Source organism: Semicossyphus pulcher, unplaced genomic scaffold (assembly GCF_022749685.1).
Source record: "Semicossyphus pulcher isolate SPU_LCO1_2020_fin unplaced genomic scaffold, fSemPul1.0.p SCAF_5, whole genome shotgun sequence".
Lineage (NCBI taxonomy): Eukaryota > Metazoa > Chordata > Actinopteri > Labriformes > Labridae > Semicossyphus > Semicossyphus pulcher.
Window position 1 is genome coordinate 2,752,413 of NW_027211726.1, and position 72,089 is coordinate 2,824,501.

General features: G+C 42.4%; 1 protein-coding gene and 2 gene segments (V, D, J or C); 1 reads left to right on the forward strand and 2 right to left on the reverse strand.

The window, feature by feature from the left end:
* Positions 1-1,033: 1,033 nt before the first annotated feature.
* On the reverse strand, positions 1,034-20,718 carry LOC138608707 (Ig kappa chain V-III region MOPC 63-like). The segment is given in 4 exon segments: positions 1,034-1,522; positions 2,388-2,439; positions 20,211-20,524; positions 20,632-20,718. Coding segments are annotated over 4 exon segments (744 nt in total).
* Positions 20,719-23,845: 3,127 nt separating this feature from the next.
* On the forward strand, positions 23,846-34,770 carry LOC138608615 (uncharacterized). The gene is made up of 6 exons (XM_069681199.1): positions 23,846-23,891; positions 24,043-24,321; positions 26,011-26,085; positions 27,586-27,668; positions 34,298-34,331; positions 34,439-34,770. The coding sequence occupies exons 1-6, from the start codon at positions 23,846-23,848 to the stop codon at positions 34,768-34,770; spliced, it is 849 nt and encodes a 282-aa protein (XP_069537300.1).
* Positions 34,771-37,468: 2,698 nt separating this feature from the next.
* LOC138608616 (Ig kappa-b4 chain C region-like) lies at positions 37,469-38,648 on the reverse strand (the record flags this gene model as incomplete). The annotated part of the segment is given in 2 exon segments: positions 37,469-37,794; positions 38,609-38,648. Coding segments are annotated over 2 exon segments (366 nt in total), but the record flags the coding sequence as incomplete, so codon positions are not given.
* Positions 38,649-72,089: the final 33,441 nt, after the last annotated feature.

Sequence of the window (72,089 nt, forward strand, 5' to 3'; positions counted from 1 at the left end):
TTGAGTTAAATCATAGTTTATCTCTAAAACCATTCAACACATTTTAACTCTAACTCAGAGGCGTTCAAATGTTATAATTTAATATTTGATTTTATTTGCACATATACACACACACAAAAACAGACGATGACAATTTAGTAAAAAGATGCACATTGTGCTGGAGAGGTTAGAAGCCAAGAAAGGCTTGTGAAGATACCTCGCCTGGTAGATATCAATGAAAGATAAAAACCAAAATGTTGAGACTAAGCAGTCGTAATGCAACATTATTAAAGATATATTGACTCAACTGAGGATTATTTTTAACAAGGAAATGCATTAAAATGCTATCCATGAAGTGTTCAAAGTCTTGGCTAATGTTCAGATGTTTTTTGAATGATGATAATGTGATGATTGTAGTCATGGAGGTAGGTTGTTCCAAAGAGATGCTCCTCTGTGTTTCAAAGAATATTGATGAAGAGAAGTCCGACAATACAGAAGATGAAAGTCATGCGAGTGTCTCGTGGAGTTTGAGTGAATATCTGACGAAATCATAGAAACATTCTGGAAAGTGCGCGGCAGGTCATGAGTGACGTGTACACATTTAGGTTGTACAATAAGTTTGTGTTTTCTGAAGAGAGGAGCAGATGAGTCACGTCTTTTAGAAAAGCTGATCACTGTCAAAACTGTCTTTTGGATTAGAAAGATCTTATGAAGATGAGTTGGACATGTGGCAGCCCAAGCAGTATCACAGTATATAATATGAGGGTAAATTAAGCTGTAATAAAGGGTTAACATACAGGAATGATTCATCAGTGAATGAACGCTACTCAGGATACCAAGTGACTTCATTGACTTTTTACAGACAAGTTCAATATGGTGTTTCCATGTTAGTTTTTAATCCACTATGACTCCTAGGAATTTAGTGAAAGTCATTACAATGTTATCTGTGACTATTTAAGCTTTTCTTTTGTATATTTTTATTTTTGTTACAAAAATAAAAAACAACAGATTAAGATATCAACACGTTTTAGATATAGAATAACAAGCAGGAAAAAAGTGATTTGAAATCTGATTTTTATTGTGTTGGAAAAAAAATAATAAAACAAGCAACAAACTTTATCAATGAAACATATAATAAGAGAGTAAGTGACACAGAGAGAGAGCAGACTGAGAGCAGGAGCAGAGGAAAACCAGGAGCAGAGTCCCAGTGAGTCAGATCAGTACTGGGAACACTGGTCTCTCCTCAGAGTCTCTGAGAGAGGAGTCTGGGAGCCCTGGGAGGCCTCACAGGTCACAGAGCCCACCTTCCTCCACTGGTCTGCAGTGAGCCTCAGGGTGCTGCTCCAGCTGTAGCGGCCGTCCTCCAGCACCCCGGGGCTCCTGCTCTGCGCCCCGCTGCTGCTGCTGCTGCCGTCCACCTTCCAGGCCAGACTCCAGTCTGAGGGGAAGCCCTTGTTGGCCAGGCACATGAGCGTGGCCTTCCCCTGCTGCAGCTCCTCATCGGAGGGCGGCAGCACCGTCAGGGTGGGGACGAGTCGTCCCACTGGAGGAGGCAACAGAGAGACAACATGAAGAAAGTAGAAGAAGAAAACTCCACCCTGTTAGGTGCAGCCTAAGTCTGCTGGGTCTCCTCCTCAGATTGGATCAACGTGGTCTTCTGTGTTTCACTTCCCTCTCTGAGCTGAGTAACCATGACAACAGACAGGCATCACTGCTGAACCATGAAACAGACAGGTTTCAGTGCTAAAGATAACGTCTCAGGCGGGAAAGTCTTCAGTGTTCAATCATTACATGTTCTGAAAAATACAACAAGCCTTCACCTTCAGCTCGTTCCAAACTCATCAGAGTGTTTTAATTCTCACCATTTCCACAAACATCACTATTTAAACAGGACAAAAGAGACACTTTACTGCTGAGAAACTGTGTCACTGCTAAAATACAGTGTGTAGTAGCTGCAGTGACATTATAATATCCATTGATTGTACTGAGTATGTGAAATGATCCGACTGTGGGAAGAGCAAGTAAGACACATGCAATTGTTACTGATAATACTCTCACTAAATAAATACTTTGTAGATTTCTTGATCTGAAATATAATAATTATCACATTTAAACAATGTAACATTTATTTCAGTCAGAGTTTCAAAAAGATCTTTTAATGAGGGAAAAGTTTGTTATCTAACTTTTGAAGAACAATAAAATGATGATCGTATACTAACTGTCATTATGAACATTTGAGTGAAGCTAAAGACTTCTTTCATCAGACACAATGTTATCTGTACAACACTGGAGTAATGCTGACATCAATTATATTAAGATTTAGTTTCAAAGACAAAATGTTTTGTTTGTATTCAATAAACAAGAAAAATGACTGAGTTTGAGTTCATGTAGAAGTCAAAGTTACTTACAGTTAACTTCCAGTCTGGTTCCTCCACCGAACGTGTACCACAGTGATACAAACTCATTGAGCCGCCGTACAAAAACCTCTCACTGTAGAGAGACACGGCTCTCTGACTTTGACACAAACAAACTCACCAAAATGAGTCTCTGTGTGCAACATTTTTACACATTCAATCAAAACTGACAATAATACAATGCTACAAAGTTTAAGACAGCATGTTTTTATTGATCATGTTTTAATGTTGGAACTATTTTGTTTCTGTAGTGTTTAATTTGTTAGAACCAAAGACATTTTTTCTACATCAATTTGTCCAGAAGCATGAACCTAAAATCAGATTGGATTGGTGTTAAAAGATGTTTAATCAATAGTCAGATTCATTGATTGATCCATTATTAAACAGCATCATCAGGGTAATTAAAGTCCCTGTTGGAGTCGGTCAGAGCATTTCCATAGAGAGCCACTTTGCATCAGCAGCACCATGCTCCAGTGCTCTGGGAGAGTTTATAGTCCTGACAGTTGAACACTGGATGACTGACAGCTGTCCTTCATGACAACAGAAGCCACAGAAATCCTCCTCATCAAAAACATGACTTTGACCTCCGTCCTCATCTGGACTCTCCTCTGCTGCTGCTTCACAGGTAAAGTCCAGAGAATCAAACTCCTCTCCTCTATGAACATCCGTCCCTCTGAAATGAAGCCGACAAAACAATGACGCTGCTTTATGTGTTTGTCTCTGTATCCTCAGAGTCCAGAGGCCAGGTCACAGTGACTCAGCCTGCAGCAGTGAGCTCTGCTCTGGGAGGCTCCGTCAGGATCACATGTAGGACCAGTCAGAATGTTTTTAGTTTGGGCAGCAGCCACTATTTAAACTGGTACCAACAGAAAGATGGAGGAACTCCTAAACTGCTCATATCTCGTGCTAGCACTCGACAATCAGGGATTCCAGGTCGTTTTACAGGCAGTGGATCAAACTCTGACTTCACTCTGACCATCAGTGGAGTCCAGGCTGAAGATGCAGCAGTTTACTACTGTCAGAGTTTTCACGTCATCAACAGTCAGTGGGTGTTCACACAGTGAAAAAGCGTCGTACAAAAACCTCCCTCAGTCAGACTGAACAGAAACTGAACTGACTGCTGCAGCTGGAAGCTACTGCAGAGACTGGTACACTTCACTGAGGACACACACACACACACACACACACACACACACACACACACACACACGCACACACACACACACAGACACGCACACACACACACGCACACACACACACACACACACACACACACACACACAGAAATTAACCAATATATGAAAAGATGCTCTTTTATACACCATAACAGCAAAACATACACAACATAGACACAATATAATATTCTAAAAGTATTAAAATAAACAACTCTTAACTGATACCTGCCTTTGAAAAGTTCCTCAGGGTCCTCAGTGTCTCACTGGAGTGTCTCCTAAAGGTTAAAGGTCCTCATGTCAAAGGCACTATTACCTTCACTTCTGAGTCACCACATGTAACTTCGATGTGATTCTCAAGTCAAGGGGAGCCAGTGGGAACAAGAAATCTAGACAGGTGTGATGAGGTCGTTTAGTGAACTGAAATCATGAGTCATACAAAGCAAAGCAAAGCGAGTAGAGAGCAAACTTATATTTTGATCACTTTATGGAATATCTCTGTAAGCAGAGATATACATCCAGAAAGTGTGGGGGAGGGACTAGATTTTCTTCTTTTATTCTGAGTACAATGTTACAATTTCATTTAGCAGACGCTTTTGTCCGAAGCGACGTACATCTGAGAGTTAATACAACACGAGCAATGATCAAGACAGGAGGGAACAAAGTCAGTAAGTGGTAACAAAGTGGTTATAAATGATACTGCTGTTCTCCTTAAGGACCTTAAGAACGGGGATGAACAAGGCAGATCCAACAGTCTACCCACAAAGAAAACAGAGGGTGTCTTTGTGCTGTGCTTCGTGACCATCACCTGTGTGCTACCCAGCGTTTAGGAAGTCTCATGTTGTTCTCATACACACTGGATTCTGGGAATGTCTGTGGTTTCTCAGTTGAAGCCTGAAGCCCTCTGGCTCTTAGGGATGGTGTACCTTCCATTGTTTCCACTGCCTTGCCATGACGGATCCTCCTGATAGAGTACTTGGTCCAATGAAACTACATCAGACTTTTGTTGCATGAAGGAAAACAGTCCTTATGAAGAGCAAAGAAGGTGGAATGTGAACCCAGAACCTTTAAACTCAGAAACTATAATAATGTTACATAATTGTGAAAAAAGATGAAATTCTAGTATTATTCTTCATTAACATACATTTCATAACTTGTTTTTCTTTTTATGGCTCTTAAAACCTGCATGGTTTTGATAAACAATGTGAACAACAGAGGACCCAGGAGCCCTTTGGTATACAGTATAAGCATCTAATCCAAATGGATATACTCACACAATGATTCATATTAAATCTTGTGAAAGTGTATGAACATTGTCCAACATTTTCTCGCCTGGTCTTCATTAGCGATGCTTTATCACAGCCCCTCTTTGGTGTCTGTACAGACACACAAGTTTAATCTGTTTAGGGTGAATGTGGGTAAGACAAGTTATTTTTGGTGGTTGAAAATCAGTACAGAAAATAAACGTTGGTACATATGACAATTTAAATTTCATGACAATATATCTGTTAATTAGCCTAAATAGTAGCTTCAAATAGAAAACTGTGTCATCTGCATATACGTTTATTTCTTGTGTTTCTTAGCCATCATGCATACATTTGAACACTGACATGTTTTAATCCATTCTCAGTCAGAGCATTTCCATAGAGAGCCACTTTGCATCAGCAGCACCATGCTCCAGTGCTCTGGGAGAGTTTATAGTCCTGACAGTTGAACACAGGATGACTGACAGCTGTCCTTCATGACAACAGAAGCCACAGAAATCCTCCTCATCAAAAACATGACTTTGACCTCCGTCCTCATCTGGACTCTCCTCTGCTGCTGCTTCACAGGTAAAGTCCAGAGAATCAAACTCCTCTCCTCTATGAACATCCGTCCCTCTGAAATGAAGCCGACAAAACCATGACGCTGCTTTATGTGTTTGTCTCTGTATCCTCAGAGTCCAGAGGCCAGGTCACAGTGACTCAGCCTGCAGCAGTGAGCTCTGCTCTGGGAGGCTCCGTCAGGATCACATGTAGGACCAGTCAGAATGTTTATGTTTGGAGCAGCTACCACAACTTAGCCTGGTACCAACAGAAAGATGGAGGAACTCCTAAACTGCTCATTTATGCTGCTAGCACTCGAGCATCAGGGATTCCAGATCGTTTTACAGGCAGTGGATCAAACTCTGACTTCACTCTGACCATCAGTGGAGTCCAGGCTGAAGATGCAGCAGTTTACTACTGTCAGAGTATTCACGTCATCAACAGTCAGTGGGTGTTCACACAGTGAAAAAGCGTCGTACAAAAACCTCCCTCAGTCAGACTGAACAGAAACTGAACTGACTGCTGCAGCTGGAAGCTACTGCAGAGACTGATACACTTCATTGAGGACACACACACACACACACACACACACACAGAAGTTTGTCAAGTAGAAAGAACAGCTTTTATCTATTTGATACAATTATAATCACATTATCTTATCCTGTTCTGTCAGAAAATCAGTGTCGGACGAGAAAATGTTGGTCATGACCTTTGACCTTACACCTGTTTAAAGATATTTCAACTACATTTGGCTGAAAGAAAATATGAACATAAATAAATAAAATTCAACAAATTAATCAGAACCTAGAATAGACAGTGGAAAGGCTGTCCGGAGAGCCAGGTCTCCTCTGATCCTGTGAAAAAGGGGCACACAGTTAGAGAGGGAGTGGGGGATACGTAAACCCAAGTCCATAAAAGCTGACACGCACCTAAAATGTTAATGGAGACCAAGAGAAAATAGAGGTCCAGGGCATTGCCTTGGAGTAATTAATATGGTATAATCATAATTTCGACCCAGTTGACCACAACATTACACACAACACAACTTAGATGACAGGGACTATTTTATATCATATATATAGTATACTATTATGAATCTGAGCCTATAAATATGTGGCGTCCCACAAGGATCCATTTCCGTCTAAACAAGACACAGAGAAACTTGTTCATGCTTTTATTTTCAGCAGGCTACATTACTGTAACGGTGTCTTTACAGGTCTGACTAAAGAAATCGATCAGACAGCTGCAGCTCATCCAGAATGCTGCTGCCAGAGTCCTCACCAACACCAGGAAAGTAGAACACATTACACCAGCCCTCAGATCCCTACACTGGCTTCCTGTGTGTCAGAATTTAATATCCTACTCCTCACATATATAAAGCACTAAATGGTCCGGGCCCAAATATCTATTAGACCTGCTAGTTCACTACGAGGCCTCCAGACCCCTCAGGTCCTCTGGGACAGGTTTACTCATTGTCCCCAGAATCAGAACCAAGCAGGGTGAGGCAGCTTTAGTTTCTACTCTCCTCGACTGTGGAACAAGCTACCAGAGCACCTGAGGCTTCCTCCATCTGTTAGCTCTTTTAAAACAGGTCTGAAACACTTTTATTCACTGCTGCCTTCACATAAGTTCAATCACTTCTGATCTACGTTCGCTTAATTCTTTTAATTTAATTGATATTTAATTACTTTTAACTGCTCTTTTATCAGAACCTTCAGATTTGTCTGAAAATAGCAGAACATCATCTGCGTATGGACAGATTTTATGCTGCATGAGACCCTCCTCTATACCTGTTACTAATGGATCACTTCTTATGGGCCTGCCAAGGGGTCTATGGTGAGGGCAAAAAGAAGGAAGGAGGCCTGACAACCCTGTCTAGTGCCACGCTCCACATTGAACGTGAAAACTTAACCATGTTGCCAAACTGTCCACTAATTAATCAATTCATTTATTTCAAATTCTCTACATGTAAATATGTAAATGTGTAGGATCATTCTGTCAGCTCTGAGGGGGAAACAGCATGATATGTTGATGTCAGCTGCAGTTCACTGACTCTGTGTGTTTGCATATGTGTCCTGCCTCTCTGCTCCCAGACGTTAAGAGGCCGCTGTTGATCAGTGGCTGTCCAGGTCTTTCAGAGACACTGACACGCCGGCAGCACAATGATGATGTCACTGATTCTACTTGTGACCACCCTGGGGCTCCTTGTTCAGGGTGAGACTCTCTTCTGAAAACTGTTCTGACATCTACAAACTGTTCCATGTAAAAGGAATGATTCTTCTTCTTCTGTTTAGTTGATGATCATCTTTCTCCAAGCTGGATTTGTCTCAATAACTCTTCTCCTGTTTTTCATGTTTTCCAGGTTCTTCAGGTGATATCATCATGACTCAGTCTCCTGGAACTCAGTCTGTTGTTCCAGGACAGACTGTTTCTATCAGATGTAAAGCCAGTTCAAGCATCAGTAACAACCTTCACTGGTATCTTCTAGAGATGTCAACTCTCGTTCACTTCAGTGACCCAGATCTTCCGATCTCGTTCAGCTGAACGATTCGTTCATAACATTCGTTCACCAGGTCGTTCATGGACATTTCCGGTTTACCCGTAACTCACTGACTCGTTCATGAACCACACGGCTTCCATTGCATTACTGGTCTTCTTGTTCAATCATCACAATATAACAGTTACTTGGCCCAACTATATTAAAAAGAAAATATCATAATATTTATATAAAAATAAACATTCATGTGTCATCTCATCTTGCTGTTGTGTCAGTTTATTTTTGAGCTGTTGTAATACTGTTTCTAGTATTGTACTTTACTTTATTTCTTTATTTCAGACACATAAGTCCATATCTGTACAAAACAGAATACATAAAGTAAAAGACGAAGACTACAACTTCATTGTGCTTTACACAAAGTCGTGGTCGAGGATCAGAATGTCTGACCTGTTCGGACATTTCGTTCGTTCACGTTCGTTCACGTTCGTTCACGAACGAAATGACCCGGTCATTCTTCCCTCCTCGGCGCTCAGACTGTATTTGCTAGTGTGAAGGTTCTCAGTAATCCAGGTCATTGTAATTTTAATATGCGTAATTTTGTTTGTGTTCATCAGTGCTGTAAACATATGTGAACTGCTGTGTGCAAGATATACCCCCGCAGCCTATAAGTTTGTCGTGGTCGAGGATCAGAATGTCTGACCTGTTAGGACATTTCGTTTGTTCACGTTCGTTCACGAACGAAATGACCCGGTCATTCGCCCCTCCTCGGCGCTCAGACTGTATTTGCTAGTGTGAAGGCTCTCAGTAATCCAGGTCATTGTAATTTTAATATGCTTCTAATATGAGAAAATCATCCTTAACAGAGGCAATGGCCTAGACACCACCGATCTCCCAATTACAATGCAGTATTAAATCATCTGCCTAAACAGGTGAGATCGCACTCACACTCAGGATCATGTGAGCCTAATGACCCATCAACACCAAGGGGAGTGGTGGAGTCAGCTAAAACGGGCCATCAGCTGAAATGGGCCAGATAAGGTTGGACCATAATAGCTCTTTAAAATTTAACAATCAATAACAATGACTGATCTTGATTTGTTGCCACAATAAGGTCGCGTTCTGTCTTTATTTTCCGCACACAATTACTATAAAAAATAAAGTACGTCTCTCTACATGCTGGAATGACACGAGCAGGAGCTGTAACCTGTGATCAGTTCATCATAGTTTATAACGCAGCGTGGGGAGAACACAGACGTTTAATAACGTGGACCTGTCTTCAGATCTGTCTGTCTGTCAACAGAGACTGCAGTCTGCTGTGTACTACATATATTTTACACAGAGCTGTAGATGATCGGGCTTCATGATCAAACTTTTATATCTCGTCATCACTTCAGTCCGTGATGACCCGCTCCCTCCCTCCCTCTGTGCAGATGCTCTCTCCCTCTCAGCGCTGCGAGTCTGCATCACCGTTTTTATTATATGTTGTTTTTAAAGTTTAACGGAGGTGAATGAGGCTCCTTATATATTCACAGGGCCTTAGGATGTAATATATTTAATCAGAGTCTGAATCTGTGAATTGACTTGTATGCACAGATGCACCTAATCGGGTCGCTTCGTTCAGTGAACGAGAGCGAGAGAGAGAGAGAGAGAGAGACATTTGGTCAAGCGATACGTTCAGTCACTGTCACTCGTTCATGAACGATGACGGCTCCTGTTGCATTCACTGGTCTACTTGGCCCAACTTGCCCATTACAAAACCTTCTTACATTATAATTTCTAAATAAATGAATAAACATAGTTTAGTTTGTGTTCATCTGTCAGTGGTTTACACATCTGTGAATTGACTTGTATGCACAGATGCACCTAATCGGGTCGCTTTGTTCAGTGAACGAGAGAGAGAGAGAGACAGAGAGAGAGAGAGAGACATTCGGTCAAGCGATACGTTCAGTCGTTCTCCTAACCAATGATGATCATTTGATACATTAGATTTGATACAAACAGCCCTCCTCTAAAAGGCAATTGGCTCGTGCTAACATCAATCAGTCTGGTTTTCTAAAAGAAGAAGTGAGGCACTGGGGAGCCGCGAGCGGAGCCAAGTGAACGAAAGGAACGAATTTGATGCATGAAAGTGAACGGATCATTCCGTTCACTGAAAAGATTCGTTCTTTTTTTATTACTGTCAGCAGCACAACAGCTTCCCGCTCACACAGTGACACAACGTCGTACAAAAACCTCCCTCAGCTTAGAGGAACTGATCTGAGTCAACAGCTGCACAGAGACTGAAAGACAACAACAGAACTAAACAAACCTCATTATAAACATGTTATTCAAACAATTTACACTAATAACACTAACTTTATTAAAACATTTTTATCATTATCAGTTTCATGTAAACTCTTTCAACAAGCAGGTTAATACAGATGATCACATATAATTTCACTTAATAATGTTTTCTAAAGTTTATGCTGACTAGGATTTTCATGATGATGATGATTATACTCATCTTGTTGATGTTGCTGATGAAGATTATTATTAAAATAAAAAAAACGTCCTCTACACTGCCTGTTGGCACCAGTGTCCGATCGCACTTGAAGCTGTTTGTTGGCTCTTACTGACTTTGTTCCCTCCTGTCTTGATCGTTGGTTGTGTTGGATTAACTCTCAGATGTACGTCGCTTTGGACAAAAGCATCTGTTAAATTAAATTGTAACATTGTAACGTTGTAATTGAAACATAATTAGTGTAGGAATTCTTGAGTTATAACCAGAGAGGTGGTTTGTGAGGTCACAGTGACCTTGACCTTTGACCTTTGACCTCCAAAATTTCATTAGTTTATCCTTGACTCCAAGTGAACAGTTGTGCCATATTTGAAGAAATTCCCTCAAGGCGTTTCTGAGAAAATCGTGTTCACAAAAATGGGACAGACGTATGTACAGACGTACGGACTACCTGAAAACATAATGCCTCCAGCCACGGCTGTCGACGGTGTGAAGGCAGAACAAGCTTGAAGCGGTTTGAATATTAGTATGCAGAAATGTGTAAAGACGTGTTTAATGAAATGGCTCTGAACCAAGATATTATGACTTTAAAAAAAGACAACTTCAAACAGAGTGCTGAACTTAAAAATGTTTTTACACATTAAATTTAGTATTTGTGCAGAAACTTATGTCCAACATGCCGTCTGGTTCCTCCACCAAAAGTCCACCACTGTGACACAAACTCATCGAGCCGCCGTACAAAAACCTCTCACTGCAGAGACACGGCTCTCTGACTTTGGGAATGTGTTTGTGTCAGTTTGCTCAGTATATATAATATTAGTTACATAACCAAAACATACATAACCCAATCAGAGGATGACACCTCTTGCAAGACTCTGGCGCAAAAGCTTCTTGAATGGGGCTTCCTCATTACAAACATGGCTGCACAAACAGGAGGAGCACAGAGCTCGAGTGAACAACCTCAGGCAAGCACCTCGACGCCAATAAAGGATGACACATGTGACAGGCTATGGCAGGGTCAGCCTGTGGAGAAGGGGAGACTGACAGACGTCAGGAACTACTGCGTAGCTTTGCTGATGAAAAGCACGGACTGTGGTAAGGTGGAGGAATGGGTTAATCGAAAATCATTTGGCAGAGGCGTTCTTGTTCAACGATCCTAAACTGGAGTACCGTACAGCTTTACGCTGACAAAGGAACAAGAAGCCTGGTTTGATTGATGCTTTGTCTACGTCAGATCCGTCTACGTTACAGGTCAGGAACAGTCAGCATCTAACAAAGGAAACTTTTTCTTGGGAGACAAAGGAGCGCCGCTGAAAAATCCTGCTACAGCCATCGACGGTCTACTCAACAAGTGCCTACCACTGACTGGAGGTTGAGAGGAAGAGGAGGACAGTGCGGGTGCATCAGGAAAACGTCGGGCCTCAAAAGACTGGGGGGAGTTCTTGGAAGAGTTCCTAATATCTCTGCATGGCGGAATACCCACACAGGAACTGACAAAAGAGGTAGGATTTGAGGAGGGACGTGCTTTCAGTAAAAAATGGAGAGACGTCCAAAGGAAACTGAGGATCGACTTCATTGTCTCTCAGTGTAGGAGAAGACAGCCCATTGAAAATAGGATCCAGAACGAATTGCAAAAGACCTGCAGAAGCAGGGGCGAGGATATTTTGCTTACAGGGAATGTGAATCAAGTTTGTGAGATTGGAGGATCTCACTGTCACCCTTTAGTCTAATCTTGACATTGGAGTTATTGTACTTGAGAAGAATGCTGTCTCCCCGGCCTCAGGTTACTTAGGGATAGACTATAAGGGGAGCCAGTGGGAACAAGAAATATAGACAGGTGTGATGAGGTCGTTTAATGAACTGAAATCATGAGTCATACAACAGCCCTCTGGACCACTTATAATAATATAATTATAATAAAGTTACAACAAGTGTGTGTATGATGAGCTTCACCTCAGCTTGAGGTAAATGGGCCTAACATTTTAGCACACATAATTAAGACATGATGAAATAGAAATATCTGAAAACTTTCATATTCAAACTTTTATAAGACAGAAATGCTGCAACTTTTCTGAGTAACACAAAGTGAAGATTATCTTGTACGCTAATGATATCCAGTTATACATCCCAAAATCAATTTTGGTCTCATCAATTTTCTGAGCAGAACCTTTGAATCAGGTGTGTTAGAGTATAGAGAGAAACCTGAAAAGAGCAGGAAAGTAGCTCTCCAGGAGCAGGATTGGACACCCCTGGACTAGATTATATACCAAATATGACCAATTTTAATGGTAACAAACAAACATGCAAAACAGAGAGAGACAGCTCAACACAGTGCAGACTGAGAGCAGCAGCAGGGTGAAACCAGAAGCAGAGTCCCTGTTGGAGTCGGTCAGAGCATTTCCATAGAGAGCCACTTTGCATCAGCAGCACCATGCTCCAGTGCTCTGGGAGAGTTTATAGTCCTGACAGTTGAACACTGGATGACTGACAGCTGTCCTTCATGACAACAGAAGCCACAGAAATCCTCCTCATCAAAAACATGACTTTGACCTCCGTCCTCATCTGGACTCTCCTCTGCTGCTGCTTCACAGGTAAAGTCCAGAGAATCAAACTCCTCTCCTCTATGAACATCCGTCCCTCTGAAATGAAGCCGACAAAACCATGACGCTGCTTTATGTGTTTGTCTCTGTATCCTCAGAGTCCAGAGGCAAGGTCACAGTGACTCAGCCTGCAGCAGTGAGCTCTGCTGTGGGAGGCTCCGTCACCATCACATGTAGGACCAGTCAGAATGTTTATAGTTCGGGCAGCACCCACTATTTAGCCTGGTACCAACAGAAAAATGGAGGAACTCCTAAACGGCTCATTTACTTTGCTAGCACTCGAGCATCAGGGATTCCAGATCGTTTTACAGGCAGTGGATCAAACTCTGACTTCACTCTGACCATCAGTGGAGTCCAGGCTGAAGATGCAGCAGTTTACTACTGTCAGAGTATTCACGTCATCAACAGTCAGTGGGTGTTCACACAGTGAAAAAGCGTCGTACAAAAACCTCCCTCAGTCAGACTGAACAGAAACTGAACTGACTGCTGCAGCTGGAAGCTACTGCAGAGACTGATACACTTCATTGAGGACACACACACACACACACACACACACACACACACACACACAGAAGTTTGTCAAGTAGAAAGAACAGCTTTTATCTATTTGATACAATTATAATCACATTATCTTATCCTGTTCTGTCAGAAAATCAGTGTCGGACGAGAAAATGTTGGTCATGACCTTTGACCTTACACCTGTTTAAAGATATTTCAACTACATTTGGCTGAAAGAAAATATGAACATAAATAAATAAAATTCAACAAATTAATCAGAACCTAGAATAGACAGTGGAAAGGCTGTCCGGAGAGCCAGGTCTCCTCTGATCCTGTGAAAAAGGGGCACACAGTTAGAGAGGGAGTGGGGGATACGTAAACCCAAGTCCATAAAAGCTGACACGCACCTAAAATGTTAATGGAGACCAAGAGAAAATAGAGGTCCAGGGCATTGCCTTGGAGTAATTAATATGGTATAATCATAATTTCGACCCAGTTGACCACAACATTACACACAACACAACTTAGATGACAGGGACTATTTTATATCATATATATAGTATACTATTATGAATCTGAGCCTATAAATATGTGGCGTCCCACAAGGATCCATTTCCGTCTAAACAAGACACAGAGAAACTTGTTCATGCTTTTATTTTCAGCAGGCTACATTACTGTAACGGTGTCTTTACAGGTCTGACTAAAGAAATCGATCAGACAGCTGCAGCTCATCCAGAATGCTGCTGCCAGAGTCCTCACCAACACCAGGAAAGTAGAACACATTACACCAGCCCTCAGATCCCTACACTGGCTTCCTGTGTGTCAGAATTTAATATCCTACTCCTCACATATATAAAGCACTAAATGGTCCGGGCCCAAATATCTATTAGACCTGCTAGTTCACTACGAGGCCTCCAGACCCCTCAGGTCCTCTGGGACAGGTTTACTCATTGTCCCCAGAATCAGAACCAAGCAGGGTGAGGCAGCTTTAGTTTCTACTCTCCTCGACTGTGGAACAAGCTACCAGAGCACCTGAGGCTTCCTCCATCTGTTAGCTCTTTTAAAACAGGTCTGAAACACTTTTATTCACTGCTGCCTTCACATAAGTTCAATCACTTCTGATCTACGTTCGCTTAATTCTTTTAATTTAATTGATATTTAATTACTTTTAACTGCTCTTTTATCAGAACCTTCAGATTTGTCTGAAAATAGCAGAACATCATCTGCGTATGGACAGATTTTATGCTGCATGAGACCCTCCTCTATACCTGTTACTAATGGATCACTTCTTATGGGCCTGCCAAGGGGTCTATGGTGAGGGCAAAAAGAAGGAAGGAGGCCTGACAACCCTGTCTAGTGCCACGCTCCACATTGAACGTGAAAACTTAACCATGTTGCCAAACTGTCCACTAATTAATCAATTCATTTATTTCAAATTCTCTACATGTAAATATGTAAATGTGTAGGATCATTCTGTCAGCTCTGAGGGGGAAACAGCATGATATGTTGATGTCAGCTACAGTTCACTGACTCTGTGTGTTTGCATATGTGTCCTGCCTCTCTGCTCCCAGACGTTAAGAGGCCGCTGTTGATCAGTGGCTGTCCAGGTCTTTCAGAGACACTGACACGCCGGCAGCACAATGATGATGTCACTGATTCTACTTGCGACCACCCTGGGGCTCCTTGTTCAGGGTGAGACTCTCTTCTGAAAACTGTTCTGACATCTACAAACTGTTTATGTTAAAGGAATGATTCTTCTTCTTCTGTTTGGTTGATGATCATCTTTCTCCAAGCTGGATTTGTCTCAATAACTCTTCTCCTGTTTTTCATGTTTTCCAGGTTCTTCAGGTGATATCATCCTGACTCAGTCTCCTGGAGCTCAGTCTGTTCCAGGACAGACTGTTTCTATCAGGTGTAAAGTCAGTTCAAGTGTCAGTAACTACCTTCACTGGTATCTTCAGAAACCTGGAGAATCTCCCAAACTCTTGATTTATTATGCTACATCTCGTCAGTCTGGAGTTTCAGATCGTTTCAGTGGGAGTGGATCTGGGACTGACTTCACTTTAACCATCAGAGGAGTCCAGACTGAAGATGCAGGAGATTATTACTGTCATCAATGTGGTTACAGCTGGCCGTGCACACAGTGATACAACGTCGTACAAAAACCTCCCTCAGCTTAGAGGAACTGATCTGAGTCAACAGCTGCACAGAGACTGAAAGACAACAACAGAACTAAACAAACCTCATTATAAACATGTCATTCAAACAATTTACACTAATAACACTAACTTTATTAAAACATTTTTATCATCATCAGTTTTATGTAAACTCTTTCAACAAGCAGGTTAATACAGATGATCATATATCATTTCACTTAATAATGTTTTCTAAAGTTTATGCTGACTAGGATTTTCATGATGATGATGACTATACTCAACTTGTTGATGTTGCTGATGAAGATTATTAATAAAGGAAAAAAAAACGTCCTCTACACTGCCTGTTGGCACCAGTGTCCGATCGCACTTGAAGCTGTTTGTTGGCTCTTACTGACTTTGTTCCCTCCTGTCTTGATCGTTGCTTGTGTTGGATTAACTCTCAGATGTACGTCGCTTTGGACAAAAGCATCTGTTAAATGAAATTGTAACATTGTAACGTTGTAATTGAAACATAATTAGTGTATGAATTCTTGAGTTATAACCGGAGAGGTGGTTTGTGAGGTCACATTGACCTGGACCTTTGACCTTTGACCTCCAAAATCTCATTAGTTATACTAAGTTTACAGTTTACTTATGTCCAACATGCCGTCTGGTTCTTCCACCAAAAGTCCACCACAGTGACACAAACTCATCGAGCCGCCGTACAAAAAACTCTCACTGCAGAAACACGGCTCTCTGACTTTGGGAATGTGTTTGTATCAGTTTGCTCAGTATATATAATATTAGTTACATAACCAAAACATACATAACCCAATCAGGGGTCCCTGTTGGAGTCAGTCAGAGCATTTCCATAGAGAGCCACTTTGCATCAGCAGCACCATGCTCCAGTGCTCTGGGAGAGTTTATAGTCCTGACACTTGAACACTGGATGACTGACAGCTGTCCTTCATGACAACAGAAGCCACAGAAATCCTCCTCATCAAAAACATGACTTTGACCTCCGTCCTCATCTGGACTCTCCTCTGCTGCTGCTTCACAGGTAAAGTCCAGAGAATCAAACTCCTCTCCTCTATGAACATCCGTCTCTCTGTAATGAAGCCGAAAAAACCATGACTCTGCTTTATGTGTTTGTCTCTGTATCCTCAGAGTCCAGAGGCCAGGTCACAGTGACTCAGCCTGCAGCAGTGAGCTCTGCTCTGGGAGGCTCCGTCAGGATCACATGTAGGACCAGTCAGGATGTTGGTATTTGGAACAGCAACCCTACTTACCATGCCTTAGCCTGGTACAAACAGAAAGATCGAGGAACTCCGATTAAACTGCTCATTTATGCTGCTAGCACTCGACAATCAGGGATTCCAGGTCGTTTTACAGGCAGTGGATCAAACTCTGACTTCACTCTGACCATCAGTGGAGTCCAGGCTGAAGATGCAGCAGTTTACTACTGTCAGAGTAGAAACCACATTAACAGTCAAGGTGTGTTCACACAGTGAAAACGTGTCGTACAAAAACCTCCCTCAGTCAGACTGAACAGAAACTGAACTGACTGCTACAGCTGGAAGCTACTGCAGAGACTGATACACTTCACTGAGGACACACACACACACACAGATACGAAACAGTTAATTACATTTACCATAATATAACAATACACAAGTTCTATGCGCTGATACAAATAAGTAATTAAATATACAACGAGCTAAAGATGAATAGATCTCTGGTTTGCTTTGAGTCAACATTTGACCTTTGTTGTGACAGATTTTATACCTGTGATTAATTTGATCTCAGCTGGTAATGTGTTCCAGAGTTGACAGCCCTTCATGGAGAAAGATGATTGTCCAAATGTAAATGTACAATCTTGTATTTTACAGTTGCCATTCATTATGCTCCTAGTTACTCTGTTACTGTCCTGTCTGTGGATATATCTGGAAAGTTAAAATCATTCATTGTGATTAAGAGACTGATGGACCTTATCCATGTATACAGTTAGGACCTCAGCTGCCTTGGTGGATGACTTAGCAGGTGCATATACAACTGCATCATCTGCATAGAGCTGGAGGCCGGCCTCAGGGCAAGTTGTATATAAACAGACTAAAAAGCAGAGGATTGACCCTTGAGGAACACCCATTTCGTTGTTTAAAGAGGATTCATTTGTATTGCTGAACTTTCACACACTGCTCTCTATTCTGGAGATTTGACTCAAACCAATCAGCTGCTTGTTCAGAAGAATTGAACGAGCATCATTCAGACAGAAGAATTCCATGGTGGACGGTGTCAAAAGCCTGTTTCAGGTTGAGAAACACTGCCCCCACTACATTACCACAGTCCAAGGAATACTTTATGTTTTCAATGACAAAACTGTTTGCTGTTTCTGTGGAACATTTTGGTCTCAAACCAAACTGTTGAGGATGAAGGAGTTGATTGGTCTCTAGATGGTCAACTAGCTGTGAGTCCACAACCTTTTCAAGTCTCTCTGAAGGACAGGAAGAACACTGATAGGGCCATGATTGCTGATCGAATCTCAATCACCTGCTTTAATGGTTGGTGCAATGGCTGCCTTCCTCCATTTGCTTGTGAATTTGCTGATCCTTATTGATAAATGAACCAGGTGATTCACAGGTGAAGTATCAGGCAGAATGAATCTTTAAACAGTGTTACTTTAACCACCAACCAACATGTTTACAAGACGTTTGATGATAAAACTGTTCATAGTAGAAATCATGTTTTTTCTCTCAAAGCTTTTTGCCATCTATTTATTAAATTGATAATCATATTATTTGATCTGTTTTGTCAGATAATCAATGTAGGACGAGAAAAGGTTGGTGTCGAGTTATTTCAGGTTTTAGTCTCAATGCGTGCCTAAACTCGACCCGGCATAGAGGACAACAGAGGACGCTGGACAACTCCACACATTGTCCTTCTTTATTTTGGCTTTTGGTTTCAAAAGAAGAATCAGTCAGTGTAAGCGTTCGGTTAATAACCTTAACAACTACTAACATCAGTCTGGTTCTGCTCGAGGTTTCTGCCTGTTAAAAGGAAGTTTTTCTGCCGATGTGCCGAATATTGCTAAGTGCTACTCATAGTGATTCATGTTGGGCCTCTCTTTAAATAACATAACAAAGAGACGGTCTAGACCTGCTCTGTTTGTAAAGTGTCTTGAGATAACTCTGGTTATGACTTGGCGTTATACAAATAAAATTTTATTTATTGATTGATTGAACGTCAGAGTCTGGACCTCATCCTGGGAGGTGGATTCATCCCCACCTGAGATGAGTCCAACCACCGTCGGGTCACCTGCCAATTTTATAATAGAGTTTGAGGCATGGGTGGGTGTGCAGTCAAATGTGTAAAGTGAGGACAGTAGTGGGCTCAGCTCCAGCCCTGTGGGGAACCAGTGCTGAGAGTGAGGGTGGAGGAGAGGTGGGGGTGGAGCTTGACAGAATGAGGGCGATTTATGAGAAAGTCCATAATCCAGGGTCAGAGGTGAGCGGAAAGGCCGAGGTGAAGCAGTTTCCTTATCTGTATGTCTGGTAGGATTGGTCTGAAGGCCGAGCTGTAGTCAATGAAAAGCATCCCGACGTAGGTCCCTCTGTGTTCCAGAGGTTCTCTTGTCGTGTGAAGAGCTAAGGTGATGCCATCCTCCGAGGACCTGTTTTCCCTGTCTGCAAATTGATGAGGGTGGAAGGTGGGAGGGAGGCTGGTTTAAATATGCCTCAGTACTAGTCTCTCAAGGCACTTTGTAACAATGGGACTGAGAGTGACGGGTCTGTAATCATTTAGACTGTCGACAGCAGGCTTCTTTGGGACTGGGATGATCATGGCTGATTGAAGGCAGGGTGGGACGATAGCATGCGCAAGGGACAGATTAAAGATGTTAGTGAAGACAGCAGCAAGCTCGCAGGCGCAGGCCTTAAGAACCTTTAATAAAAAGTACATTGTTTCAATGCTTTCCTGCTGAATGCTTCAATTATGAACTTTAATTTTCTGTGTCAGTGTCTTGTGCCTCAATGAAGGATATCATGTTTGTCAGTCACTGAGTTAGACTCCAAGATTGGATGTTTGTCCAACACCTCTTGTGGCACTCATAGACAGTATGTGCATTTGTGTAAAGTGTAAAGTGTTTAAATCTAATAAATGAAGTGAAAGTTACTGTGTGTGTGTGTGTGTGTGTGTGTGTGTGTGTGTGTGTGTCTTGTGGTTCATATTTTCTTCCAACCAAATTTAGTTGAAATGTCTTTTATCAAGTGTAAGGTCAAAGGTCATGACCAATCTTTTCTTGTCCAACAGTGATTGTCTGAGAAAACAAATGAGAAAGTATGACCATAATTGTATAAAATAGGTGGAGAAAAGCTTTTTCTGCTTGACTAAAGTGTGTGTGTGTGTGTGTGTGTGTGTGTGTGTGTGTGCGTGCGTGCGTGCGTGCGTGCGTGCGTGCGTGTGTGTGTGTGTGTGTGCGTGCGTGTGCGTGCATGTGTGTGTGTCCTCAGTGAAGTGTATCAGTCTCTGCAGTAGCTTCCAGCTGCAGCAGTCAGTTCAGTTTCTGTTCAGTCTGACTGAGGGAGGTTTTTGTACGACGATTTTCACTGTGTGAACACCCACTGACTGTTGATGTTGTGTGCACTCTGACAGTAGTAAACTGCTGCATCTTCAGCCTGGACTCCACTGATGGTCAGAGTGAAGTCAGAGTTTGATCCACTGCCTGTAAAACGACTTGGAATCCCTGATGCTCGAGTGCTAGTCTCGTAAATGAGCAGTTTAGGAGTTCCTCCATCTTTCTGTTGGTACCAGGCTAATTCATGGGAGCGACCATAATAAACATTCTGACTGGTCCGACACGTGATCCTGACGGAGCCTCCCAGAGCAGAGCTCACTGCTGCAGGCTGAGTCACTGTGACCTGGCCTCTGGACTCTGAGGATACAGAGACAAACACATAAAGCAGCGTCATGGTTTTGTCGGCTTCATTTCAGAGGGACGGATGTTCATAGAGGAGAGGAGTTTGATTCTCTGGACTTTACCTGTGAAGCAGCAGCAGAGGAGAGTCCAGATGAGGACGGAGGTCAAAGTCATGTTTTTGATGAGGAGGATTTCTGTGGCTTCTGTTGTCATGAAGGACAGCTGTCAGTCATCCAGTGTTCAACTGTCAGGACTATAAACTCTCCCAGAGCACTGGAGCATGGTGCTGCTGATGCAAAGTGGCTCTCTATGGAAATGCTCTGACCGACTCCAACAGGGACTCTGCTTCTGGTTTCACCCTGCTGCTGCTCTCAGTCTGCACTGTGTTGAGCTGTCTCTCTCTGTTTTGCATGTTTGTCTGTCACCATTAAAATTGGTCATATTTGGTATATAATCTACTCATAATGATAAAAGCATAGCAACAGAAAACCAACGAGTCACATCACTGAAGTCTGCTGTTGATGCTTCAGATGTTGTAAGTCCTTAACTGGGAAGAAACTGCTGCTCGAGTAAATGTGCAAGTTTGAACTGGTCTATTTATTTAATACTTAATCACGACCGGAAGCTAAAATGTATCTTAATTTAGGAGCAATCCAGCGGGAGAAAAATGTACATGGAAGCAGTTGAAAATAAAATACCAGAACATCATTCAAAGGTGCGGCTCAGGCAGAACAGGCTCATGGCTGAACCTCACTTCAATCCTATTTTAAATATTAAACTCATGAAATATCGTTCAGTGGCTGTTTTAATGTGCATTAGCTTCATCCCTAACATGATGCTGACTTCACATACATTATAATTCATGTTGATTAAACTGAATTGTGTTAGTTTAAAAACATCCAATAACTTACGTCGTCTTATCTGAGCGCTCTCGGCAGTGGTGGTGGAAAATCTAATAATGATGACTTTGACACAGATTTGTCTTTTGATTTTTTTATCATGATTATAAAAGACTTTTGCAAAGAGGTCAGAGCAGCACAGAGACGCAACGTTTCTTCTTTTTTTTCGGTAATCGCTCAAACACACGCGTGAGACGGGCTGAATGAATGAGGAAGTAGAATGAGGGTTTTATATTCTAGAGGGAGGAGACAGAGCGAAACTTTCCTGAAGAAAACCTGCTCGCGACCAGGTTAGGTTCACAGACACAGTTACCATAGTAACCAACTCAGAGTTAAAGTTACCTCTCTTTCTGAAACGGCAAACCCGAGGTTTCCCTCATTTCAGGGTTAACAAACTCGGGGTTTTCACTAAACCCGCTTTCTGAAACGGACCCCTGCTCTTTTTGTAAAGTGTCTTGAGATAACTCTGGTTATGATTTGGTTCTATACAAATAAAATTTGATTTGATTTGATTTGATTTAAGGAAAAAGGAAACATAAAATCATGTTAATTTAATCAGTCAATTCAATCAGATAAGGTAACATTCAAATCTCTTCATTGAAAATCATCTTCATTAAATCATGTTGAAGCCATCATTCATTTAGCATAATCAATCTCATGTCATGTTAAATATTAAATGTAGTCATTACAATTTTAATCAAATTTATGCCAATTGTAAATCATTCCATTTAAACTGTTTTTAAATACTATTTATTAATTTTACATCAGGTTTAATCTAACTTTTTAATGCTGATTTTTAAAGATGAAAATTTCCTCATTACTAACTTAAGAACTTTATTTCTACAAACTAAAATTAATCAGTCATTTTTTCACCGATCATTACTAATTTAATTTCAACTTAAAATTACATCAATTAATCAAATTACTTTCAGGAAATAAACTTGACCAAAAATATCATGGCAGCTTTAAATGTCTAAATTTCCATTTAACATTTGAAATATAATTAAGTCCATCAAAAATGCAGATCACAAACACAACAAGGCTCCAAACTAACATCAGCCGCCTTAAATAATTCAGGCATCAACCACAGATTATCGCATTAAATGCTACATAAAGCGATTAAACATATCTGATTCTAATGCGGCGCAGTCACACAAAGTTACACACAATCCAAAGTAACCAAAGTAACAAAGAATGAATGAATCAAGCGGACCGCCTGCACAACATAACACCACAACAATCTTCAACTGTTCTCGTGCCGACTAACAGATCATATTATCTACAATCAATCAAACATATACATACCAATAGCGTCTCTGCGCTCGTCCAAGCATTGATGCAAACAAACTTTTCATCGGCACGTTTCTCCCTGAAAGAGCCTGCCATGCTGGGCAAACAAAAGACAAAACGCAGCTGCACAGGTGAACCTCCTAATCAAAGCCTCTCTCTCTCTCTCTCTACCTGCACACCTGGAGCCTGAGCTGCCACACCTCTCAATCGGCTCAACGCTGACCTCTTGTGCCCTACTTAATTATTTACATGATTTTAAACTATGATCCGAAATATACCAAACCAAGAAAAGAACGTAAAAGAGAAAAAAAGCACAGTCCAAGGACTCATGACTTAACAGTTGGTCATGACCTTTGACCTTACATGTGCTTCAAGGTCTTTCCACTTCATTTGGTTGAAAGAAAACATGAAACAGAAATGAATAAAATGAAATGAATGAATCAGAACCTGGGACAGACAGTGGAAAGACAATATGGTCTTGTGAATAAGGGGCACACAGTTAGCTTGGTTCATGCTAGAGAGGGAGTTGGAGATGTGTTTGCCCAGGTAGATAACACCTGATGGAGACCAACAATGTGGATGGAGATCAGGATACACTGGAGGTCTGGGGCATTCAGAGTAAGAGTTATTAATATTGTTACCTGATTTTGGCCAAAGGATCTAATCATCTTGACTGCTCTTCCATCAGAACCTTCAGGTTTGACTCAAAATAGCAGAACATCATCTGCGTATGGACAGATTTTATGCGGCATGAGACCCTCCTCTATACCTGTTACTAATGGATCACTTCTTATGGGCCTGCCAAGGGGTCTATGGTGAGGGCAAACAGAAGGAGGGAGGCCTGACAACCCTGTCTGGTGCCACGCTCCACACTGAATGTGAAAACTTAACCATGTTACCAAACTGTCCACTAATTAATGGATTAATTTATTTTAAATTCTCTACATGTAAATATGTAAATGTGTAGGATCATTCTGTCAGCTCTGAGGGGGAAACAGCATGATATGTTGATGTCAGCTACAGTTCACTGACTCTGTGTGTTTGCATATGTGTCCTGCCTCTCTGCTCCCAGACGTTAAGAGGCCGCTGTTGATCAGTGGCTGTCCAGGTCTTTCAGAGACACTGACACGCCGGCAGCACAATGATGATGTCACTGATTCTACTTGTGACCATCCTGGGGCTCCTTGTTCAGGGTGAGACTCTCTTCTGAAAACTGTTTTGAAATCTTCTATGAACTGTTCCATGTTAAAGGAATGATTCTTGTTCCTCTGTTTGGTTGATGATCATCTTTCTCTAAGCTGGATTTGTCTCAATAACTCTTCTCCTGTTTTTCATGTTTTCCAGGTTCTTCAGGTGATATCATCCTGACTCAGTCTCCTGGAGCTCAGTCTGTTCCAGGACAGACTGTTTCTATCAGATGTAAAGCCAGTTCATCTGTGAGCAATGACTTGCAGTGGTACCTTCAGAAACCTGGAGAATCTCCCAAACTCTTGATTTATTATGCTACAACTCGTCAGTCTGGAGTTTCAGATCGTTTCAGTGGGAGTGGATCTGGAACTGACTTCACCTTAACCATCAGAGGAGTCCAGACTGAAGATGCAGGAGATTATTACTGTCAGCAGGGTAACAGCTTCCCGCTCACACAGTGATACAACGTCATACAAAAACCTCCCTCAGCTTAGAGGAACTGATCTGAGTCAACAGCTGCACAGAGACTGAAAGACAACAACAGAACTAAACAAACCTCATTATAAACATGTCATTCAAACAATTTACACTAATAACACTAACTTTATTAAAACATTTTTATCATCATCAGTTTTATGTAAACTCTTTCAACAAGCAGGTTAATACAGATGATCATATATAATTTCACTTAATAATGTTTTCTAAAGTTCATGCTGACTAGGATTTTCATGATGATGATGACTATACTCATCTTGTTGATGTTGCTGATGAAGAATATTAATAAAAGAAAAAAAGACGTCCTCTACACTGCCTGTTGGCGCCAGTGACCGATCGCACTTGAAGCTGTTTGTTGGCTCTTACTGACTTTGTTCCCTCCTGTCTTGATCGTTGCTTGTGTTGTATTAACTCTCAGATGTACGTCGCTTTGGACAAAAGCTTCTGTTAAATGAAATTGTAACATTGTAACGTTGTAATTGAAACATAATTAGTGTAGGAATTCTTGAGTTATAACCGTAGAGGTGGTTTGTGAGGTCAGTGAGCCTGACCTTTGACCTTTGACTACCAAAATCTAATCAGATCACTCTTTAGTCCAAGACAACGTTTGTGCCAAATTTGAAGAAACTCCCTCATGGTGTTTGAGAAATCGTGTTCACAAGAACGAGACAGACGTATGTAAGGACTACTGGAAAACATAATGTCTCCAGCCACGGCTGTTGACGGTGTGAAGGCAGAACAAGCTTGAAGCTGTTTGAATATCAGTATGCAGAAATGTGTAAAGACGTGTTTAATGAAATGGCTCTGAGCCAAGATATTATGACTTTAAAAAAAGACAACTTCAAACAGAGTGCTGAACTTAAAAATGCCTTTACACATTAAATTTAGTGTTTGTGCAGAAACTTATGTCCAACATGCCGTCTGGTTCCTCCACCAAAAGTCCACCACAGTGACACAAACTCATCGAGCCGCCGTACAAAAAACTCTCACTGCAGAGACACGGCTCACTTTGACACAAACACTGTAATATAATATTATTTGCATAACCAAGACATACATAACCCAATAACGGCTGAGCATTGTAGATTATAAAGAAGTTTTGCGTTAATGTTTTCAACACTGATGTTAATTTTTGTGGTTATGAATGTGAAGAATTCACAATTAATTATCTGGCTTAATGTGTCTTTTGAGCTCAAACCAAAGCCACATACAGATAAGCACATCAGCATGTCACACTTGCACATTAGTAATCAATACTTTGATAAACTGATAGATCCTTTCTTAACCAGATACAGTTTTTCAAGTCCCTGTTGGAGTCGGTCAGAGCATTTCCATAGAGAGCCACTTTGCATCAGCAGCACCATGCTCCAGTGCTCTGGGAGAGTTTATAGTCCTGACAGTTGAACACTGGATGACTGACAGCTGTCCTTCATGACAACAGAAGCCACAGAAATCCTCCTCATCAAAAACATGACTTTGTCCTCCGTCCTCATCTGGACTCTCCTCTGCTGCTGCTTCACAGGTAAAGTCCAGAGAATCAAACTCCTCTCCTCTATGAACATCCGTCCCTCTGAAATGAAGCCGACAAAACCATGACGCTGCTTTATGTGTTTGTCTCTGTATCCTCAGAGTCCAGAGGCCAGGTCACAGTGACTCAGCCTGCAGCAGTGAGCTCTGCTCTGGGATGCTCCGCCACCATCACATGTAGGACCAGTCAGAATGTTTATGGTAATAACTACTTACACTGGTACCAACAGAAAGATGGAGAAACTCCTAAAGGGCTCATTTACCATACTAGCACTCGACAATCAGGGATTCCAGATCGTTTTACAGGCAGTGGATCAAACTCTGACTTCACTCTGACCATCAGTGGAGTCCAGACTGAAGATGCAGCAGTTTACTACTGTCAGAGTGGACACTACATCAACAGTCAGTATGTGTTCACACAGTGAAAAAGCGTCGTACAAAAACCTCCCTCAGTCAGACTGAACAGAAACTGTACTGCAGAGACTGATACACTTCACTGAGGACACACACACACACACACACACACACACACACACAGAAACACAAACACACACATTTTCATCAAGCAGAATGAACCTTACAATAGTTTTGTTTAAACGACTCACCAAAATTCAATAATTCAAGAGTTCAATAATACAACTTTTCTTGCCATGCAATTATCTGTTTGGTGGGATAATCAATGTAGGATGAGTAAAGGTTGGTCATGACATTTATCCTTACACTTGATTAAAGATATTTCCACTCTCGTTTCTGATCTTGAGAATAAGGGGCACACAGTTAGCTTGGTTCATGTCAGAGAGGGAGTGGGGGTTACGTTTACCCAGGTAGATAAAACCTGATGGAGACCAACAATGTTGATGGAGACCAGGAAACATTGGAGGTTTGGGGCATTCAGAGTAAGAGTTATGAATATTGTAACCTGAATTTAAGCCAAAGGATTGAATCATCTTGACTGCTCTTCCATCAGAACCTTCAGGTTTGACTCAAAATAGCAGAACATCATCTGCATATGGACAGATTTTATGCTGCATGAGACCCTCCTCCATACCTGTTACTAATGGATCACTTCTTATGGGCCTGCCAAGGGGTCTATGGTGAGGGCAAACAGAAGGAGGGAGGCCTGACAACCCTGTCTAGTGCCACGCTCCACATTGAACGTGAAAACTTAACCATGTTACCAAACTGTCCACTAATTAATCAATAACTTCTCTACATGTAAATATGTAAATGTGTAGGATCATTCTGTCAGCTCTGAGGGGGAAACAGCATGATATGTTGATGTCAGCTACAGTTCACTGACTCTGTGTGTTTGCATATGTGTCCTGCCTCTCTGCTCCCAGACGTTAAGAGGCCGCTGTTGATCAGTGGCTGTCCAGGTCTTTCAGAGACACTGACACGCCGGCAGCACAATGATGATGTCACTGATTCTACTTCTGACCACCCTGGGGCTCCTTGTTCAGGGTGAGACTCTCTGCTGAAAACTTTGTTTAAGGATGAAGCCAGGTTCACCTCAATGATGTTCTGCTGTGATGAAAGAACAATGAAACAAGCAGCATCTACTGTCTTATATCTATTCTCCATGTTAAAGAAAGTTCACTTCTTTGTTCAAATGTTAATCGTCTTTCTCCAAACTGGATTTGTCTCAATAACTCTTCTCCTGTTTTTCATGTTTTCCAGGTTCTTCAGGTGATATCATCCTGACTCAGTCTCCTGGAGCTCAGTCTGTTGTTCCAGGACAGACTGTTTCTATCAGATGTAAAGCCAGTTCAAGCATCAGTACCAACCTTCACTGGTATCTTCAGAAACCTGGAGAATCTCCCAAACTCTTGATTTATACGGCTACAACTCGTCAGTCTGGAGTTTCAGATCATTTCAGTGGGAGTGGATCTGGAACTGACTTCACTTTAACCATCAGAGGAGTCCAGACTGAAGACGCAGGAGATTATTACTGTCAGCAGAGTAACAGCTTCCCGTTCACACAGTGATACAACGTCGTACAAAAACCTCCCTCAGCTTAGAGGAATTGATCTGAGTCAACAGCTGCACAGAGACTGAAAGACAACAACAGAACTAAACAAACCTCATTATAAACATGTCATTCAAACAATTTACACTAATAACACTAACTTTATTTCAATCAGGAGAGACTTCATTAAGATTGAACAATTATTTATTTACAAGTTTGGAAAGAATGAAGATGTCGAGAGGCCGAGAGCAGGATAGGATACCCCCCAAACAATAATGTGAAGAAAAGACAGGAGAGCCATACGACCACTCTCAGTGATGCAGGCCTTACCTTACAGGCAGCAACAGGATTCTAACAAGAGTTAAAAGAACATAACACAGTAACATGAATAATTGATTGCCTTATTAAAACAATTAGACATTCACATTCACCTTGATAGCCAGCGATTGACCGTGCATGAGTGAGGTCAGGATAGACCTTTGACCAGCGATTGCTGAATGAGGTACGATGACCTTCACTAGCTTGAAGAGGTCGTGATGACTAAATGTAGAAATGCTATTGATCTCTACAAGAGTGTGGGATTACACATTCCATAAATAATAACCTTAGATTGATGAAGCACTGTGAGAACTTCATACAGAGTAGGATCTGTATTTAACATGAGAACAAGGCAAACAGAATTAGATGACAGCCCGTGCTGGATTGTTTAGGGACCAGGCAACTTGAGAAGTGACTGTGTGTTGAGATAAAATGAAGCGAATGTCACACCAGATATATCAGCGAAATAAACTGCGTCATTCTTGGTTCATAACATCCCCTTGTATCTGTAGTCATTGAACTTTTATTTACTCGGCCGTAGTAGATTACTGTTTACTCGAGACACTTGCAGAGATGGAAAAGCAGCCACTAGCTCCGCCTTCCCTCTCTGGCAGACCAACCACTGGTGGTTGATGGAAGACGCGTTACAAACACCCAGTCCATAATAATACTATATACTGCGGAAAGGAAGGCTTTCATCAGTGGGCCATAGGCTCAAACACATTGTGTTACCTCATTTGGCATTTGCAGACTTAAAGGACATTTATTTACATGAGAATCTTTGAGAATGTTACTTTAACTTAGCTGAATAATACCATCATGATGCAGATTAGTAAAATTAACACGTTAAGTCCATTCTTACATCAAGAGAAGAACAGCTTTTAAGGTGCTCGTTTGTTGAAGAGGTCGGATCCATCATTCTGATGCCTTCGAGAAAGTTGGAAATCTAAGCACTGAACGGCTTGGGCGACATGGTCATCAGAGATGTCTCAGCTTCTAGATGAATTGTTTGCTTACTGACATGCAGGTGTATGTTGATAGCGATAAATGAGAGCTCAATCTGAAGCGAATTGTCAGATGATCACAGATGGGAGCTGGATGCAATAGGCGGATTGCGACCTGCTGCTTTTGCATTCGCACAGAGTGCATTCCTGCAGACGAACCTGCTGATAGGTGATTGTTCAAGGAACTCGGACTACAAACAAACCATGACGAGATAAGACCATGCCCTACTAAAATCATGCTGGAAAGAAACTAGCCTGATGACATATTGTTACGCATCTTCCTGCAGCACAAACTTCTAGTAATGCCTGACCCAAGGTATGAGTTAAACTGCTGACACAATATGATATTAATGTGACTTGTGCATATATTTCTCTGATCGTATAGAGACATGCATGCAAAATACTGCTTGCCATTTTATGAATGTAGAATCTAAAAAGATGAGATGATGATTAAACCAATGAACATGAAGGTGATGAACGCATAGATGAATTAATATACCATACACATGTGAATAGTCATGCTGATATTTTTTAATTCTTTATTTTTATATAACTAAGGAATGCACATTTACTTTATTAGTTAATGCACGCGTATTTATATCAGTGTCAGACTTGTACTCGAGACAGATTTTATGTACTGAGTATTACCACTCAGTTTGACAGTGCTTCTCACTCCTCTGCTTAAAGCAATTCTTAAAGCTTACTTAAACAGAACTGACCAAATACAGAGGCTATTTGATTGTTATATGTTTCCCCGTCAGACAGGGGAACGCTGTGTGATGACACCCTAAATGAGCACCTCTGACTAAAACTGTGATAAATACACGCCCGAATGCATGAAATGCGTTTTTAACACTGAGCCAGGTGATACGACTGTTGATGGAACTTTTAAAGAGAAAGGCCACAGGAAATAACCGCGTCAATTTAATGCTGTGAAATTTAGTGCCTGAAACTTGCGCTGAGCGGCTGGAGCTCTTGTGACCGGGATTAACCTCGCAGGCGGAGGACGTGTGGATCCGATGCACGCCACACTCGCGCCTGCCCAGCCTCACTGTCACATTGGCGTTAACTGGAGACTTATAATTAAACCACGGCGACCCCCACGAGTTAATTTCACCTACTAAATAATGAGTCCTGTAATTAAATAATGACGAGAAAGCTGATAGAAAGTGTCGCTGCATGCAACACTGAATGAGGCAGATAAAGAGAAAAACGATAGAATGATTATCCGATTATTTTTCCTGAAGCACAAAGTCCCTGAATTATTATAAGGGAACCAGTCAATGGCAAAAACATACATAAAAACATATATTGTTACCTTTCTGGATGTGAGCGATCATAACACATCAGATGAGAAGGTTAGCAGGACGTTTCCTGTTACCTGAGTAAAGCAGGAGCTGCTGCCAACAAACTTGCCCACCTGTGAGAGGCTGAAGCGACAGAAGCCAGTGTTGCTCGTGCTGTATGGCGTGGCTGTGAAACGGACGTGAAAGCATTCTGCGGCCGGCCTGCAGCCATGAAGACGCTGGAGATGACACAGATATTATAGTGACAGATGCTTGCCACAGATGAATTACCAGTCACAGCATTATTTGTGATCGGGCGTTTTCTGGTCGACAGACGTTGAGACTGAATCTGGTTGGTTTAGTACTTTAATAGTATACGCCCATAATCAGCTGATCACCAGACAGGAAGGACAAGAGAGAGAGAACGTGACCTGAATGAATGATGCTAATGAATGAATGAGTAGGAACAGTCTTCCTGGTTGAACTTACGAGCAGCTACATTAAAACATGTTTATACTGTTTTGACCAATTCTCTCTGATAAATCTATCATCATCAGTTTTATGTAAACTCTTTCAACAAGCAGGTTAATACAGATGATCATATATAATTTCACATTATGTTTTCTAAAGTTTTGTGAGATTATTTCTCTAATTAATCTGAATCTATCAACATTTGTTGAACATGATGATTAAATTAATATTCAATGTAAATAATTAAAAAAATTAAGAAATAAGATTGTGATATTTTCTTGAAGCATGTTGAGAGTCTTCTTCTTTATGTAAATAAATTCAAACTCATTCCAAGTCTGACTTCACAATATGAACTAGTTATTCTTTGAATCACACACAGGGACACTGTGTTTTTATTCTTTTATCTTTCTGTGATTAAACTCTCTTTATTTAAATATTCATCACACCTAAATGTCAGATCTCAGTCATTTTGTATCACTTGATGCTGATGATATCCTGCTTTATATTTCTAATACATTTTCTGACCTGTTTAAATTCATACAAAGAATTCATTATTTCTTCTTCCCAGTTAAGGACTTACAGCATCAACAGCAGACTTCAGTGATGTGACTCGTTGGTTTTCTGTTGCTATGCTTTTATCATTATGAGTAGATTATATACCAAATATGACCAATTTTAATGGTAACAGACAAACATGCAAAACAGAGAGAGACAGTTCAACACAGTGCAGACTGAGAGCAGCAGCAGGGTGAAACCAGAAGCAGAGTCCCTGTTGGAGTCGGTCAGAGCATTTCCATAGAGAGCCACTTTGCATCAGCAGCACCATGCTCCAGTGCTCTGGGAGAGTTTATAGTCCTGACAGTTGAACACTGGATGACTGACAGCTGTCCTTCATGACAACAGAAGCCACAGAAATCCTCCTCATCAAAAACATGACTTTGACCTCCGTCCTCATCTGGACTCTCCTCTGCTGCTGCTTCACAGGTAAAGTCCAGAGAATCAAACTCCTCTCCTCTATGAACATCCGTCCCTCTGAAATGAAGCCGACAAAACCATGATGCTGCTTTATGTGTTTGTCTCTGTATCCTCAGAGTCCAGAGGCCAGGTCACAGTGACTCAGCCTGCAGCAGTGAGCACTGCTCTGGGAGGCTCCGTCACCATCACATGTATGACCAGTCAGAATGTTTTTAGTTTGGGCAGCACCCACTTTTTTTCCTGGTACCAACAGAAAGATGGAGGAACTCCTAAAATGCTCATTTACCAGGCTCGCACTCGAGCATCAGGGATTCCAGGTCGTTTTACAGGCAGTGGATCAAACTCTGACTTCACTCTGACCATCAGTGGAGTCCAGGCTGAAGATGCAGCAGTTTACTACTGTCAGAGTTATCACTGGATCAACAGTCAGCTTGTGTTCACACAGTGAAAAAGCGTCGTACAAAAACCTCCCTCAGTCAGACTGAACAGAAACTGAACTGACTGCTGCAGCTGGAAGCTACTGCAGAGACTGATACACTTCACTGAAGCAGCTCAGACATGTTCAAAGCACAAAAACATCCAACAGATTCAGATCCACTGAATTTAATCCACAAACCACTGCTGAATGAGCAAAGCGAGTAGAGAACAAACTTATATTTTGATCACTTTATGGAATATCTCTGTAAACAGAGATATACATCCAGAAAGTGTGGGGGAGGGACTAGATTTTCTTCTTTTATTCTGAGTACAATGTTACAATTTAATTTAGCAGACGCTTTTGTCCGAAGCGACGTACATCTGAGAGTTAATACAACACGAGCAATGATCAAGACAGGAGGGAATAAAGTCAGTAAGTGGTAACAAAGTGGTTATAAATGATACTGCTGTTCTCCTTATGGACCTTAAGAACGGGGATGAACAAGGCAGATCTAACAGTCTACCCACAATGGTTCAAAGAAAACAGAGGGTGTCTTTGTGCTGTGCTTTGTGACCATCACCTGTGTGCTACCCAGCGTTTAGGAAGTCTCATGTTGTTCTCATACACACTGGATTCTGGGAACGTCTGTGGTTTCTCAGTTGAAGCCTGAAGCCCTCTGGCTCTTAGGGATGGTGTCCCTTCCATTGTTTCCACTGCCTTGCCATGACGGATCCTCCTGATAGAGTACTTGGTCCAATGAAACTACATCAGACTTTTGTTGCATGAAGGAAAACAGTCCTTATGAAGAGCAAAGAAGGTGGAATGTGAACCCAGAACCTTTAAACTCAGAAACTATAATAATAATATTACATAATTGTGAAAAAAGATGAAATTCTAGTATTATTCTTCATTAACATACATTTCATAACTTGTTTTTCTTTTTATGGCTCTTAAAACCTGCATGGTTTTGATAAACAATGTGAACAACAGAGGACCCAGGACGGAGCCTTGGGGGACTCCATAGTTTATACTGATTGTAGCTGATCAGTGTGGAGACATCATCGTCTCTGCCTGGCAGATCATGAATTAAGAAATGTAACACTGTGGCAAAGGGTGAAACTTTTCTCTGCAGACTTTATAGACGTTATACGATATACAAACTTAGATAATGAACTCTGATGACCTTTTGCACTGTAGATTGTGTAAGGTTTATAGTGCATTGTTTATGCACATGAAGGTTAATTTCTTTAGTTTTTTTGATTGTAAGTGAAAACACAGATCGTTCAAATGGCTTTGATAATAATAATGGAAGTTAAACATATGGCAATAGATATATAAGCACAAGGTTTCTATGGTCAAGACCTTTGGTATACAGTATAAGCATCTAATCCAAATGGATGTACTCACACAATTATTCATATTAAATCTTATGAAAGTGTATGAACATTGTTGTGGTGTGTAATTTTACTAATGTCTAACATTTTCTCGCCTGGTGTTCATTAGCGATGCTTTATCACAGCCCCTCTTCAGTGTCTCTACAGACACATAAGTTTAATCTGTTTAGGGTGAATGTGGATAAGACAAGTTATTTTTGGTGGCTGAAAATCAGTACAGAAAATAAATGTTGGTACATATGACAATTTAAATTTCATGACAATGTATCTGTTAATTAGCCTAAATAGTAGCTTCAAATAGAAAACTGTGTCGTCTGTATATAGGTTTATTTCTTGTGTTTCTTAGCCATCATGCATACATTTGAACACTGACTTTAATCTATTCTCAGTCAGAGCATTTCCATAGAGAGCCACTTTGCATCAGCAGCACCATGCTCCAGTGCTCTGGGAGAGTTTATAGTCCTGACAGTTGAACACTGGATGACTGACAGCTGTCCTTCATGACAACAGAAGCCAGAGAAATCCTCCTCATCAAAAACATGACTTTGACCTCCGTCCTCATCTGGACTCTCCTCTGCTGCTGCTTCACAGGTAAAGTCCAGAGAATCAAACTCCTCTCCTCTATGAACATCCGTCCCTCTGAAATGAAGCCGACAAAACCATGACGCTGCTTTATGTGTTTGTCTCTGTATCCTCAGAGTCCAGAGGCCAGGTCACAGTGACTCAGCCTGCAGCAGTGAGCTCTGCTGTGGGAGGCTCCTCCAGGATGACATGTAGGACCAGTCAGGATGTTTATACTTTGAGCAGCTACCACTTCTTAGCCTGGTACCAACAGAAAGATGGAGAATCTCCTAAATTGTTGATTTACTATGCTAGCACTCGACAATCAGGGATTCCAGGTCGTTTTACAGGCAGTGGATCAAACTCTGACTTCACTCTGACCATCAGTGGAGTCCAGGCTGAAGATGCAGCAGTTTACTACTGTCAGAGTTTTCACTACATCAACAGTCAGGATGTGTTCACACAGTGAAAAAGCATCGTACAAAAACCTCCCTCAGTCAGACTGAACAGAAACTGAACTGACTGCTGCAGCTGGAAGCTACTGCAGCGACTGATACACTTCACTGAGGACACACACACACACACACACACACACACACACACACACATACACACACACACACATACACACACACACACACACACACCTACACACATACACACACACACACACACACACACACACACACACAATTTAAAGTACAAACAACAGCTTTCATCTATTTGATTCAGTTATAATCATATTGTCTTATCTCTTTTGTCAAACAAACAGTGTAGGATGAGAAAAGGTTGGTCATGACCTTTGACCCCTCCTGCACACTGACTCAGTACCATTTCAACCTCATAATTCAAAGAAAACACAAAGACAGATGATCATCTGAGAACTTGTAAGGTCCAAACAAAGCTTTACATCCTTTAAATGATATGTTTTTATATGTTAGCTCACATATATTTGGCTCCTCGCTGAAGTTAAATGTCCAAAGACGAAGCTGTGAGAACTCTGTTATCACTTCAGCCAGTTGGTAACATCTGTCAGTCGTCTGTTTCTGCAGTAAAACCATCAAACAAGATAAAACAGTGGAGCTAAAGGGCTAATTGTTGTGCACAAAGTACATCAAACTGAAACTCTATTATTCCACAAGGAGACTGGACACGTTCCAAGATGATCCATTATTCCAATGAAAGTGTGATTAATGGATCAGGTACTTTGACTCAGGTGATGAGTGAAAGAACAAAGAGTCTCATTCATTTCTAGGTCCATGCTCAACACAAAGTTACTACCATCTTATTCTGTGAAGCGTCTCCCTCGTACCTACTGTGGCACACAGTTAATGTTGTTATTATGAGTTGATCAGAGTCTCTTCAGAAAACATGAAGCGTTTGATTTCTTAAAATGCTTTTTCTTTGCTGTGATTTTTATATGACTAAAAATGAAGGAGATAAAGGTCTCAGACTGGAGTCACAGTTTTTATATGAAGAGTTGTTCCCTTTTTTATTACAGGACACAAATAACTCACAAACACCTGTTTATTGAAAATTCATCTCAGTTATACATTTTATGAAAACATGAAAAAGAACCAACACAGAAAAAATACCAAAACATGCGACTAACATGTCCACAAATCACCAGATCAGTGTTCTATAAGATTATTCAAGTTGTTGAGCTCTGAGGGGGAAACAGCATGATATGTTGATGTCAGCTACAGTTCACTGACTCGGACATGGTGGTCTGCAGCACAGGGGCTCCACAGGGTACAGTGCTCTCCCCCTTTGTCTTCACCCTGTACACTTCGGACTACAGTTACGACTCTGGGAGCTGTCACCTCCAGAAGCTCTGCGATGATACAGCCATCATCGGGTGTGTATCTGAGGGGAGCGAACAGGAGTACAGGGAGGTCATCACGGAGTTTATCAACTGGTGTGAGCTCAACCATCTTCAGCTCAACGCCAGCAAGACGAAGGAGGTGGTGATTGACTTCTGCAGGAGGACACCCCGGACTGCACCGGTGAACATCCAGGGATTGGATATTGAGAGGGTGAAGACCTACAAGTACCTGGGAGTTCACCTCAGTAACAAACTGGACTGGTCACACAACACAGACGTCTTGCACCTGCTGAGGAGACTGAGGTCCTCTGGAGTATGCGGGGCTCTGTTACGGACATTTTACGGCACTGTGGTGACGTCTGCACTTTTCTATGCAGTGGTCTGCTGGGGAGGAGGGAGCACAGAGAGGGACAGGAAGAGACTAAACAGACTGGTCAGGAGGGCCGGTTCTGTCCTGGACTGTCCTCTGGACTCCATAGAGGAGGTGGGTGAGAGGAGGATGTTAGCCAAGCTGACATCTATCATGGACAACCCCTCCCACCCCCTGCATGAGACTGTGGGGACCTTAAGCAGCTCCTTCAGCAGCAGACTGAGACACCCACCCTGCGAGAAGGAGCGCTACCGCAGATCCTTCAGCCCATCTGCAGTCAGACTTTATAACATCAGCATCACTGTCTGATCACAATACTCTGTCACTCATCCACCAGTCACTACATGGCAGCTGCTTTGCACTGTTTTTCTATGTGTGCATATCTACTGTAACATATTATTAAAGTATACTTTGGTACATGTACTGATGCATTTTTATTACCTCATCCATACCGTGCAATTATGTCTGTGCTAATACCTCTCATGTGCAATTGTTATTTATTCTGCAATATTTCACTTTACTTATCATCAACCATATCACCATGATACACACCGTGTGTGTTTTTGGTGCAGTTTTTTTGCACAAAAACGTAACCATCCACAATAAGTGAAAGGTGTACATAGTGTATATATTTATGATTATTTTTATATTATTGTATTTTATTGTCTTTTTGTCTTGCCTCTTTTATCCATCACTTGTTTTACCCTGTCCTTTACTTTGAGCTGATCAATAAAGTGTATCTTATCTAATCTTATCTTTAACGATACAGTCTGTATCAAAGAAAGAAAGTCTCAGGACAATTCACTGTTAGAATATACATGATCAAATCTTTATTGTTTGAAATGGTGAAACCATTAACACAAGCAGAAACACGTTCATGTTGAAACAGAGAGAAAAAGAGTTTAAGAGACAGGGGGTCGGACTGAGAGCAGGAGCAGAGGAAAACCAGGAGCAGAGTCCCAGTGAGTCAGATCAGTACTGGGAACACTGGTCTCTCCTCAGAGTCTCTGAGAGAGGAGTCTGGGAGCCCTGGGAGGCCTCACAGGTCACAGAGCCCACCTTCTTCCACTGGTCTGCAGTGAGCCTCAGGGTGCTGCTCCAGCTGTAGCGGCCGTCCTTCTCCAGCACCCCGGGGCTCCTGCTCTGCGCCCCGCTGCTGCTGCTGCCGCCGTCCACCTTCCAGGCCAGACTCCAGTCTGAGGGGAAGCCCTTGTTGGCCAGGCACATGAGCGTGGCCTTCCCCTGCTTCAGCTCCTCACTGGAGGGGGGCAGCACCGTCAGGGTGGGACGGACATCACCTAGGAGACACCAATCAGGTTAGAGGACAGGGAGCACACAGCTGTCAATCAAACAGCAGACACTCGGACACCTTTACTGTGTGAGAGTTGATTTTGTGCATTAAGGAGTTTCTGTCAGATGTTTTTTCTGCTCCATCAGTCACTCACTCACACATTGTTTCACTTCCCTTTAAGAAGCCTCTCATGCACATCAGCACAGAGACAATCATCACACAGAATGACCTGAAATACACAGAACTAAGCTTGAATTGAAATATGAAATTTGGCCTGATTTTAAAACTTCTTCTGCATAATTATAACAAGCGTTAACAAACAGTATTATAAACTTTTGAGTCAAAACAGAAGCAAAGTGAAAATATGAAGTAACAATCAAATGACCATCCTAATCAAACAGGTCAATAGATTTTCAAAATGTCAAACAGTTTTTGAAAATATCTGAGATAGTGTTCATTTTTAAATGGAATGATTTATCTTTACATCGTTCATTTGACTTCAATCAATGACACTTAATTCATGTCCAAACGGTTATCATTGATTTGTAAAATTAAATGTAATATTGACAAAACATTTGAAAAACAGGTTTTATATTTTCTGCACTTCAAGCTTCAAGTTGAACTTTCAGTCTGACACTAATTTGTAAAGAACTGTTTAGTGAACTGTCCTGAGTGAACCTCCATGGTAAAGGAGGACAAATAAAAACATTCATAGTTAAAGTGTCACATTTAAAAAAGAAATATTTTCTGCATCAAACATGAACAAACTGAATTGAAACATTACTTTACACATTAGATTTAGTATTTGTGCAGAAACTTACTTCCAAACTCCAGTCTGGTTCCTCCACCGAACGTGTACCACAGTGATACAAACTCATTGAGCCGCCGTACAAAAACCTCTCACTGTAGAGAGACACGGCTCTCTGACTTTGACACAAACAAACTCACCAAAATGAGTCTCTGTGTGCAACATTTTTACACATTCAATCAAAACTGACAATAATACAATGCTACAAAGTTTAAGACAGCATGTTTTTATTGATCATGTTTTAATGTTGGAACTATTTTGTTTCTGTAGTGTTTAATTTGTTAGAACCAAAGACATTTTTTCTACATCAATTTGTCCAGAAGCATGAACCTAAAATCAGATTGGATTGGTGTTAAAAGATGTTTAATCAATAGTCAGATTCATTGATTGATCCATTATTAAACAGCATCATCAGGGTAATAAAAGTCCCTGTTGGAGTCGGTCAGAGCATTTCCATAGAGAGCCACTTTGCATCAGCAGCACCATGCTCCAGTGCTCTGGGAGAGTTTATAGTCCTGACAGTTGAACACTGGATGACTGACAGCTGTCCTTCATGACAACAGAAGCCACAGAAATCCTCCTCATCAAAAACATGACTTTGACCTCCGTCCTCATCTGGACTCTCCTCTGCTGCTGCTTCACAGGTAAAGTCCAGAGAATCAAACTTCTCTCCTCTATGAACATCCGTCCCTCTGAAATGAAGCCGACAAAACCATGACGCTGCTTTATGTGTTTGTCTCTGTATCCTCAGAGTCCAGAGGCCAGGTCACAGTGACTCAGCCTGCAGCAGTGAGCTCTGCTCTGGGAGGCTCCGTCACCATCACATGTAGGACCAGTCAGAATGTTGCTAGTTCGGGCAGCAGCCACCTTTTAGCCTGGTACCAACAGAAAGATCGAGGAACTCCGATTAAACTGCTCATTTACTATGCTAGCACTCGAGCATCAGGGATTCCAGGTCGTTTTACAGGCAGTGGATCAAACTCTGACTTCACTCTGACCATCAGTGGAGTCCAGGCTGAAGATGCAGCAGTTTACTACTGTCAGAGTTATCACTGGATCAACAGTCAGCTTGTGTTCACACAGTGAAAAAGCGTCGTACAAAAACCTCCCTCAGTCAGACTGAACAGAAACTGAACTGACTGCTGCAGCTGGAAGCTACTGCAGAGACTGATACACTTCACTGAGGACACACACACACACACACACACACACATGCACACGCACACGCACAGGCACACACACACACACACACACACAGAAATTGACCAATATAAAAAAAGATGCTCTTTTATACACCATAAAAACAACACATACACAATATAGACACAATATAATATTCTAAAAGTATTAAAATAAACAACTCTTAACTGATACCTGCCTTTGAAAAGTTCCTCAGGGTCCTCTGTGTCTCACTGGAGTGACTCCTAAATATTAAAGGTCCTCATGTCAAAGGCACTGTTACCTTCACTTCTGAGTCGCCACATGTAACTTAGATGTGATTCTCAATTCAAGGGGAGCCAGTGGGAACAAGAAATCTAGACAGGTGTGATGAGGTTGTTTAATGAACTGAAATCATGAGTCATACAACAGCCCTCTGGACCACTTGTTAGTATTATGGTGAGGCTAAAGAAAGTTACAACAAGTGTGTGTATGATGAGCTTCACCTCAGCTTGAGGTAAATGGGCCTAAGTTTAAAATCGAATCTCAACAGGACAAAACAGAAGTGAATCAAACATGTCCCCTTCTGCTCAAGAGTCAATGCCTGGTCAGAAGTCACACAAACATTTTTGCACACATAATTAAGACATGATGAAATAGAAACATCTCAAAACTTTCATATTTAAACTTTTATGAGACAGAAAAGTTTCAGCATTTCTTCTCAGAGTAACACAAAGGGAAGATTCTCTTGTACGCTGATGATATGCAGTTATACATCCCAAAACCCCTGATCTATTCTTCAAGTCCATAATGTCACCAGGAATTAAAACCTATTCTCTCTCCTTTATATTATGAAGTGACATATTTAAATAGATAAAGCTGTCATGGGGAAATCCACATAGAGATAAAAGCCTTTTAAAAAACAGAATATTTTAAGAAGAGATTTGAAAGCAGAGACAGATTTGGCAAACGGAGTTGACCTTGTTTTCAATGCTCTGTATCGTCTGCTTGACGGCCGCAGTTCAAACAGAGTGTGTCCAGGGTGTGAATTGTCCTTCACAATGTTGTGTGCCTTTTTGAGGCAGCGGGAGTTGTGCAGTTCTTCCAGTGATTGGAGAGGGCAGCCAACGATCTTTTGAGCTGTTTGGATCACCCTCTGAAGTTCTTTCCTCTAAGCTACTGTGCAGCTGCTGTACCACACACATATACAGTAGGTCAGTCTGCTCTCGATGCAGCACCAATAGAAGGACACCAGTAGTCTCTGAAAGATGTTATTCTTCCTCAGCACCCTCAGGACGTGCAGTCTCTGCTGGGCCTTTTTCAGCAGCTCAGAGGTGTTCATGCTCCAGGTCAGGTTCTCCTAGATGTGGACTCCCAGGAAGCGGAAGTCCTTCACCCTCTCCACACAGTCCCATCCGATGTGAAGTGGTAACATGTCCGTACTTTTTTTCTTGAAGTCAATTATGACCTCCTTGGTTTTGGAGGTATTGAGCAGCAGGTTGTTCTCCCCACCCCACACAGTCAGTCGCTCCACTTCTTTCCGGTAGGCGGTCTCATCCCCCCCAGAGATGAGTCCCACCACCGTGGTGTTGTCGGCAAATTTGACCACCGTGTTACTGTGGTGAGTGGGGGTGCAGTCATGCGTGTAGAGGGTATAGAGCAGGGGGCTCAGCACACAGACCTGTGGCAAGCCGGTGCTGAGGTTCAGTGGGCCGTGGATGTATGAGGGACCACTCTCACCCTCTGACTGCAGTCAGACAGGAAGCTCGTGATCCACATGCAGGTAGCATGCGGGAGACCCAGGTCCACCAGTTTGTCCACCAGTCTGTGCCGTAGAATCGTATTAAACGCCGAGCTGTAATCCACGAAAAGCAGCCGCATGTAGCTCCTCTGTTGCTCCAGGTGGGATAGTGCAGCATGAAGGGCTGTGGCTACGGCGTCCTCCGTGGATCTGTTCGCCCTGTAGGCAAACTGGTGTGGGTCCCAGGTTGGTGGAAGGAATGAGGTGATGTGACCCCGTACCAGTTTCTCAAAGCACTTCGCCACCGCTGGAGTGAGTGCAACCGGCCGGTAGTCATTGAGACTGGTGATGTGGGGTTTCTTTGGCAGTGGGACTATGGTAGAGGATTTCAGGCAGGGTGGATCCATGGACTGGGACAGTGACTGGTTGAAGATCCTGGTGAAGACTCCAGCCAGCTGATCCGCGCAGTTCTTCAGTACTTGTCCTGATACGCCGTCGGGTCCAGCTGCCTTCCTTGGATTGACGGTCCGCAGGGTGCGCCTCACCTCACTCACCTCCACTGTGAGAGTGGCGCTGCTGTGGGCCGCCGGGTGGTGTATGGTGGCATCTGGTGACTCTGCTTCAAAACGGGCAAAGAAGATGTTCAACTCCTCTGCCAGTGAGGCGTCACCATCTGCAGCACTGAAGTTGGTCCTGTAGTTGGTGAGGTGCTGGACCCCCTGCCACACCTGCCTGCCGTTGTTACTATCCAGGTGGTCCTCGATGCTCCTCTTATATTCCAACTTGGCCTTTCTGATGCCTCTCTTCAGGTTGGCTCGGGCCGTGCTGTAGAGAGCTCTATCCCCAGACCTAAAGGCGGTGTTCCTCTTCTTCAGCAGCTGCCGAACCTCCCGATTCATCCAGGGCTTCCGGATGTGTCCATCCACAGTAACAGTGTCTATGCATTGCTTGATGTAACATAACACACTGTCAGTGAACACCTCGAGATCTGGATGTTCAAAAATGTCCCAGTTGGTCCTACTGAAACAGTCCTGCAGCTGCTGGGAGGCACCATCAGGCCAAGTTTTAACTGTCTTTATGGTGGTAAGAACAGTTTTCCTGAGGGGGGCATATGCCGGGATTAAAAGCAGTGACAAGTGGTCAGACTGGCCCAGGTGTGGCAATGGTCTAGCCCTGTAGCCCTTCTTGATATTTAGTAAGTCAATGATATACTTAGAGGCCTGGTCATGTGCAGCTTTCAAAGTCAGTAGTAAAATTTTAAGATCAATATGGAAATGGACAGGAAGCCAATGCAGGGAGGCCAGGATCAGAGTTTTATGATCATGTTTTCTTGAACCAGTGATCAGTCTAGCTGCAGGATTTTGGACCAATTGAAGGCAGTGAACGGAGGTCTGAGATAATCCAGTATAAAGAGCATTACAGAAGTCCAAATGGGACAAAACAAAAGCCTGAACAACCCTGTGTATGTCATTAAAGGATAAAAAGAATTTAATTTCAGAGATGAAAAAACATGCCTTAACGACCTTCTCTACCTGAACACCAAAACACTTCAGAATCAATAACAACACCTAAATTCCTTGCAGTTGGCGTAACGTTTTGTGACATTGGTCAGAGATTGCCAATAATGATGTTTGAAGAATTGGGTGTGGCCAACACGATCATTTCTGCTTTGTCGTCATTTAGTTTAAGGAAGTTTTGGGATGTCCAGCAATTGATGTCAGAAAGGCAGGTGGTAAGTTGATTTAGACTGTTGTGAGTAGTGGAATGCAAAGGTACATATAGCTGGGTGTCATCTGCATAACTGAGGTATTGTACATTATGGTTACTGGTGATTCGACCCAGGGGAAGCATATGAATTGAGAACAGTTACGGACATAATATTGACCCTTGAGGAACGCCTTGGCTGAAATGGGACGGATGATGTGGAATTTCCAATGAATCTCAGATAAACATTGATAATTTTTATTTGACTTACACATCTTTTCTAAAGTTTTGTGAGATTATTTTCTATCAACATTGGTTGAACCTAAAGACTAAATTTAGATGCAATTATTGTGACTTCAGTAAAAAGTTAAGAAATAAGATTGTGATATTTTCTTGAAGCATGTTGAGAGTCTTCTTCTTTATGTAAATAAATTCAAACTCATTTCAAGTCTGACTTCACAATATTAACTAGTTATTGTCTGTGAAGGTAATTGGACTTGGTTGAAGCCTTCAAAGAAGTCTGAGTCCATGCTGATGATATCCTGCTTTATATTTCTAATCAATTTTCTGACCTGTTTAAATTTATTTAAAGTGAAGGACTTACAAAATCTGAGGCATCAACAGCAGACTTCAGTGATGTGACTCATTGGTTTTCTGTTGCTATGCTTTTATCATTATGAGTAGATTATATACCAAATATGAACAATTTTAATGGTAACAGACAAACATGCAAAAACAGAGAGAGACAGCTCAACACAGTGCAGACTGAGAGCAGCAGTAGGGTGAAACCAGAAGCAGAGTCCCTGTTGGAGTCGGTCAGAGCATTTCCATAGAGAGCCACTTTGCATCAGCAGCACCATGCTCCAGTGCTCTGGGAGAGTTTATAGTCCTGACAGTTGAACACTGGATGACTGACAGCTGTCCTTCATGACAACAGAAGCCACAGAAATCCTCCTCATCAAAAACATGACTTTGACCTCCGTCCTCATCTGGACTCTCCTCTGCTGCTGCTTCACAGGTAAAGTCCAGAGAATCAAACTCCTCTCCTCTATGAACATCCGTCCCTCTGAAATGAAGCCGACAAAACCATGACGCTGCTTTATGTGTTTGTCTCTGTATCCTCAGAGTCCAGAGGCCAGGTCACAGTGACTCAGCCTGCAGCAGTGAGCTCTGCTGTGGGAGGCTCCGTCACCATCACATGTAGGACCAGTCAGAATGTTTATAGTTCGGGCAGCAGCCACCTTTTATCCTGGTACCAACAGAAAGATGGAGAATCTCCGAAACTGCTCATATATGTTGCTAGCACTCGAGAATCAGGGATTCCAGATCGTTTTACAGGCAGTGGATCAAACTCTGACTTCACTCTGACCATCAGTGGAGTCCAGGCTGAAGATGCAGCAGTTTACTACTGTCAGAGTCTTCACCTCATCAACAGTCAGCTTGTGTTCACACAGTGAAAAAGCGTCGTACAAAAACCTCCCACAGTCAGACTGAACAGAAACTGAACTGACTGCTGCAGCTGGAAGCTACTGCAGAGACTGATACACTTCACTGAGGACACACACACACACACACACAAACACACACACACACACACACACACACACACACACACACACACTTTCATTAAGCAGAATGAACCCTCCAACAGTTGCTTTACCTACTCACCAACATGTATTCAAAGTTTCGTAATAAAATTTTCTTGTCTTATAATTATAATCATATCATCAGGGACGCTGCACTTTGTTGGTTTCTTTCTTACCTTTTAGAACGAACCTTTGCGGTCACCACAGGTAATTATCCCTCCTCTACCACTAACATTACCTGTGGCGTACCGCAAGGTTCAGTGTTAGGTCCATTTTTTATTCTCGATTTTCTTGCTTCCACTCGGCCAAATAATCCAGCGACACACAGATATACCTTCCACTGAGACCTGGGGACTCTAGAAGCCGAGCTGCTGTCAAAGACTGTCTCAGTGACATCAACTGTTGGATGGCTGAAAACTTTCTTCAACTTCATAACTCAAGAACAGAAATAAGACTGATCAATACACATAACTCCACCCATCATATTGAGAGTGGCCTTGGTGCCTTATCTGCCAACGTGAAGCCGACTGCCAGAAATCTTGGTGTAATATTTGACCTTGACCTGACATTTAAAACCTACATAAAGAAAGTCGTACCATCCTACTTCCACCAATTACGTACCATCTCCAGAACCAAACTAATACTTCCCTCCAAAAAGTAATTCAGTCACTCTTCTTCTCCAGATTGGATGACTGTAACTCCCTCCTCTCCAGAATCAACCACAAATCACTCTCTCGCCTCCAACTAGTCCAGAATGCAGCAGCTCGGCTTCTTACTGGTTTTAACAGACGGCATCACATGATCCCAGTCCTGGCTTCACGACATTGGCTTCCTGTTAGTTTTAGACTTGATTTAAGAATTTACTGAAACCTTTTATAGCACATATGGGTCTGGCTCCAAGCTACAATTTTTGAAACCCCATGAGCCAGCCCACAGCCTTAGATCCTCAGGTGGGGGCCTTCAGGTCGTTCCAAAGTCGCGGCTTAAAACCAAAGTGATCGTGCTTCTGCCATCACAGCACAATGACTTTGGAACGGACGACAAGCGGAGATAAGACAGAATCAGTGACATCTTTTAAACCGCTTTTTCAAACTCACTTTTACGGACTTGCTGTTATGTGATGTCGTTTTCTTATTTGCTTACAGTTCACTGACTCTGTGTGTTTGCATATGTGTCCTGCCTCTCTGCTCCCAGACGTTAAGAGGCTGCTGTTGATCAGTGGCTGTCCAGGTCTTTCAGAGACACTGACACGCCGGCAGCACAATGATGATGTCACTGATTCTACTTGTGACCACCCTGGGGCTCCTTGTTCAGGGTGAGACTCTCTTCTGAAAACTGTTCTGAGATCTTGTTCAAACTGTTCCATGTTAAAGGAATGATTCTTCTTCTTCTGTTTAGTTGATGATCATCTTTCTCCAAGCTGGATTTGTCTCAATAACTCTTCTCCTGTTTTTCATGTTTTCCAGGTTCTTCAGGTGATATCATCCTGACTCAGTCTCCTGGAGCTCAGTCTGTTGTTCCAGGACAGACTGTTTCTATCAGATGTAAAGCCAGTTCAAGCATCAGTACCAACCTTCACTGGTATCTTCAGAAACCTGGAGAATCTCCCAAACTCTTGATTTATGATGCTACAACTCGTCAGTCTGGAGTTTCAGATCGTTTCAGTGGGAGTGGATCTGGAACTGACTTCACTTTAACCATCAGAGGAGTCCAGACTGAAGACGCAGGAGATTATTACTGTCAGCAGGGTAACAGCTGGCCGCTCACACAGTGATACAACGTCGTACAAAAACCTCCCTCAGCTTAGAGGAACTGATCTGAGTCAACAGCTGCACAGAGACTGAAAGACAACAACAGAACTAAACAAACCTCATTATAAACATGTCATTCAAACAATTTACACTAATAACACTAACTTTATTAGAACATTTGTATCATCGTCAGTTTTATGTAAACTCTTTCAACAAGCAGGTTAATACAGATGATCATATATAATTTCACTTAATAATGTTTTCTAAAGTTTATGCCGACTAGGATTTTCATGATGATGATGACTATACTCGTCTTGTTGATGTTGCTGATGAAGATTATTAATAAAAGAAAAAAAAACGTCCTCTACACTGCCTGTTGACACCAGTGTCCGATCGCACTTGAAGCTGTTTGTTGGCTCTTACTGACTTCGTTCCCTCCTGTCTTGATCGTTGGTTGTGTTGGATTAACTCTCAGATGTACGTCGCTTTGGGAAAAAACATCTGTTAAATGAAATTATAACATTGTAACGTTGTAACTAATACATAATTAGTGTAGGAATTCTTGAGTTATAACCAGAGACGTGGTTTGTGAGGTTACAGTGACCTTGACCTTTGATCTTTGACCACCAAAATCTCATCGGTTTATCCTTGACTGCAAGTGAACAGTTGTGCACAATTTTCCCTCAAGGCGTTCCTAAGATATAGCATTGACAAGAATAGAATGGACCTGAGGTCACAGTGACATTGACCTTTGACCATTGACCACCAAAAACTAATCAGATCACTCTTTAGTCCAAGACGACGTTTGTGCCAAATTTGAAGAAATTCCCTCAAGGTGTTTCTGTGAAATCCTGTTCACAAAAATGGGACAGACGTATGTACGGACAACACGAAAACATAATGCCTCCGGCCACAGCTGTCGACGGTGTGAAGGCATAACAAGCTTGAAGCGGTTTGAATATCAGTATGCAGAAATGTGTGAAGACGTGTTTAATGAAATGGCTCTGAGCCAAGATATTATGACTTTAAAAGAAGACAACTTCAAACAGAGTGCTGAACTTAAAAATACCTTTACACATTAAATTTAGTGTTTGTGCAGAAACTTATGTCCAACATGCCGTCTGGTTCCTCCAGACTCATTGAGCCGCCGTACAAAAAACTCTCACTGCAGAGACACGGCTCTGTGACTTTGAGAATGTGTTTGTGTCAGTTTACTCAGTATATATAATATAAGTTACATAACCAAAACATACATAACCCAATCAGGGGTCCCTGTTGGAGTCGGTCAGAGCATTTCCATAGAGAGCCACTTTGCATCAGCAGCACCATGCTCCAGTGCTCTGGGAGAGTTTATAGTCCTGACAGTTGAACACTGGATGACTGACAGCTGTCCTTCATGTCAACAGAAGCCACAGAAATCCTCCTCATCAAAAACATGACTTTGACCTCCGTCCTCATCTGGACTCTCCTCTGCTGCTGCTTCACAGGTAAAGTCCAGAGAATCAAACTCCTCTCCTCTATGAACATCCGTCCCTCTGAAATGAAGCCGACAAAACCATGACGCTGCTTTATGTGTTTGTCTCTGTATCCTCAGAGTCCAGAGGCCAGGTCACAGTGACTCAGCCTGCAGCAGTGAGCTCTGCTGTGGGAGGCTCCGTCACCATCACATGTAAGACCAGTCAGAATGTTTATAGTTCGGGCAGCAGCCACTATTTAAACTGGTACCAACAGAAAGATGGAGGAATTCCTAAACTCCTTATTAAGTATGCTAACCAGCGAGGATCAAGGATTCCAGGTCGTTTTACAGGCAGTGGATCAAACTCTGACTTCACTCTGACCATCAGTGGAGTCCAGGCTGAAGATGCAGCAGTTTACTACTGTCAGAGTTATCACTACATCAACAGTCAGGTTGTGTTCACACAGTGAAAAAGCGTCGTACAAAAACCTCCCTCGGTGTCACACACACACACACACACACACACACACACACACACACACACACACACACACACAAATTAACCAATGAAAATATGCTCTTTTATAAACCATAAAAGCAACACATACACAATATAGACACAATATAATATTCTAAAAGTATTAAACTAAACAACTCTTAACTGGTACCTGCCTTTGAAAAGTTCCTCAGGGTCCTCTGTGTCTCACTGGAGTGACTCCTAAAGGTTAAAGGTCCTCATGTCAAAGGCACTGTTACCTTCACTTCTGAGTCGCCACATGTAACTTTGATGTGATTCTCAATTCAAGGGGAGCCAGTGGGAACAAGAAATCTAGACAGGTGTGATGAGGTCGTTTAATGAACTGAAATCATGAGTCATACAACAGCCCTCTGGACCACTTGTTAGTATTATGGTGAGGCTAAAGAAAGTTACAACAAGTGTGTGTATGATGAGCTTCACCTCAGCTTGAGGTAAATGGGCCTAAGTTTAAAAATGAATCTCAACAGGACAAAACAGAAGTGAATCAAACATGTCCCCTTCTGCTCAAGAGTCAATGCCTGGTCAGAAGTCACACAAACATTTTTGTACACATAATTAAGACATGATGAAACAGAAACATCTGAAAACTTTCATATTTAAACTTTTATAAAACAGAAAAGTTTCAGCATTTCTTCTCAGAGTAACACAAAGTGAAGATTCTCTTGTACGCTGATGATATCCACTTATACATCCCAAAACCCCTGATCTATTGTTCAAGTCCATAATGTCACCAGGAATTAAAACCTATTCTCTCTCCTTTATATTATGAAGTGACATTTTTAAATAAATAAAGCCGTGATGGGGAAATTCACATAGAGATAAAAGCCTTTTAAAAAAAGAATATTTTAAGAAGAGATTTGAAAGCAGAGACAGATTTGGCAAACCGTATTTCAGCAGGTAGGTCATTCCAGAGTTTGGGAGCTCGGACTGCAGAAGCCCGATTGCCCTTAGTCTTTGATCGTGCTCTGGGTAGAACCATGAAACACATATGAGCTGATCTGAGGGGGCGTCCAGGCTCATAGGAGGTTAGTAACTCAATGATGTACTTAGGGGCCTGGTCATGTGCAGCTTTCAAAGTCAGTAGTAAAATCAATATGGAAATGGACAGGAAGCCAATGCAGGGAGGCCAGGATCAGAGTTTTATGATCATGTTTTTTTTAACCAATGATCAGTCTAGCTGCAGGATTTTGGACCAATTGAAGGCGGTGAACGGAGGTCTGAGATAATCCAGTATAAAGAGCATTACAGAAGTCCAAATGGGACAAAACAAAAGCCTGACTAACCCTGTGTATGTCATTAAAGGAGAAAAAGGATTTAATTTCAGAGATGAGCTTGAGCTGGAAAAAAAACATGCCTTAACAACCATCTCTACCTGAATACCAAAACAGTTCAGAATCAATAACAACACCTAAATTCCTTGCAGTTGGCGTAACGTTTTGTGACATTGGTCAGAGATTGCCAATTATGATGTTTGAAGAATTGGGTGTGGCAAACACGATCATTTCTGCTTTGTCGTCATTTAGTTTAAGGAAGTTTTGGGATGTCCAGCAATTGATGTCAGAAAGGCAGGTGGTAAGTTGATTTAGACTGTTGTGATAAGTGGAATGCAAAGGTACATATAGCTGGGTGTCATCTGCATAACTGAGGTATTGTACATTATGGTTACTGGTGATTTGACCCAGAGGAAGCATATAAACATATATAATTTATATTTGACTTACACATGCTTTCTAAAGTTTTGTGAGATTATTTTCTATCAACATTGGTTTAACCTAAAGACTAAATTTAGATGCAATTATTGTAACTTCAGTAAAAAGTTAAGAAATGAGATTCTGATATTTTCTTGAAGCTTGTTGAGAGTCTTCTTCTTTATGTATAAATAAATTCAAACTCATTCCAAGTCTGACTTCACAACATTAACTAGTTATTGTCTGTGAAGGTTCTCAGTCATCCAGGTCATGTTAATTATAAGCTTAATGCAAAAGGCAACTGGACTTGGTTGAAGCCTTCAAACAAGTCCGAGTCCATGCTGATGATATCCTGCTTTATTTTTCTAATACATTTTCTGACCTGTTTGAATTTATTCAAAGAATTCATTATTTCTTCTTACAAGTGAAGGACTTACAACATCTGAAGCATCAACAGCAGATTTCAGTGATGTGACTCGTTGGTTTTCTGTTGCTATGCTTTTATCATTATGAGTAGATTATATACCAAATATGACCAATTGTAATGGTAACAGACATTTACACACGGCATTTCCATAGAGAGCCACTTTGCATCAGCAGCACCATGCTCCAGTGCTCTGGGAGAGTTTATAGTCCTGACAGTTGAACACTGGATGACTGACAGCTGTCCTTCATGACAACAGAAGCCACAGAAATCCTCCTCATCAAAAACATGACTTTGACCTCCGTCCTCATCTGGACTCTCCTCTGCTGCTGCTTCACAGGTAAAGTCCAGAGAATCAAACTCCTCTCCTCTATGAACATCCGTCCCTCTGAAATGAAGCCGACAAAACCATGACGCTGCCTTATGTGTTTGTCTCTGTATCCTCAGAGTCCAGAGGCCAGGTCACAGTGACTCAGCCTGCAGCAGTGAGCTCTGCTCTGGGAGGCTCCGTCACCATCACATGTAGGACCAGTCAGGATGTTTATTATAATAACGTACACCACCATTTATCCTGGTTCCAACAGAAAGATGGAGGAACTCCTAAACTGCTCATACATCGTGCCAACACTCGAGTATCAGGGATTCCAGATCGTTTTACAGGCAGCGGATCAAACTCTGACTTCACTCTGACCATCAGTGGAGTCCAGACTGAAGATGCAGCAGTTTACTACTGTCAGAGTCAACACTATATCAACAGTCAGCATGTGTTCACACAGTAAAAAAAGGCCATACAAAAACCTCCCTCAGTCAGACTGAACAGAAACTGAACTGACTGCTGCAGCTGGAAGCTACTGCAGAGACTGGTACACTTCACTGAAGCAGCTCAGACATGTTCAAAGCACAAAAACATCCAACAGATTCCGATCCACTGAATTTAATCCACAAACCACTGCTGAATGAGCAAAGCGAGTAGAGAACAATCTTATATTTTGATCACTTTATGGAATATCTCTGTAAACAGAGATATACATCCAGAAAGTGTGGGGGAGGTACTAGATTTTCTTCTTTTATTCTGAGTAAAATGTTACAATTTCATTTAGCAGACGCTTTTGTCAGAAGCGACGTACATCTGAGAGTTAAAACAACACGAGCAACGATCAAGACAGGTGGGAACAAAGTCAGTAAGTGGTAACAAAGTGGTTATAAATGATACTGCTGTTCTCCTTAAGGTCCTTAAGAACGGGGATGAACGAGGCAGATCCAACAGTCTACCCACAATGGTTCAAAGAAAACAGAGGGTGTCTTTGTGCTGTGCTTTGTGACCATCACCTGTGTGCTACCCAGCGTTTAGGAAGTCTCATGTTGTTCTCATACACACTGGATTCTGGGAACGCCTGTGGTTTCTCAGTTGAAGCCTGAAGTCCTCTGGCTCTTTGGGATGGTGTCCCTTCCATTGTTTCCACTGCCTTGCCATGTCGGATCCTCCTGATAGAGTACTTGGTCCAATGAAACTACATCAGACTTTTGTTGCATGAAGGAAAACAGTCCTTATGAAGAGCAAAGAAGGAGGAATGTGAACCCAAAACCTTTAAACTCAGAAACTGTAATAATATTACATAATTGTGAAAAAAGATGAAATTCTAGTATTTTTCTTCATTAACATACATATGTATAACTTGTTTTTCTTTTTATGGCTCTTAAAACCTGCATGGTTTGGATAAACAATGTGAACAACAGAGGACCCTGGACGGAGCCTTGGGGGACTCCATAGTTTATACTGATTGTAGCTGATCAGTGTGGAGACATCATCGTCTCTGCCTGGCAGATCATGAATTAAGAAATGTAACACTGTGGCAAAGGGTGAAACATATATCTGCAGACTTTATAGACGTTATATGATAACTTAGATGATGAACTCTGATGACCTTTTGCACTGTAGATTGTGTAAGGTTAGTAGTGTATTGTTTATGTCTGTATTGCACATGAAGGTTAATTTCTTTTGTTTTTTTGATTGTAAGTGAAAACACAATCAGATCGATCAAATGGCTTTGATAATAATAATGGAAGTCAAACATATGGCAACAGATATATTAGCACAAGGTTTCTATGGTCAAGAAATTTGATATACAGTATAAGCATCTAATCCAAATGGATATACTCACACAATTATTCATATTAAAGCCCCTGGAAACTCAGCTTGAAATAGCAAAAATGCATATATGATATCAGTTGTGAGTGTGTCATAAAGCATCCACAAAGATCTGAGTGAAAATAAACATTCAGAACCACTAGAAAATCTTCTTGAAAAACAGCTCGTTTGGCTGTGCAGACAATTTCTCAGGACTGCGTAGGCGTGGCAGCTCCCGTGTTGATTGACACCTGCCGGGGTCCGCCTGTACGAGTTCTCATGGCAACTGTCAACACAACAATGGCGCATGGGAAAGCAGTGTTTCCTCTAGGATTTTTTTCAGCAGCAGGGTAGAGGGTGTTGTACCACCCAGGTATGCGCTCATGTGCACATCATATGAAAACTATTTCTGTCAGGTGATTAAAAAAAGGCTTTGTAATCAATTGATTTCAATTAATCTCATATATCAATGATTTCTGTGAGAAGCACATCACATGTAGACTTAGCCTCTTTCTACATGGTTATTTCTTACTTCCACACTTTCATTGTTCTCTCTTCTTCACCTCATTAAGTTTTAACTCACAAATGACTTTAATCTGATCACTTTGCTTCAGTCCCCCAACACATCTGCACCTGTGCTCTCTGCACCGCTACTGGCCCCGCTCAACCCCCCCACCCCCGCTTCTGTCTGTCTCTCTGTCTGCTGTGTTGACTGTCTACATCAGCAGTCTGTTTAATTAAGTCACAAAAGTTACATATTTTCTCTTTCGCAATTCAGTTCTCACAAAACTTGAGTCACGTGTGCACCAGGGACGTTATTAATGACGTAGCGATCTAAACGATCTATCGTTACCAAATGACATCTCCTTTTGTAAGCTTTATAAAGCGCGACAATCAATGAGTTTACAGTAGGGACGTACGGAGTAGACAGACAATATCTCCTCATTTCAGTACAATATTGTGCAGCTTGCTGGAGGGAGATCGCCGGGGAGCTGAAAGTTTGATACTGAGCGCACAGCTGATATGGGCACGTGGATTGTTTACACTGCGTATTAGAACTGCGTATGTATGCCGATGTCAGCGATGCGGAGCGGACCCTCTTTTCCCGTTAGAAGTAAACTGGTTCCGCGGTTGTTTATGTGGTTGCCAAGACTTCACGAGTTCACTGTTTCAGTGCTCTTCCTCAATGAGGAGAGGATGGACGATCGTTGATTTGCGGCGGAAATCTCCAAAGAGTCGTTCAGTTACAACTTCTGAAGCAGCAGCTGCAACAATTCATTAAATGTATGTGGCGGAAACACTGCTGCTTCTCCGAGTCCGCCGCATTTAGAAAATAAAAGAATGACACGTGGATGTGCACCCGGGGACGGCACACACAGGCATGGTGGGGAAAAAAGGCGATCGTTAGGTAGGTAACTGCAACAGGTATGTGCAGAGATGTTCAAGGTATATGGACACGAGTTAGCTCAGACTCAGAGAGGAAGATTGATCGCGAGCCCAGAAGTGTTATTGCACCTGTGAGGGCGGGGCAACTGCTGTTGATTAGTTTTCAGGATTGGTTCGAGAAAATGTATGATGACATAAATATCTTCACTGACCACGCCCAATTTTACCCCAGCATCAGGGAAGTTAACAAAGTAAGAATGGCAATAACTCCAGTTTGGATTAAAAGTCATTTCTAAAACATTTAACATGCTTACAAGTATGTACATAAGACTTTAAATTGCATAGAGAGAAGGATTTTGTGGATTTGGGTTTCCAGGGGCTTTAAATCTTATGAAAGTGTATGAACATTGTTTTGGTGTGTAATTTTACTAATGTCCAACATTTTCTCGCCTGGTGTTCATTAGCGATGCTTTATCACAGCTGCTCTTTGGTGTCTCTACAGACACACAAGTTTAATCTGTTTAGGGTGAATGTGGGTAACACAAGTTATTTTTGGTGGCTGAAAATCAGTACAGAAAATAAATGTGGGTACATACGGCAATTTAAATTTTATGATGATATATCTGTTCATTAGCCTAAATAGTAGCTTCAAATAGAAAACTGTGTCATCTACATGAAGGTTTATTTCTTGTGTTTCTTAGCCATCATGCATACATTTGAACACTGACATGTTTTAATCCATTCTCAGTCAGAGCATTTCCATAGAGAGCCACTTTGCATCAGCAGCACCATGCTCCAGTGCTCTGGGAGACTTTATAGTCCTGACAGTTGAACACTGGATGACTGACAGCTGTCCTTCATGACAACAGAAGCCACAGAAATCCTCCTCATCAAAAACATGACTTTGACCTCCGTCCTCATCTGGACTCTCCTCTGCTGCTGCTTCACAGGTAAAGTCCAGAGAATCAAACTCCTCTCCTCTATGAACATCCGTCCCTCTGAAATGAAGCCGACAAAACCATGACGCTGCTTTATGTGTTTGTCTCTGTATCCTCAGAGTCCAGAGGCCAGGTCACAGTGACTCAGCCAGCAGCAGTGAGCTCTGCTGTGGGAGGCTCCGTCACCATCACATGTAGGACCAGTCAGGATGTTCATAACAATGACTTCTTAGCCTGGTACCAACAGAAAGATGGAGGAACTCCTAAACTGTTGATTTACCTTGCTAGCGGTCGAGCATCAGGGATTCCAGGTCGTTTTACAGGCAGTGGATCAAACTCTGACTTCACTCTGACCATCAGTGGAGTCCAGGCTGAAGATGCAGCAGTTTACTACTGTCAGAGTGAACACAGTGGATCTGTGTTCACACAGTGAAAAAGCGTCGTACAAAAACCTCCCTCAGTCAAACTTAACAGAAACTGAAGTGACTGCTGCAGCTGGAAGCTACTGCAGAGACTGATACACTTCACTGAGGACACACACACACACACACACACACACACACACACTTTTTTAAAGTACAAACAACAGCTTTCATCTATTTTATTCAGTTATAATCATATTATCTTATCTGTTTTGTCAAACAAACAGTGTAGGATGAGAAAGGGTTGGTCATGACCTTTGACCTCAAACCTTCCTGCACACTGACTCAGTACCATTTCAACCTCATAATTCAAGGAAAACACAAAGACAGATGATCATCTGAGAACTTATAAGGTCCAAACAAAGCTTTACATCCTTTAAAAGATATGTTTTTATATGTTAGCTCACATATATTTGGCTCCTCACTGAAGTTAAATGTCCAAAGATGAAGCTGTGAGAACTCTGTTATCACTTCAGCCAGTTGGTAACATCTGTCAGTCGTCTGTTTCTGCAGTAAAACCATCAAACAAGATAAAACAGTGGAGCTAAAGGGCTAATTGTTGTGCACAAAGTACATCAAACTGAAACTCTATTATTCCACAAGGAGACTGGACACGTTCCAAGATGATCCATTATTCCAATGAAAGTGTAATTAATGGATCAGGTACTTTGACTCAGGTGATGAGTGAAAGAACAAAGAGTCTCATTCATTTCTAGGTCCATGCTCAACACAAAGTTACTACCATCTTATTCTGTGAAGCGTCTCCCTCGTACCTACTGTGGCACACAGTTAATGTTGTTATTATGAGTTGATCAGAGTCTCTTCAGAAAACATGAAGCGTTTGATTTCTTAAAATGCTTTTTCTTTGCTGTGATTTTTATAGGACTAAAAATGAAGGAGATAAAGGTCTCAGACTGGAGTCACAGTTTTTATATGAAGAGTTGTTCCCTTTTTTATTACAGGACACAAATAACTCACAAACACCTGTTTATTGAAAATTCTTCTCAGTTATACATTTTATGAAAAAAATTAAAAAGAACCAACACAGAAAAAATACCAAACATGTGACTAACATGTCCACAAATCACCAGATCAGTGTTCTATAAGAGTATTCAAGTTTTTGAGCTCTGAGGGGGAAACAGCATGATATGTTGATGTCAGCTACAGTTCACTCACTCAGACATGGTTGTCTGCAGCACAGGGGCTCCACAGGGTACAGTGCTCTCCCCCTTTGTCTTCACCCTGTACACTTCGGACTACAGTTACGACTCTGGGAGCTGTCACCTCCAGAAGCTCTGCGATGATACAGCCATCATCGGGTGTGTATCTGAGGGGAGCGAACAGGAGTACAGGGAGGTCATCACGGAGTTTGTCGAGTGGTGTGAGCTCAACCATCTTAAGTTCAACGCCAGCAAGACGAAGGAGGTGGTGATTGACTTCTGCAGGAGGACACCCCGGACTGCACTGGTGAACATCCAGGGATTGGATATTGAGAGGGTGGAGACCTACAAGTACCTGGGAGTTCACCTCAGTAACAAACTGGACTGGTCACACAACACAGACGTCTTGCACCTGCTGAGGAGACTGAGGTCCTCTGGAGTATCCGGGGCTCTGTTACGGACATTTTACGACACTGTGGTGACGTCTGCACTTTTCTATGCAGTGGTCTGCTGGGGAGGAGGGAGCACAGAGAGGGACAGGAAGAGACTAAACAGACTGGTCAGGAGGGCCGGTTCTGTCCTGGACTGTCCTCTGGACTCCATAGAGGAGGTGGGTGAGAGGAGGATGTTAGCCAAGCTGACATCTATCATGGACAACCCCTCCCAGCCCCTGCATGAGACTGTGGGGACCTTAAGCAGCTCCTTCAGCAGCAGACTGAGACACCCACCCTGCGAGAAGGAGCGCTACGGCAGATCCTTCAGCCCATCTGCAGTCAGACTTTATAACATCAGCATCACTGTCTGATCACAATACTCTGTCACTCATCCACCAGTCACTACATGGCAGCTGCTTTGCACTGTTTTTCTATGTATGCATATCTACTGTAACATATTATTAAAGTATACTTTGGTACATGTACTGATGCATTTTTATTACCTCATCCATACCGTGCAATTATGTCTGTGCTAATACCTCTCATGTGCAATTGTTATTTATTCTGCAATATTTCACTTTACTCATCATCAACCATATCACCATGATACACACCGTGTGTGTTTTTGGTGCAGTTTTTTTGCACAAAAACGTAACCATCCACAATAAGTGAAAGGTGTACATAGTGTATATATTTATGATTCTTTTTATATTATTGTATTTTATTGTCTTTTTGTCTTGCCTCTTTTATCCATCACTTGTTTTACCCTGTCCTTTACTTTGAGCTGATCAATAAAGTGTATCTTATCTAATCTTATCTTTAATGATACAGTCTGTATCAAAGAAAGAAAGTCTCAGGACAATTCACTGTTAGAATATACATGATCAAATCTTTATTGTTTGAAATGGTGAAACCATTAACACAAGCAGAAACACGTTCATGTTGAAACAGAGAGAAAAAGAGTTTAAGAGACAGGGGGTCGGACTGAGAGCAGGAGCAGAGGAAAACCCGGAGCAGAGTCCCAGTGAGTCAGATCAGTACTGGGAACACTGGTCTCTCCTCAGAGTCTCTGAGAGAGGAGTCTGGGAGCCCTGGGAGGCCTCACAGGTCACAGAGCCCACCTTCCTCCACTGGTCTGCAGTGAGCCTCAGGGTGCTGCTCCAGCTGTAGCGTCCGTCCTTCTCCAGCACCGCGGGGCTCCTGCTGTCCTCCCCGCTGCTGCTGCTGCCGCCGTCCACCTTCCAGGCCAGACTCCAGTCTGAGGGGAAGCCCTTGTTGGCCAGGCACATGAGCGTGGCCTTCCCCTGCTGCAGCTCCTCACTGGAGGGGGGCAGCACCGTCAGGGTGGGACGGACATCACCTAGGAGACACCATTCAGGTTAGAGGAGAGGGAGCACACAGCTGTCAATCAAACAGCAGACACTTGGACACCTTTACTGTGTGAGAGTTGATTTTGTGCTTTAAGGAGTTTCTGTCAGATGTTTTTTCTGCTCCATCAGTCACTCACTCACACATTGTTTCACTTCCCTTTAAGAAGCCTCTCATGCACATCAGCACAGAGACAATCATCACACAGAATGACCTGAAATACACAGAACTAAGCTTGAATTGAAATATGAAATTTGGCCTGATTTTAAAACTTCTTCTGCATAATTATAACAAGCGTTAACAAACAGTATTATAAACTTTTGAGTCAAAACAGAAGCAAAGTGAAAATATGAAGTAACAATCAAATGACCATCCTAATCAAACAGGTCAATAGATTTTCAAAATGTCAAACAGTTTTTGAAAATATCTGAGATAGTGTTCATTTTTAAATGGAATGATTTATCTTTACATCGTTCATTTGACTTCAATCAATGACACTTAATTCATGTCCAAACGGTTATCATTGATTTGTAAAATGAAATGTAATATTGACAAAACATTTGAAAAACAGGTTTTATATTTTCTGCACTTCAAGCTTCAAGTTGAACTTTCAGTCTGACACTAATTTGTAAAGAACTGTTTAGTGAACTGTCCTGAGTGAACCTCCATGGTAAAGGAGGACAAATAAAAACATTCATAGTTAAAGTGTCACATTGAAAAAAGAAATATTTTCTGCATCAAACATGAACAAACTGAATTGAAACATTACTTTACACATTAGATTTAGTATTTGTGCAGAAACTTACTTCCAACATGCAGTCTGGTTCCTCCACCAAAAGTCCACCACAGTGATACAAACTCATTGAGCCGCCGTACAAAAACCTCTCACTGTAGAGAGACACGGCTCTCTGACTTTGACACACTGAACTAAACTTTCAAACTACCAAGATGCAATTTTACAATGAAAGTGAGAAACTATAATTAACCCAGCTTTATATTTTCCATTACAATGATTTTTTGTATTTCTATTGCTGGGCTGAATTTTGTCTGTATCCCTGTAAAAACATTCAATTAAAAAGTGAAAGGAAACTTTTGTCCTACAGTTTGAATAGAAAGAAACGATAAAGAAAAGAAGCTCCTGAAATCATTTCAAGTGTAAATATTTGACTTACTTCCAAACTCCAGTCTGGTTCCTCCACCGAACGTGTACCACAGTGATACAAACTCATTGAGCCGCCGTACAAAAACCTCTCACTGTAGAGAGACACGGCTCTCTGACTTTGACACAAACAAACTCACCAAAATGAGTCTCTGTGTGCAACATTTTTACACATTCAATCAAAACTGACAATAATACAATGCTACAAAGTTTAAGACAGCATGTTTTTATTGATCATGTTTTAATGTTGGAACTGTTTTGTTTCTGTAGTGTTTAATTTGTTAGAACCAAAGACATTTTTTCTCCATCAATTTGTCCAGAAGCATGAACCTAAAATCAGATTGGATTGGTGTTAAAAGATGTTTAATCAATAGTCAGATTCATTGATTGATCCATTATTAAACAGCATCATCAGGGTAATAAAAGGGGACACACACACACACACACACACACACACACTACAAACATATAGTATCCCAGATTCAACTTCACATCATTGTTGCTGTAACCTCCAATGAACATGAATTACAAAAATCTTAAATATGAAAAGAATAATTTGGTTGACATTAAATGACCATAATCATCACAGCTTCTTTTATCAATCTGTCTCCCATTATAACCTCCTCCCCGAGGGACACGATCATAGGCCTTCTCCAAGTGCACAAAACACATGTAGACTGGATGAGCAAACTCCCATAAACCCACAAGCAGCCCTGCAGGGGTAAAGAGTTGGTCCACTGTTCCATGTCCAGGAAGAAATCTGCATTGTTCCTCCTGTAGCTGAGGATCGACCATCAGCCGAAGCCTCTTTTCCAGCACCCTGGAATAAACTTTATTTGTGAGGCTGAGAAGTGAGATGTCCTGATATTTGGGGCTCACCCTCCAGTCCCCCTTATTGAAAATGGGAACCATCACCCCGGTCAGCAATTCCACAGGCACTGTCCCAGACCTCAACTGGACATTGAAGAGGCGTGTCAGCCATGTCAAGAGCCTTTAGCATCTCAGGTTTAATCTCACCTACACCTGTTGCCCTACCACTGAGGAGCTTCTTGACCACCTCAGCGACCTCTGCCAAGGATATAGATCAGGCTTCCCAAGGATCCTCAGACTCTGCCTCCTCATCAGAGACGTTTTGGTTGGGATCAATGACTGTATATACAGATGGACAACGCGTCTCCATCTGCTCCCATTGTACGAAATTGATGCCAAAATAACCCCTGTGATAGGCGCTGCCACCTTGCGATGGTGACGTCATATGGAGCCAGAGACTGCGCAGTAGAGATCGGCGAGTGAAGCGGCCGTAGCCACTTCCGCTAACCCAAACACACACTTGACTTACCGAAAAAACAGCAAGGATCCTGTACACTGACGTGTTTCCAGCAGAACAGCTTCTCTGTGTTGGTCTGAGGTTATCGTTCACAGGTATGGAAACTTCAATGACTGTAGTGATTGTTTTAGTTACGTTTCCATGTTTTCATCCTCCACTCTGCTCACCCGGAACTGATCGGCTGCAGGAGCCCAATTTGTCTACAGAGCTGTCAATCATCATTTTGACAGCATCAAATAACTAATTAAAAATAAACTTGTCAGAAAAATGAACACTTGGACGTAAATCAGCATGATAACTTTAATGACAGAAACCATGTTTGAGAAAAATTTATCGGGCTTGTATTTTGATTTTATAGTTTGACCCATGTCCCACCTGTTAACATGGAGGAGGCGGGCTTTATGACCTACACTGCAGCCAGTCAGCAGGGGGCGCTTTTAGGGAGCTGTCATGTCGTCCATCTTTTTATACAGTCTATGGTTGGAATCAAGCGTTCCTCAAAGTGTTCTTTCCATCGTCTGACGATATCCCCCGTCTGGTTCAGCAGTACTCCATCCCTGCAGAAGACAGCCTGAGCCAATCCCTGGATCCCCCTCCTGAGTCGTCTGACGGTTTGCCAGAACTTTCTCAAGGCTTTCTCCTCAGCCTCCCTGAAGTTCTCCCACCACTGAAGCCACAGCCCTTCTGGCCACCTGGTACCTGTCTGCTGCCTCTGTAGACTCCTGGGGCAACCAAGCCCAAAAGGCCTCCTTCTTCAGCCTGATGACTTCCTTCACTGCTGGTGTCCACCAACATGTTCTCAGGTTCCCACCATGACAGGTACCGACGGCCTTCTGGACACCACTCCTAAAATCATTACATTTTACAACTTTTCCAATGATTCCAGAAACAAGAGAAACACCTTGTGTCACTTACTGTGGCTTAAGATAGTGCTATCATGATTACATTTTTACAGTCACTCAATCGACTCATAAATCTTAACCTTAAATTCCTGAGCACAGCATGGAAGGTTGGAACATTATTAGATACAAACATAACACTTGCACTCATCCACCTTGATACCTGAAGTAGGATTTGAAATGCATCATTGTATGCTACCTGAAGCTTTTTCATCTTAGCTTTACTGTAGGTACACCACAGGTGGGCTGTGTAGAGTGGAGTACAGTAAGCTCTAAAAAGTTCTGTTTTAACAGCACCGGTGCACATCATCATCACTTAAGTCATTCCTGATTATGTGACCTCAGTATTTTACTTTATAAGCGCTTGATCAGAAATAAAGAATGAAGGAACATTTTGCTTCTAATCCTCTTTGGTTTTAACAATCATGATGACATTCTTTTTTTTTTTAAACTCGATGTCGTACTGAACACAATAAATAGAGCATCTTTCTGTGACTCGATTTGCTTTCATTCAAATATTCATCACACTTAAATGTCAGATCTCAGTCATTTTGTATCACTTGATGCTGATGATATCCTGCTTTATATTTCTAATCCATTTTCTGACCTGTTTAAATTTATTCAAAGAATTCATTATTTCTTCTTACAAGTTAAGGACTTACAACATCTGAAGCATCCTCCCCGAGGGACACGATCATAAGCCTTCTCCAAGTCTACAAAACACATGTAGACTGGATGAGCAAACTCCCATTAAACCCCCAAGCAGCCCTGCAGGGGTAAAGAGTTGGTCCACTGTTCCATGTCCAGGAAGAAATCTGCATTGTTCCTCCTGTACCTGAGGATCGACGATGGGTGGAGGTCTCCTTTCCAGCATCCTTGAATAAACTTTATTTGGGAGGCTGAGAAGTGAGATGTCCTGATAGTTGGGGCTCACCCTCCAGTCCCCCTTATTGAAAATGGGAACCATCACCCCGGTCAGCAATTCCACAGGCACTGTCCCAGACCTCAACTGGACATTGAAGAGGCGTGTCAGCCATGTCAAGAGCCTTTAGCATCTCACGGTTAATCTCACCTACACCTGGTGCCCTGCCACTGATGAGCTTCTTGGCTAACTTAGCAACCTCAGACAAGGATCTAGATCAGGCTTCCCAATGATCTACAGACTCTGCCTCCTCATCAGGACATTTTGGATGGGATCAAGAGTTCCTCAAAGTGTTCTTTCCACCGCCTGACGATATCCCCAGTCTGGTTCAGCAGTACTCCACGTCTGCTGAAGACAGCCTGAGCCAATCCCTTTTTCCCCCTCCTGAGTCATCTGATAGTTTGCCAGTACTTCCTTGAGGCCAACCGTAAGTCCTTCTCTATAGCCGCTCCGAACGTCTCCCACAGCCGGGTGGTTGCAGAAGCAAAAACCCGGCATGTCCTCAACATCCCCCATGATGCACCAGATATTCTTCTGGAGGAGAGAGTTGGAGACCTCGTGCAGAGGGTCCTCCGTCAAATGTTCCCGGTTCATCCTCACTACATGTTTAGGTTTACCAAGTCTGTGTGGCAGCCCCTCCTCCGCTATCTGATCCAACTCACCACCAATTATTCTTTTTGATTCATCAAATATCAAGACAAGGCAAACTAGACAATTTCAAAAATCTAAAGTCTTGGTGACAAGACATACCCTGATAGTTGGGGCTCACCCTCCAGTCCCCCTTTTTCAAAATGGGAACCACCACCCCGGTCAGCCATTCCACAGGCACTGTCCCAGACCTCAACTGGACATTGAATAGGCGTGTCAGTCATGTCAACAGCCTTTAGCAACTCAGTATTAATCTCATCTACATCTGACGCCCTGACACTGAGGAGCTTTTTGGCTAACTCAGCAACCTCAGCAAAGGATATAGATCAGGCTTCCCAAGGATCTTCAGACTCTACCTCCTCAGAGGATGTTTTGGTTGGGATCAAGCGTTCCTCAAAGTGTTCTTTCCACCGTCTGACAATATCCCCAGTCTGGTTCAGCAGTACTCCATCCCTGCAGAAGACAGCCTGAGCCAATCCCTGCATCCCCCTCCTGAGTCGTCTGACGGTTTTCGAGAACTTCCTCGAGGCCAACCGAATGTCCTTCTCCATAGCCTCCCCGAAGTTCTCCCACACCCGGGTTTTTGCTTCAGCAACCACTGAAGCCACAGCCCTCCTGGCCCCCTGGTACCTGTTTGCTGCTTCTATAGACTCCTGGGCTAACCAAGTCCAAAAGGCCTCCTTCTTTAGCATGATGACTTCCTTCACTGCTGGTGTCCACCAACGTGTTCTTAGGTTCCCAAATATACTAGATCGGTGTCCCCTTTTGTTGAAAAAGATGTTTAAAAATAATTTCCTCATTTTGAAGGAGTGGCGACCATTTCAAAATGGCCGAAGCACGCCTGGACATTGCTTTTGCAAAGTATTCTCATCGGGAAAGCACAGGAAGCTTACTCTGCTTTGAGCCTTGAAGAAAGTCAGGGCTATGAGAAAGTTAAAGCTGCGATAATGAAATCTTATGAGCTGGTTCCTGAGGCTTATCGCCAGCGTTTCAGAAGCCTCAGCAAGCTTGACAAACAAACTTATGTTGAATTTTCCAAAGACAAGGAGATCATCTTTTGGTGTTGTAACTCTCAGAAAGTAGAGACCAAGGAAGATCTCAGACAACTTGTTTTGCTTGAGGAGTTTAAACATTGTCTGTCTGATGCCGTGTGTACTTATCTTAATGAGCAGAAGGTTGGAACTCTTGACAGAGCTGGTGTTTTAGCAGATGAGTTGATGTTGACCCACAAACGGAGTTTTGATAAAAACCAATGTGAGCAAAAGGGAAAAGCTTTATTTCACAGTAATCGCCCCTCTAGATCATTTCCCACTGTATCTACCTACTTTAAAAAAACTACCACAGGAAATGCCCCTTCATAAATTGTTTGTTTTTATTGCAAGAAACCTGGCCATCTCATTGCGGAGTGCCTTTTTTTAGGTAGGAAACATAAATCTCCTAAACCTGTAGCATTGATTAAAACTGTAGAAAACCCCTCCTTAAAACAGGTAGGGCAGCATCAGTCTGGAAAGGGTGAGCTTGCTGGCTCCTCATCTTTTCTTATGAATGGTTTTGTTTCTTTGGGTTCTGATCCTGCCAGTATGCAACCTATCAAGATTTGGAGAGACACTGGAGCTTTTCAGTCCCTGATTCTCCAAGATTTTCTGCAGTTCAGTGATGAGTCCTCTTTGGGATCTCACGCTCTTATAGTAGGGTTTGGTGGAGGTTACTTGACTTTGCCAATGCATAGCCTAAACCTACTGGGATGAAGGAACCCCTCTACTCCTCTTTGCAGCTAGGGAGGTAACTCAAGAGTCCCTTGGTTTCAGCCCGGCTGAACTTGTGTTTGGCCATACTGTGTGTGGCCCCTTAAAGTTGTTAAAAGAAAAATGGTTAGCCAACCAGCCTGCTCCTAAGAATGTCTTTGACATTGTGTGCAGTTTCAGGTCCAAACTTAGCAGGGCATGTGAACTAGCCAAGCAAAACTTGAGGGAAGACCAAGCAAAGATGAAGGGATGGTATGACAAAAAGGCCAAGGAGCGAGGGTTTTCTCCAGGTGACAAAGTCCTAGTGTTTTTGCCAGTTCCAGGATCTGCTTTGCAGGCTAGGTATAGTGGCCCTTACCTTGTAGAACATCAGGTTAATGAGGTTGACTATTTGATCAAGACCCCAGACAGGAAGCGTAAAACCCATCTTTGTCATGTTAACCTGTTGAAGCCCTAATGTGAGAGGAATCAGGCTACACCCTCTAATGTCAAGCCTGTAGCAGTTCTGAGCCATCTAGCTGTTGTGGGTGAGAAGGAGGCAGATGTTGCAGTGATTAGTCCAGAAAAATCACAAGTTAGGCTGCCAAATTGTACAATCCTGACCAATCTAGACACCCACCTTTCTTACCTGGATTTGCCAGAACACTTTGATGTCATTGAGTTTATTCAGAAACATCCTGTCCTCTTTTCTAATATGCCTTCCTGTACCAATGTTCTAAAGCATGATATTGATGTTGGTGACACAGCTCCTGTCAAACAACACCCCTACAGAGTAAATCCTGAAAAGCGTGAGATTTTGCAGAGAGAAGTTGGTTACATGCTCCAGCATGGCATAGCTGAACCAAGTGCTAGCTCCTGGAGCCCGCCCTGCCTGGGGGATCAGACACCCCGGTTCTGTACTGATTTTCGCAAGGTCAACTCTCTAACAAAGCCAGACTGTTTTCCTCTTCCTCGGTTAGAGGACTGTATTGATAAGGTAGGATCTGCCACTTTTGTTACCAAGTTAGACCTCAAAGGTTACTGGCAAGTTCCTCTCACTGATAGAGCTCGTGAGATTTCTGCTTTTGTGACCCCGGATGACTTTTGCCAGTACACTGTTCTGGCTTTCGGAATGTGAAATGCACCTGGTACTTTTCAGCGTTTAGTGAACAATGTGCTTAGAGGAGTTGAAAAATGTAAAGCTTATTTGGACGATGCGGTCATCTACAGATCTGATTGGTCTCAGCATTTAGCTCAGCTAAAAGATGTGTTCAGTAGACTAGCTGCAACCAATTTGACGTTGAATCTTGCCAAATGTGAATTTGGACAGGCCACGGTAACCTACTTATGAAAAATTGTTGGATGTGGAAAGGTCTGTCCAATAACTGCCAAAGTAGATGCCATTTTGAATTTTTGTGTTCCAAGTTCTCGTTCTGAGCTGAAACGATTCCTTGGTATGGCTGGTTACTATAGGGGTTTTTGCAGGAATTTTGCATCTGTTGGTGCTCCTTTGACCAACCTGCTGAGTCCAAAGGTACCGTTTGTTTGGTCAGACGTTTGTCAACTCGCATTTGAGAACTTAAAAGCCCTACTAGCCAGTACTCCAGTTCTTGTTGCCCCAGATTTTGATCGGCCTTTTAAGTTGGCTGTTGATGCAAGTGATGTTGGTGTTGGGGCTGCGCTTCTTCAAGTAGATTTGTCAGGTGTTGAGCATCCCTTGGCTTATTTTTCAAAGAAGTTCAACGTGCATCAGAAGCATTACTCAACAATTGAAAAAGAGGCTTTGGCCCTTATTCTTGCTCTGATTCATTTTGATGTGTATGTGTGCTCCAGTCAGCCCCTAGTGGTATACACAGACCATAATCCCCAGGTTTCTCTCAGCAGGATGAAAAACGCAAACAATCGCCTGATGCGATGGAGTCTGTTCCTGAAAGGGTTTAACCTCAACATCAAGCATATCCGTGGTAAGGACAACATAATTGCTGACTCTCTTTCAAGGTCGTGAGTGATCCTGTTAAAAAAAAAAAAAGATTTGTTCATTAAGTATATTATCACTTCATAGATTGCCTTAGGGCAACCCATTTATGGGAGGAGGTGTTATGTGCCGCACTAATCTTTGTTTCCCCCTTTTCTTCTTGAGGCCACACCTCCATACCTGCCCATGCAGCTCCTGATCTCTGGCACCTGTGGGCTGGCTACAAAAGCCAGTGCTAAGCTCCTCCCACTCTCTCTCACACTGCAGCCAGGATCAGCAGCATGGCAGCAGCCCCATTTATCCCTTAGTCATTTTGTCAATGTGGTTTGTAATAAATAATTGTTTGAATTTCCAGTTTGACTCCTCTATGTTGCTTTCTCTGAGCCAGGATCGTAACACCCACCATGACAGGTATCGACGGCCATCTGGACACAACTCCTGAAATCATCACATTTTACAATTTCTCCAAAGTTTCCAGGAACAGGAGAAACACCTTGTCTCACTTAGTGTGGCTTAAGATAGTGCTATCATGATTACATTTTTAGAGTCACTCGACTCATAAATTTAAATTCCTGAGCACAGCATGAAAGGTTGGAACATCATTAGATACAAACATATCACTTGCACTCATCCTCCTTGATACCTGAAGTAGGATTTGAAATGCATCATTGTATGCTACCTGTAGCTTTTTCATCTTAGCTTTACTGTAGGTACACCACAGGTGGGCTGTGTAGTGTAGAGTACAGTAAGCTCTAAAAAGTTCTGTTTTAACAGCAACACATCATCATCACTTAAGTCATTCCTGATTATGTGACCTCAGTACTTTACTTTATTCACGACACTAAGCGCTTGATCAGAAATAAAGAATGAAGGAACATTTTGCTTCTGATCCTCTTTGGTTTTAACAATCATGATGATATTCTTTTTTTTTTTAAACTCGATGTCGTACTGAACACAATAAATAGAGCATCTTTCTGTGACTCGATTTGCTTTCATTCAAATATTCATCACACTTAAATGTCAGATCTAAGTCATTTTGTATCACTTGATGCTGATGATATCCTGCTTTATATTTCTAATACATTTTCTGACCTGTTTAAATTTATACAAAGAATTCATTATTTCTTCTTACAAGTTAAGGACTTACAACATCTGAAGCATCAACAGCAGACTTCAGTGATGTGAGTCGTTGGTTTTATGTTGCTATGCTTTTATCATTATGAGTAGATTATATACCAAATATGACCAATTTTAATGGTGACAGACAAACATGCAAAACAGAGAGAGACAGCTCAACACAGTGCAGACTGAGAGCAGCAGCAGGGTGAAACCAGAAGCAGAGTCACTGTTGGAGTCGGTCAGAGCATTTCCATAGAGAGCCACTTTGCATCAGCAGCACCATGCTCCAGTGCTCTGGGAGAGTTTATAGTCCTGACAGTTGAACACTGGACTCTCCTCTGCTGCTGCTTCACAGGTAAAGTCCAGAGAATCAAACTCCTCTCCTCTATGAACATCCGTCCCTCTGAAATGAAGCCGACAAAACCATGACGCTGCTTTATGTGTTTGTCTCTGTATCCTCAGAGTCCAGAGGCCAGGTCACAGTGACTCAGCCTGCAGCAGTGAGCTCTGCTCTGGGAGGCTCCGTCAGGATCACATGTAGGACCAGTCAGGATGTTTTTTATAATGGCTACCACTTCTTAGCCTGGTACCAACAGAAAGATGGAGGAACTCCTAAACTGCTCATATATCGTGCCAGCACTCGAGAATCAGGGATTCCAGGTCGTTTTACAGGCAGTGGATCAAACTCTGACTTCACTCTGACCATCAGTGGAGTCCAGGCTGAAGATGCAGCAGTTTACTACTGTCAGAGTGATCACAGCATCAACAGTCAGTATGTGTTCACACAGTGAAAAAGCGTCGTACAAAAACCTCCCTCAGTCAGACTGAACAGAAACTGAACTGACTGCTGCAGCTGGAAGCTACTGCAGAGACTGATACACTTCACTGAGGACACACACACACACACACACACACACACACAGAAATTAACCAATATAAAAAAAGATGCTCTTTTATACACCATAAAAACAACACATACACAATATAGACACAATATAATATTCTAAAAGTATTAAACTAAACAACTCTTAACTGGTACCTGCCTTTGAAAAGTTCCTCAGGGTCCTCAGTGTTTCACTGGAGTGACTCCTAAAGGTTAAAGGTCCTCATGTCAAAGGCACTGTTACCTTCACTTCTGAGTCACCACATGTAACTTAGATGTGATTCTCAATTCAAGGGGAGCCAGTGGGAACAAGAAATCTAGACAGGTGTGATGAGGTCGTTTAATGAACTGAAATCATGAGTCATACAACAGCCCTCTGGACCACTGGTTAGTATTATGGTGAGGCTAAAGAAAGTTACAACAAGTGTGTGTATGATGAGCTTCACCTCAGCATGAGGTAAATGGGCCTGAGTTTTAAATCGAATCTCAACAGGACCAAACAGAAGTGAATCAAACATGTCCCCTTCTGCTCAAGAGTCAATGCCTGGTCAGAAGTCACACAAACATTGTTGCACACATAATTAAGACATGATGAAATAGAAACATCTCAAAACTTTCATATTTAAACTTTTATGAGACAGAAAAGTTTCAGCATTTCTTCTCAGAGTAACACAAAGGGAAGATTCTCTTGTATGCTGATGATATCCAGATATACATCCCAAAACCCCCGATCTATTCTTCAAGTCCATAATGTCACCAGGAATTAAAACCTATTCTCTCTCCTTTATATTATGAAGTGACATATTTAAATAGATAAAGCTGTCATGGGGAAATCCACAAAGAGATAAAAGCCATTTAAAAAACAGAATATTTTAAGAAGAGATTTGAAAGCAGAGACAGATTTGGCAAACGGAGTTGTCCTTGTTTTCAATGCTCTGTATCGTCTGCTTGACGGCCGCAGTTCAAACAGAGTGTGTCCAGGGTGTGAATTGTCCTTCATAATGTTGTGTGCCTTTTTGAGGCAGCGGGAGTTGTGCAGTTCTTCCAGTGATTGGAGAGGGCAGCCAACGATCTTTTGAGCTGTTTGGATCACCCTCTGAAGTTCTTTCCTCTAAGCTACTGTGCAGCTGCTGTACCACACACATATACAGTAGGTCAGTCTGCTCTCGATGCAGCACCAATAGAAGGACACCAGTAGTCTCTGAAAGATGTTATTCTTCCTCAGCACCCTCAGGACGTGCAGTCTCTGCTGGGCCTTTTTCAGCAGCTCAGAGGTGTTCATGCTCCAGGTCAGGTTCTCCTAGATGTGGACTCCCAGGAAGCGGAAGTCCTTCACCCTCTCCACACAGTCCCATCCGATGTGAAGTGGTAACATGTCCGTACTTTTTTTCTTGAAGTCAATTATGACCTCCTTGGTTTTGGAGGTATTGAGCAGCAGGTTGTTCTCCCCACCCCACACAGTCAGTCGCTCCACTTCTTTCCGGTAGGCGGTCTCATCCCCCCCAGAGATGAGTCCCACCACCGTGGTGTTGTCGGCAAATTTGACGACCGTGTTACTGTGGTGAGTGGGGGTGCAGTCATGCGTGTAGAGGGTATAGAGCAGGGGGCTCAGCACACAGCCCTGTGGCAAGCCGGTGCTGAGGTTCAGTGGGCCGTGGATGTATGAGGGACCACTCTCACCCTCTGACTGCAGTCAGACAGGAAGCTCGTGATCCACATCCAGGTAGCATGCGGGAGACCCAGGTCCACCAGTTTGTCCACCAGTCTGTGCCGTAGAATCGTATTAAACGCCGAGCTGTAATCCACGAAAAGCAGCCGCATGTAGCTCCTCTGTTGCTCCAGGTGGGATAGTGCAGCATAAGGGCTGTGGCTACGGCGTCCTCCGTGGATCTGTTCGCCCTGTAGGCAAACTGGTGTGGGTCCCAGGTTGGTGGAAGGAATGAGGTGATGTGACCCCGTACCAGTTTCTCAAAGCACTTCGCCACCACTGGAGTGAGTGCAACTGGCCGGTAGTCATTGAGACTGGTGATGTGGGGTTTCTTTGGCAGTGGGACTATGGTAGAGGATTTCAGGCAGGGTGGATCCATGGACTGGGACAGTGACTGGTTGAAGATCCTGGTGAAGACTCCAGTCAGCTGATCCGCGCAGTTCTTCAGTACTTGTCCTGACACGCCGTCGGGTCCAGCTGCCTTCCTTGGATTGACGGTCCGCAGGGTGCGCCTCACCTCACTCACCTCCACTGTGAGAGTGGCGCTGCTGTGGGCTGTCGGGTGGTGTATGGTTGCATCTGGTGACTCTGCTTCAAAACGGGCAAAGAAGATGTTCAACTCCTCTGCCAGTGAGGCGTCACCATCTGCAGCACTGAGGTTGGTCCTGTAGTTGGTGAGGTGCTGGACCCCCTGCCACACCTGCCTGCCATTGTTACTATCCAGGTGGTCCTCGATGCTCCTCTTATATTCCAACTTGGCCTTTCTGATGCCTCTCTTCAGGTTGGCTCGGGCCGTGCTGTAGAGAGCTCTATGCCCAGACCTAAAGGCGGTGTTCCTCTTCTTCAGCAGCTGCCGAACCTCCCGATTCATCCAGGGCTTCCGGATGTGTCCGTCCACAGTAACAGTGTCTATGCATTGCTTGATGTAACATAACACACTGTCAGTGAACACCTCGAGATCTGGATGTTCAAAAATGTCCCAGTTGGTCCTACTGAAACAGTCCTGCAGCTGCTGGGAGGCACCATCAGGCCAAGTTTTAACTGTCTTTATGGTGGTGAGAACAGTTTTCCTGAGGGGGGCATATGCCAGGATTAAAAGCAGTGACAAGTGGTTAGACTGGCCCAGGTGTGGCAGTGGTCTAGCCCTGTAGCCCTTCTTGATATTTAGTAAGTCAATGATATACTTAGAGGCCTGGTCATGTGCAGCTTTCAAAGTCAGTAGTAACATTTTAAGATCAATATGGAAAT

What these genes read in the sequence shown, in the direction of transcription:
- LOC138608615 (XM_069681199.1), top strand. Translation starts at nt 23,846, where the DNA reads ATGTCACTGATTCTACTTGTGACCATCCTGGGGCTCCTTGTTCAGG. An exon ending in ATGCTCCGCCACCATCACAT is followed by an intron (nt 26,086 to 27,585) that starts GTAGGACCAGTC and finishes CATGTTTTCCAG; the next exon opens with GTTCTTCAGGTGATATCATC. An exon ending in CCTCTGCTGCTGCTTCACAG is followed by an intron (nt 34,332 to 34,438) that starts GTAAAGTCCAGA and finishes CTGTATCCTCAG; the next exon opens with AGTCCAGAGGCCAGGTCACA.